This window comes from Pinus tabuliformis, chromosome X (genome assembly GCF_031772625.1).
Source record: "Pinus tabuliformis cultivar Carrire ecotype Pingquan chromosome X, CPIR1, whole genome shotgun sequence".
Taxonomy (NCBI): domain Eukaryota; kingdom Viridiplantae; phylum Streptophyta; class Pinopsida; order Pinales; family Pinaceae; genus Pinus; species Pinus tabuliformis.
In genome coordinates, this window is record NC_142308.1 from 1127006449 (window position 1) to 1127078537 (window position 72089).

The 72089-nt window shown below is 35.6% G+C and overlaps 1 protein-coding gene across 1 annotated transcript; it reads left to right on the forward strand.

Moving 5' to 3' along the window:
- Nucleotides 1-40255: 40255 nt before the first annotated feature.
- On the forward strand, nucleotides 40256-46527 carry LOC149143798 (uncharacterized). The gene is made up of 8 exons (XM_089451943.1): nucleotides 40256-40593; nucleotides 40690-40839; nucleotides 40926-41149; nucleotides 41735-41867; nucleotides 42513-42638; nucleotides 43545-43588; nucleotides 43819-43948; nucleotides 46360-46527. The coding sequence occupies exons 1-8, from the start codon at nucleotides 40543-40545 to the stop codon at nucleotides 46525-46527; spliced, it is 1026 nt and encodes a 341-aa protein (XP_089308069.1). The 5' UTR covers nucleotides 40256-40542.
- Nucleotides 46528-72089: the final 25562 nt, after the last annotated feature.

The window sequence follows — 72089 nt, forward strand, 5'->3', positions numbered from 1 at the left end:
AGCAACTTCTTGATCTCCTTTTCAATCAACGGTAATAAGAGAGGGTTGATCGGCCTCAATTTATGTTTGAAAGTGATGGTGTTCTTCTCCAGTAGAATCTTATGTTGAATAATTTTGGTGTCATAGGTCTTAAGATCATTGTATTCCCAAGCGAAGACATCAGTAAATTGTTTCATCAAGGTGCAATACTCAGAGCTTTGGGCAGAGGAAAAGTGAGTGGACAAATTGATATACTTTGGATGGACTGGACTTCCTATATTATGTCCATGAAATGTAGACTCACTTTCTTTTTTCGTAGGTTTATAAGGTACATCATTATGGTCAAACAACCTCTCTAAGGGCACCAAACCTTTGGGTATATGGTTACTAGGCAGCTGCACAATGCTACCCTGGCCAATTTTGTCTCTCAGCTTGGACTGGTTTCATTCCTCAATGGCTTCATTCTCTTGGTCAATTTTCATTTCAGAGAATTCATCAATGTCTTGTAGAAACCTATTGACTTCATCATCATCTTCAAAAAATTTCCAGTACTTGACATTTTCAGGCAAAGGCAGTCTATATTTCACTTGGACTTCACAAGTCAACTTAGGGGGCAAAGGAGGGATAAAAGTGCTAGCAGACACAGCAAGTGAATCAACAAGCTGATTCTTAGCTCTGGGGATGTACAAAATATTAAAGTTATTGAAAGAATCCTTGAGCTTCAATACCTCATCTCTGTATGCCTTCAGCCTGGGGTGCTTTGCTTGGAATATCTTGTTCACCTATTGAATAATAAGGTCTGCATCTCCAAACACTTTCAGGTATTTGATGCCCATTTCTTTAGCAGTGTTTAAGCCTAATATCAAGGCTTCATATTCTTCTATATTATTGGTGACCTAAAAAGTTAGCTTGAAAGATAAATGTATGCATTCTTGTGTGGGAGAAACAAGAACTACACTTGCTCCTGTAGCTCCCTTAGTGCAAGCTCCATCAAAGAACATATCCCAGATTTGTGGGCCTTCTTCCTCTGTGATTGTTAGAATTCCAAGAAACTCTCCTAGGTTGTAGCTCGGAGATGCCTGGTAACATATAAATTCAACTTGTTGGTTCAAATGGATGAATGGAAGGAATGATGCGTGTCCAAGCCAGATAACCACTTCTATTCTATTTCACTCCAGACATGCGTGAACACCCCCATACTACAAGGCTTTAGACCACCAACTACTTACAATTTAAGGATTGGGTGATTATGGAGAATACTGACCACACCAGCAGATGCACAAGACCATGTGATGGCCAACTGCAACCAGTAAAAAAAAGTTTGCAAATCTAATCTCCTAATACACAGACAAGATGACAACTCTCTGGCACTAGATGAATGGAAACTTGAATAACTTATGTGATGATACATGCAAGTTTTTAACACAGAGATAGGATGACAACTACTCTAATGCTAAAATCAAGAGTTCAAGCATACAGCATATCAAGCACAGCTTAGAATAGAGGAGAAATGGAAAGTGAGCAATTAACAACAAAAGAAGCTTGTATTAGCTGAAAATGAAGACGAGACGCTGCAAGTGTCAAAATAGTTACAGTCTCCAGAAGTTGAACCTTACATCAAAACATCAACCATCAACCTTGATTACATCTTGTTTCTGGGTATATATAGAGTTTCAATACAAAGGCACTTGGCCATTCTAGGTATGGAGGGGTCATAATTGACCACCAACCACATTTAGTTGCCTGATGGAGCTTCTGAGTGCATTTGCTTGCTTTCGTGGATGAATCTAATCTTTTCCTGTGCTCTGCTGTCCTCTCGGGCAGTTGGAGTGCTTGTATCAATGAGGCCCCATAACTGTTAAATGCAGCCATTTGATCGTGCTCCGTCCTTTTCCTCCTTGGCCATACTGTTTGTTAAATATGGTGGTTGAGGAGCAACTACAAATAGTACTAGAAGACTGGTCAACTTTGTCCTTCGGGTGCACGGAACAGTCAAGGGACGCAGACTGCATAGCGGGTGGACGAGTTGGATGAAGGAGTAAGATTGGCCGTCGGATCGGGTGGATAGACGGTGAAGATGACTTGGCGGGGGCTATCGGGAAAAGTGGGGTGAAGTGAACGTGGGCTGTTGGATCTCAAGTGGATAGATCCAATAGTCTTTGGGCAGTGGAAGCACGCGGTGCTCATGAAGCGAGGATGGAGGACCGGGCGGTAAGTGGTATTGATCGCACCGCCATAGGACGTTGGGTGGTAAAAGGATAATGCCGTGTGATCCCATACAGGGTGTGACATGTGGTGATGGAGGAGAGAGGAAACCACTCTCCATCACGTGTTACCGTCCTAACACTTTGTGGACTCGAGGAGAGCGAACGCCATTAAATCGCGGTGGAGATGATCGGACGGTGCGGTTTCGGTCACACGTGTTATGTTATTTGATGTGACAGGAGCCGTTGGATTAGCGGGAAGAGTGAACGGCTGTGATTTAAAGGTGATGATGGGGTTATGGAAGTGCGGGGTCATGTGGACATGACTTTATGAGGGTTTAGGCTCTGCGCTCGGGGCCTGAGGAAACAGGGATTTATGTTGGGTTTTAGAGGAAAAAGGGAGGCAGCGGAGATGAAAGAGAGTAAGTGGAGTAAAGGAGAAGAAGGAAGATAATTGCCATGAGCTTCTTTTGAGCATAAAGAATATGGCCAAGCTTATATTTGGCCTTCAAAAACCACAGTTACAACAGAGCTAATAGTGATATGGCAAACCGGCTTTCTAAGCTACATGGAGGCCAACTAGGATTCTTCCACTTGAAGAATATAGGCCCCAAAATCAGTATCAACAACATAGATGAGATGATTAGTAGCATTCCTTTCATTGCTAATGATATAAGCTAACTGAGCCTCTCTGTATAATCTCCTACTTTCACTTCCAAAAATTGGGACAATGGCATAGGACAGGGCATTGTACAATGTCCCACCTAATCTCTTAATTCATCCTTTAGAAAGTAACATGCCAAACATAGGGGGGACATATGATGCCACAATATCCATCATCATGCTCTTCATGGGCAACTGAGACAAGGTGATGACTAGGTCTTTGATTAACCCCAAACATTTCACCTTTCTAGAGTCAAAAGAAAACAAGTCATGATAAGGCCTAGTGATGTCAAGGCCAAACTCATCCATGACAACCGTGGGCATTAGGTTATGGTTGGCACCTATGTCCATCAAACAATTGTGAAGGATTTTGTCATGAATAGTCAAGGAGACATAGAATGATGGGGGATTGTCATCGGAATGTTCAATCATTGGGTTGATGACGATGGCCGGTTTGTCATCTTACAAATTCACATAGTCATTGGATGCTTGTGTGGTTTTAATCTCAAGGGCCTCAAGGATGGGTCTCTTAAAGGATTCATTATTCAATAGTTCCATCAGAGGTATAGATATTTTCAGGTTCTGGATTTCTGATTCAAAACTGAAGGGACAAGAGGACTTGTCAAGGCCTCTTACTTCTTGAGCTGGAGCTTTGAGAATGATGGGATCAGTTGTTGGTCATTTTTGCTTGTTATTTTGTTGCATTGCAGGGACAGTAGCCCTCCGAACATGGGTTTCCTAGGTAGTATTCACCTTGGACCTTAGATTGTATCTATGTTGGTCATCAGTTTGTAGAACAGCTCCACCATCCCACTCTTGGCTGATTTGGTCCTTGGATAATGACTCTTCATATGTAGCTAGGGTCAAAAAAGAGGCACTGCCCTTGTCTTCCAGACAATGGATCTCATCATCTTCCTCATACTGATCTTCATCCATGACTACATTCTGCAAAGGGGTCTTCATCCTTTGATCTTCATTTGCATCTTTGTTTCTTTGAGGAACCTGCAACTGCTCATTAGCTCTTCTATATGGGTTCAGATTTCTAAAAGCAATGGCATTAGGAGCTCTTCCTTTCCCAGAGTGTTGTTCCATCTTAAGCTTAGAGATTTCAAAGGCTAATGACTCTATTATCTTGGTCATCTTATCTAACTTGGGATTTGAAGATGATGAAGATTCACCCCTCTGTCTCCTTCAATCAAAATGTCCCTTGAGTTTCTCTATAGCCATGATGTTTGATTCTACCTCCAAGGATGCATCCTACATCTCAGCCAAGTAGCACATCTTCTCTCCCTCAATAGTAGAAAAAAGTCAAAGTCAAAAGCATTGACATAGGTGAGTTTAGCAGAAGTAGGGTTGGGTTTCACTTCAGCTAGTATCTTGTTGTACATGCAGTTAAACCTTTTATTGAACTCAGACAGTGACTCACCATTTTCCCTTTTTCGGTTCCCAAACTCAGTATGGTAGTAGAGGAGATCTTTCTTATCCCCCCAATGTTTAGGAATACATCATCTAAGGCTTCAATATCTGTTATGGACCTCAAGTTCAATTCTCTGAACCATTTTCTAGCCTGTCCATCAAGTCTTTGGACAAATACTCTCATCCATACATCATCTTCACTAATGTCTAGATTATCAGCATAGCTATAGAATACTTCAAGATGTTCTTCAGCTGTAATCCCTTCTGTCCCAGTAAACTTAGGCATGTACTTGTAATGTTCTCCAACAGGAATATCATTCAAAGGGATGGGTAGCACTAAAGGTCCATACCTAGCAGCTATAATTCTCTCCATTTTGGTAGGTGCTGCCATAGCTATGGTAGCTATAAAGGTGTTGGAGGCATGACTGACAGAGGGTCGAGGGATTATTGATATGACTGAAGGGATATTATGGATAGGCAAAGGGGCTAATTTTAGGCTTGCAATGAAAGAAGGCCATGAAGGACAAGGGGATCTATGAATTTTTGAGGTTTATTCCTCACTGCTAGCACTAGAAGCTATAAGTTCAACATGTAACTATTCTATTATAGGATTTTCTTGAGGAGTAGTAAAACAATCTTTAGAACTACCTGAACTTGATGCTCCTTTCTGCAATGATTTTCTACCTTTGATGATCTTTTCAGGGTCAGGCACTGGGTCAGCTTGGGGCTTCTGAGGATTTCTCCGAGTATGCCTTACAAACTGAGCCAGAATTATCTAGTGGAGTCGCCAAAAGATTTTTCCTCCAGTAGAGTCACCAAATAGATGATTACAACCAAAATAGTGTCCAGACTTTGTCTATCATCAAAGCTGGATCTGTGTCATTTCCCAGGGAAGCTGAGCTTCAGTCTCCTCTTCCCGGCAATGGTGCCAATTATGTTATTACTCCAGGAAACTCTCTGAGGTTGTAGCTCGGAGATGCCGAATAACATATAATCTTCAATATTGTTCTATGAACTATTGGAATAAATAATGGTCTGCATCAAGCCAAATAACTATTTTGACTCTGTTATTACTCAAGGCATGCATGAACACCCTTAGCCTACAAGGCTTTAGACCACCAATGCTCAATAGTTTGTAGATTAAGTGAATGAATGGAGAATGCTAACCATACCAATAGATACATACATAAACATATTATGGCCAGCTATAGAAAGTAAATGAAACTTGTGAATCTAATAGATCAATGTAGAGATAAGATGAGAGTTATCTGGCATTAGACACAAAAGAAATTTGAATGGCATGTTCAAGTGCAAGCTTAGAATAGAAGAGAAATTGGGATATTGAACATATAACAACAAAAGAAGCTTGTATTACTGATGAATGAAGATGAGAAGCTTGAGTAGCAGAGTCTCCATAGTCTCCAGGAGTTGAACCCTTCTTACATTTAGTTTCCAGCCTTTTATAGGCCCTTTACAATGCTCTGTGGCTTTCAGAGGTCTCCAGCTGTCCTAACCTACCCCCTTTGGCTTTAACTGTCTGATTGCATATAAGGACATAGTTCTCCTTCCATCATGAAAACGATAATTAATTCTAGTACAACGCTGCCCTGTTAGATGGCTAGTTTGATCATGCCAGTGAGGCTCCATGACTGTTTATTTATATTTGGTTGCATCGTGCTGTGTCCTTCATCTTTCAGCCATGCTTTCTAGTATTTCGGTTTAGCGGCTTGACTATCACAATATTGACAGAGTCAACCACCTTCCTCCTCGGGTGACTGGTAGGAAGTAGAGTACGAGGTGCATGGGTAGTTGGACGTGCCAAATCAGAAGAACAAAGTAATGCCATACCACCGAAGAACAAGCAAGTAGTTCTTGGATGTATTAAATTGGGCGGACAAAGTAATGGCAGGGTGGCAAAGGAAAAGTGGGAGTGATCATGAATGAGGGCTGCTGGATTGAAAGAAATGGACAGAGGATATCGATTGCAAGAGGCTTGTAGTCTTTGGTGGGATTGGAATAAGTCTGAGCTATTGGATATCGAGTGGACAGAACTCATGGTAATCGGGCGAAAGAAGTGCTCAGTGAATAATGGTCAGGGGGTGGTTTTCTAAGGCAAGAGTTGTTTCCATCGAGTGGGCGTCGGGCGGTAAGTGGTAAATATCAGAGCCCACATGATTCCATGCAGCGGATGACACATAGTGGCAGAGGAGAGAGAGGAAACCACCCTCATCGGGCGGTTATTCCTTGTGCTTATTGCCCATGTGACATAGATGATAGCTGACAATCTGGGCGGGGCAGATCAACGATGGTGGACGATCGTGCAAGTTGTCACGGGCCCTGCCAAATTTCAAAATTTATGCACTACTCTTCCACAAGTTTCGTCATGTCCGGTATTGTGGCCTATGGCCTGTTAGTAGATCTAGGCTATGGATCGGAACCAGATCTAACAACTTAGATGCGTCCCCCGTTGCCTCTACTGAAGGTCCTGCCTTTGGTGCTTTTTCAATATTTTGAAGGCTTGGGGAGACCATTCCCACTTAAAATCACAACAATGAACCTCAAAACTAACAAGTACAGTGGTCTTACATTGGTTGAGTAATGTACTGTGTTCATTTAAACCGAGGCTCTGTGAAATTCTGCCCCCATGGAGCAGTGAGCAAAGTTTGTTTTACACTACTCATTTTGTTTTTCTAGAAAATTCCATTGCAATTTTCTAGTTTTTGTATCATTGCATAATGTTGGTTTCCAATTTTGTTAAAACATCACCAACGAGACCGAAAGAAGATAGTTTTTTGTCAATTGTAAGAAGAAAGAGAAATTCAGAGCCATCTGTAATGCATTAGAAGCCTTTAAATCCATTTGAATTGGAAGCATGATTTCTTCTCATCCACATGACAATCTTGCGCTAGAATCCTTGCAAATGAGACTCCTTGGGACTGTCAAATTGAAGAAAGACTTCACTTCACCACGCTGTTGTCCTCAATGTAGAACAGAGACACAAGGTTGGTTTTCACACCATTGACTTTTTTGTTGCTTTCAGTGTTGACTCGTGATCTTGGAGCCATAACATTTTTAATATGAAGTCCAAATTTGTCAGCATAGGTTGATTAATTTTTCCTTTATGGGGCCTTCACTGATTAAAATTTCATAGAAGCAAAAAGAATTGTTGACTTTTAAACACCAAGTATCACGTCAACTCTTTTTTGTTCGTAACTTAACCTCTCGTCATGGAGATTGTCAGATATTGCTAGTGATAATTTAGCGACTTCTTCCTCAACAACAATCAGTCTGGTCTTGGCATGGGCCTTAACTTGCTTATTTTGGATTCATTGTGCATGATGAATATATGCAGTGTGGTTGAAAACTATTAAGTTTGTTTGCCTTGAAGAATATGTGCACAGTGGTTAAGTCTATTTTTTTCTTGGAATAACTATGAAGATATATTGGGTAGAGTATACTAGGCTGTCCATTATTTTGCAGGTTAGGTGATTGTTAAATGGGGGATAACCATTATCGCAAATTAATCATGACCTTTGATTTAAATATTTTTTAAATAAATGGATTTCGAAAGTGTAAGCTAATGTGATGTCGAAATGAGATCATTAGAAAGTTAGATAATAGTTGTAGTTTTGGTGAAAGAATTGTTAGGAGATGAGTCTGAACATAGTCGAAATCATTTTCTCAGTTTCTCTGGAATGTGAGCTTTAATTTTTACTAATAAAAAGAATATTTGCACCCTAATACTTCTCACCAGATTGAAGTGGCGTTGTATGGAAACCACCTTGAGACTAAGAGTTTCTGCATGAAATGATATGAATTTTTCAGGGGTAGTTTTTTTCCTCTCGGTGATATTATTTATGATGGGCGCAATTTATTAAGATAATTATCATCTCCCATAAGTTGCGAAACTAGACCTTTGATTAAATTTTATTTGGATTTGATTAAGTTTAAATTATAGAGTTTATGAATATGAAATCAAGAAAGGAAAATGGAATTATGGTTAGCCCAACTCATATAGCTACATGATGTATTAGAGGTCATTAATTCAAATCTTTGTGGAGACATTTTTTGTTGTTAAGATCACATATTTTTTGCAATAATTTCATTGTTGGTCTTACATTGTAAACGAGTGAATTTTCGGTTGAACCCAAAACCCAGTTAAATCATTGTCAATTTTTTTGTATTGGGTGTATTTTCGATGGTCGCTGACAGCCCTTTTTCAAAGTTGATTGCTAGAGAAAATGGCCAATGTCGATGATTTGTTGCCGTTATTACGCAGTTTAGTGTCATCCAGTATTCATAACATTGTGCAAGTTAGCAAAGACACACTCTTTGATATTAAGTCATGTTTGCAAAATGCTAAAAGCACAATTGAATTCTTGGAGCTAGAGTCCTAATTTCAGTGAGAAGAAGTACAAAAGAAGATTTTTGAACCTGTTCTTAGAATAACAGTTTGTTTTAGCCTCATGATTAGTTAGAAAATGATGAGAGTAATGCAATGGTTTCAAAAGAAAAGTTGGATGCAATTGAAATTTCTTATGAGAAACCTATTATTCCTAAAACTTTCATAATACCATGGGAAGAGATTAGATAGAATCAACATAGAACTAGTTTGGGTTACAATGAGGATATTCTGGATGTATCTTTTCATATTCCAGATTTCACTAAACCTATATAATTCCGAAGTGTTGAATTTTTGGAAAAACATTTTTCCAGAACAGGTTGATAGATGCCAATAGTGTAACAGAGTTGGACATGTGAAATATTGGTGTTTTGATATTCACCCATGTGAGCATTATGGAAAGCAAAATCATCATGAAAATAAATGTTCCAAAAAAAAGTCTACTGCAAGAGAGAATGCAAATTTCAAATGGATTTCTTCTTGGGATTGGATGAAAACAACAAAGAAGATTTACAGATCATATTGAAGAATATGTTCTAGAGTGATGACCAACCTTGCAGAGACGAAGAGTACTTATCACCCTGTATATGACAAGGGAGGAATTATTGATGGTCTGCTACAGGTTCAAGTTTGAGATATCAAGCGAGTGTGAGTTAGATTTGAGTTGATTGAGTTAATTGAGCTATTCGATGTTTTGAACTGTTCGAGGAAATTTTGTGATAGTTCCAGAGTTTGTGGTCACCTTAAAACCACATTTTTTGGTTGTTGTGAGAACTACTATGAAGGTTACAGAGTTGATGTTGGTTGAGACTTTAAGTTCTCCCACCTTGGTTTATGGTCATCCTCAAAAACCATTTTTTGAGAGACATTCAGCTCTTGCTTGAGATGCATTTTTTCATTTTGAGCTCTCGTTCTTGGAATTTGGTATATCCCTTCAGATTAAGGGGGCACTGTTAGATAACTAATCCTCGGGATTAACCTTGGGTCAGTATGGGTGGTTATTGGAGTCCAAGAACTCTTGGGAACTAATTCAATTGTTTCATTTATATGTATTTATATGTACATCTTGTACATAATTCTTTGAAATCAATATAATATACATTTGATTTGGTTTCCATTTTCGTGTCTTACAATAGTTAGCAAGAGTGGGGTTGTTCACCTCCTTATAATACTTGAGCTTTCTTTTTTCCTCCAACTCCTTATCATTCCAAAATTTGGCCTTAAATTTGGAACTAATAGTATTTTTAATATTACCTTTATTCTCCAAGATGATCTTCTCCTTTAACCCCCAATAGTCGAGCCAAGACTGGGCATCCTTGTGCCAACCACACTTGAGCCAGAGGTGGGGTTTCAGCGAGAGTTAGAAGCCATTTTGGGGAAAACCTTGGTTTCCATGTTGTATAGATTCTTCTTATACATTAGATAGTGAAGCATAGCCATGGAAAGGCTAGCTTCAGTCAAAAGGACAAGATAGGGAGTATTACCTTTAATCTTGAGGTAGTAGGGTATAAATTACTTTTGGATCAACTCGATCTTGCTCCATAATTCTTTAGATATATTGCAACCCCAAAGTTCACATCCATACAAATAACATGGGTGACGAGAGTCTCAAACATGAAATTTTTTTACTCCAAAACAAGAGATTACTAGTCTTGCAATTTTTTCAAGCTCATAATAAGCATTCCAAGTGTCTATAATTCTTTTTTAGTGTTATAATTCTACTCTACATTTTAACTCGATATCATAATTTGAATTTTTTAATATTATCGGGAAAAATGTTTAAAAGAAATAATTAAATTATATTAATATAAAAATTAAAAAATAAGTCAAGTAAAAAAATGGAGATTTGTTATTAATAAATATTTACTCAAATATTTAATACAAAAATTAATAAAAAGAAATAATAAATTTATGTGCTTTATGTTTTGGAGTGTTTTGTTCCATATTTTCTGCTTTAATTTACCTACTGGAATGACAAACATGAATTGTGAACTCTCCACAAATAGAATGCTCTACAGATTTTTTAAGATGTTGAATTATATACGATCCAAAAATCATTTTAAGCAATAAAAATTAAAATTTAACAAAACAATTAAATAGATTTTTAATAAAAGATTCCAAAATAAACAATTTGAGTGGCCTAGCGATTAAAAACATGTGTATTCTAAACTTAACATTCAAATCCCTATTAAAAAAATAGCTCTTATCCCACAAACTGTCTCATACACTAATTTAATATTTAATACTAATAAATAGTTATAATTTATATTTTTTGAATTTGATGTATATTTTTTAAATCATCAAATTCAATTCCCGTAATCAAACATTGTTATACTAATTCATACAAATGTGGAGCATAATGATAAACCGTTTGCTCTACGCTGATAACGTTCATATCAGTAAGTATCGCAACACTCAATTGGGCGGACCATGTGAGAAGTAAATCAAATATCATTTTCCACTTCTCAATCAACAACAACCGCTGAGGCAATGAAGGGTATGCTTATCAGAGCCACTCTCAATAACAAACAAACAGATATCTTTCTGACGTTAGTTGATAAAGTTATTCCACTTGTGCTCCGTATGATAGCTGGCACTTCACTAATTCTAAAACAAATTGCTAGGGCTATATATAATTCTTTTAAGTAGTCTAGCTAACCTACCCAACGGTTTTGTGGTTGGAATTTGGTAATATAATGAATAATGAAATTGTCTTGATTTATTGGTTTTGAGGTTGGAATTTGGTAATATAATGTTTAAGCTATATACAATTCTTTTGTGTAATCTAGTTAACTTACCAAATGGTTTTGTGGTTGGAATTTGGTAATATAATGAATAAGTAAATTGTCTTGATTTATTAGTTTTGATGTTGGAATTTGGTAATATAATGTTTAATCAAATTGTGATTTGTTGTTGTTTAAAATATGATTTTTTTTTTAATTTTTTAATTTATAAATTAAATAATTTATATTTATATTTAATTTTGAACATTTATTAGTTAAATTACTTATAATTTTTCATATATATAAATAAATGGTAAATTGTTGTGTTATTTAAATTTTATATTTTAATATATAATATTAGAATTTAAAAAAAAATTATAATACAAATTTTATAACTTAAACTTTTATTTATTTATATATATATATATATATATATATATATATATATATATATATATATATATACTTTTTATGATTAAAAAATGACATTTTTAATTAAAAACAATTATTTTTGATAAAATCGATTTTTTTATTAAAATATATAAACAATTTCATTTAAAAGTTTTATAATTTAAAATTATCATTCAAATTTTAATCAAATTTACAACAAAATCTTAAAGCAAAAACTTAAAAACTTAAAAAAGTATGTATTGTTATAAATTCTATGATATTGACTCAAACATACATAGATGATTTACTCCACTCATGTGAATAAGAAATCTTTGTAGAAAATAATTGAATAAATAAATGAAAGTTTGATTGAGAAGAAATAAAATATGTGATTCACTATTATTAAAAAGTCAATATAAAAAAACAATGGAATAAATAAAAGTAGATTGTTTTACAAACAAAGAAAATATGTTTTTTATTATTTCATTTTACATTAACTAAATTTAAAGTGGATTAAAATGTTGGAAATTAGGTTGCGAAAGGCATTATGAAATATAAGATTTTATGGATTTTTTTAATTATTAGATAAGGTTTTTCATTTTGAAATAGGATTTATTGAATTTATTTTAATTATTAATGATTATTAAGTAGTTGATATAAATTTAAATTCCATAGAATATATTTAATAGTAATCACAAATTAAAAGTTGAAAATCATGTCAAAAGTAGTTATGCTCTTTTTTCTTTTAAATTAAATTAATTAACTTTAAAAAAATGTTATATGAACATGTGCTATGAGTTCTTTTGGCATATGATATTATTAAACCATGGTATTGTAACAAATCCTAATCCTATTTATAAGTTAACAATTTTCATGGTAAAGTGGGGTGAATCTCCATGGTTAAAAATCTTGTTACATGTTTTCTTATAATATATATATATATATATATATATATATATATATATATATATTCCCTGTAATTTTTGAGGGTGCTGAATATATTTATGCATAGGCAACAAAAAAATCCTGAAATTACATGGAAAGATTTTAATGAATTCCCTTAAAAAACACTATTTCATTTTTAAATATATAAATGAAATACCAATTTTATAACTTCAATTTATTATTTAAATTTTTATAAAATTCAATTAGAAAACACAAAATATTTAAACAATTACTTAAAAAAGGTCATATTGCTACGAATTACATGATATTGACTCAACCATACCTAGATGATTTACTGCACTCTTGCCCATAAGAAATCCTTAATAGAAAATAATTAAATAAATAAATGAACCTTTTGTTGAAAAGATGATGTAAGTTATTGTAGAATCTCCATTGAACATCGAGCTGCAAGGCGAGGGATCTGAAGAGAAGAGTTAAGGTTTCCATCGCTTTTACTTTCGCATCTAAGAGCCGAGACCGCGAAACTGCGTTCCTGAAATCAGGAAAATTCCAAGAGTCTTGATGCCGTTGTCAGAGGTCTTGGTTGGTGATTTTCTCGCCGCAATTATGGTTTTGCAGTTTTTGACTTTTCTTGGGCAGCGACAGACCGGTTTCAATGTCGAAGCTAGGTTATTGTTACGCATCCAAAGCGGATCCTGCTGGAGGATGTATGGGCTTCTATTTTTGCTTGAAGTCAAAGAGCAGAAAGGGTCCCATGGGGGTCCCATGGCATATCGATCTTGTTTTTGATTGGAGAATGTCGGCAAAAGGGAATCAAGGGAAGCGAAATACCAATAGCCATCTGGTTGGATTAATGGATCCTTTCATCCTTAAGGTGCCTAGTCGTAAGGTTGTCGTAAGCGAAACCGATTGCAAAAATCCAAATCTGATAACGAAAGAATCTTTCCCAATTTTCGTTAAATCTCTCGTTGGGAAATCAGTCCTCATAATTTTATGGGCTAGGGATTTGGTGAAATACCTCAAACAGAAGATTCAAGAAAAGATGGGGATTCCAACAAAGCTTCAAAGTCTGATTTACGCATGGAAATCAATGTAGGATTCTTCCAAGCTTGGCATTAAAAGTGACTTTTTTATTATATTAAACCTTTGGATATGTGGAGGATGCCATGGATCTAGTAATCTTAAAAGCCCAGCCTTCTTCAAGGATGCGGTAAAAGGGAGGACTGAAATGCACAAAACATTTGATCTGCACCCCAATGTTCTTGCTCCCTATTTTATGGAACAGATGAATCGAGTTCCAACATTGAAAATAAACCTCTTAGAGGCATATAAACTCAACTCTTAATTTCAATCCAAAGAATTTATATGCAGATTTAACGGCTTCTAGCCCAAGAAGGAGAATTTACACCAGTTCATCTTTCCACTTGGACCAAAAATTGTGATATTTGCTTATGTTCAAGAGGGTCTTTTTGCTTTCAAATTTCATACAACAAAAGATATGGAATACATTTTAAAGGAAGGACCATTGTTTTGGGGTAGCACAAGTGTGTTTATGATCCCATGGATTTCGTGCTTTGATACAAATACCATGGTTGTATCCAAAATGTCGTTATGGGTTAGGTTACACAATCTCCCTACATTTCTTGAATTACAAAGCGTTAGAAGGAATTGACAATTCTTTAGGCAAGTTCCTTAAGGTGGATGAGGATAGAGACAAAAAGAATTTGCACTTTTTCCACGATCTACCTAGAGGTGGAACTAAGTAAAGTTTTACCTAATCACGTTATTCTAATTCATAATAATTTGCACTAGAATTAGTTTCTAGATTTTGATTTTACCTAATAGAATTATTATGATTCATAATAATTTGCAGTGTACTCAGTTTCTAGATTTTGAAAATACGAAATTTAGATGTTGTATTTGTCTTCAAACTCTACATCTTAGAAACTCGTGTCCTCATGAAAAGAAAGAGCCCAAAAGAGAAGAGAGACGAGCCCAAAATCCAAAGGAAGGACAATTCTCAAATTCATAGAGAGGAACAAGAAACCCCAAAGAATAGTGCAAATATTGTTGAACAAAATGCCCAAGAAATTATAGAAAAGAGATGGGTGGAGAAGGTAGTTCAATGGTTTTGTCTAGAATAATAAAAACTACAACTCATGAGGAGTAGATCAAGAACGACTTTCCAAAAGAAGCTAACTCATGCATGAGAGAGGTCTAAATCTCATAAAGAAACTCGAGCAAATGTAGAAGAAAATCATATGGCCATTGTATCTTCCTCTCCCAACTCTGGTGGTTAGTGAAAAGTGGAGAAAAATAAGGGTATAAAAGAATATTTTAGTATTATTTCTTTCTAATTTTTCTTTCTTAGGTACAAGGTATGGCTGGTCTTGTCTAATCAAATTTTTTTGACATGTGCGAAATAATTTTGTTCTTTTGAATAAAATTGTGATTTTTCCTTGGGGAAAAAAAGAAGATTTGTTTGAAAAGAAAGAAAATATGTGATTTATTCCACCTTGCTAATAAGAAGTCCTCATAGAAAATAATTGAATAAACGAAGTAAGGTTTGTTTAAAAAGAAAGAAAATATGTGTTTTTTTTATTGTTTTTGTATTTCACGCCAACTAAACCCTAAATTGGCTAAAATTTTAGAAATTATGTTGTCCAAGCTTATGATGCCCAAGGAACTATGAAATATAAGGCTTTATGATTGTCTTTAACACTTTGAAGAAATATACTATTTTATGGAATTTTTTAATTATTTCTCTTTTTCTCTTTATCTTCCCCCATATCTCAGAGAGAGAGAGAGAGATGCGGAAGAGAAAGAGAAAGAGAGATAAATATGTAGAGTGTGTGTGTGTGTGTAGATATATACCTCCACTACTCTCCCTACTATCCCTTACTTCTCTCTCTTCATCCTTCTCTATCTCTCCCTCCCTCTCTCTCCCTGTCACTATTTACATCTCTCTTTTACTATCTCTTCCCACTATCATTATCTTTTATTAAGAATTATTCCATTCTCTTTGTCTTTATATTTTTATTTCTTTGTCCCATTTCACTCTCCCTTTCTCTCTCTCATTCTTCTTCTCTCTTCCTCCTATTTCTCCCTCCTCCTCTATTTCTATATACCTCCATTTATCTCCCTCCTCTCTCTCCACCCCTCTATCTCTTTGTCTCTCCTTCTCTCCCTCTCTACCCCAACTCTTCCTTCTATCATTCCCTCTCACTATCTATAACCCATCTCTCTCTCTCTCTCTCTCTCTCTCTCTCTCTCTCTATATATATATATATATATATATATATCTATATATATATATATATATATATATATATATATATATATATATATATATATATATATATATATATATATACACACCTCTATCACTCTCCCTCTCATTCTCTACCTAACTCTTTCTTTCATTTTCTCTCTCCCCCACAACACTATTTTGTCTCTTCTTCCCTCTATCTCTTTGTCTCTCCCCCTCCAAGTCTCTCTCTCTCTCTCTCTCTCTCTCTCTCTCTCTCTCTCTCTCTTTGCATTCATCTATCCCTCACTCCCTATCCCTTTTCTTCTCTTCCCCCATGTCTGCCCCCCTCTTCCCCTCCTGGAGCCTCCCTCTCTCTTTGTCTCTCTCTCTTTTATCTCCCATTTCCTATGTCTCTCTTTGTCTATCTCTCTTTTATCTCCCCTTTCCTCTCTCTCTTCTCTCCCCTTTGCACCTCTCTCTCTCTCTCTCTCTCTCTCTCCCCAAAATTTTTGCTCTATATACCTGACTTTCTCTCCCTAATCTCTCTCCCCCACTCTCTCTCAGCTCCCCCTTCCTCTTTATTTCTTTATTCATCCCTACCTCCCTTAGTCACTCCTAGACAAAAAAACCCTCCATATCTATCTATATATTCCTCCCTCTCTTCTTCTATCTCTCCTCCACTCCCTCTCTCTCTTTATCCCCCCTATCTCTCCAATATATCTACTTTTTGTGTCTCCTTTTCCCTCTCTTCTTCCCTTTCTCTCCACCCTCTAGCCTTGTATTTGTCTTCCTCCCTCTCTCGTTCTCTCCCTCCTCTCTCATTTCCACCTCCCTTACTCTCTCTCACTCACCTTCTCACTCTCTCTTTGTCCCCCCTCTCTATCTCCCTCCCTTCCCTTGCCTCTCTCTCTTTCCCTCCCTAACTTGATTTTATTATTTCCCTCCCCTCCATTCCTTTATTTCACTATGTCCTTCCCTCTCCCACTGTCCCTCCCTCTCCATTCCCCACCACTCGTGCCCCCCCTTTATCTCTCTTCCTATCTCTCTCTCACTCTATTCTTGCAACTCTCTCAACTATCTGTCTCTCTCTACCTTTTTCACTCTTTCCCACCCAACAAAGATACCAAAATAATGAAAACTATGACCTTAGATGAAAATTTTAGCCCAAAAAACATTTTTTTTGCATTTAAAATAAATAAAACAACACCTGCAAATTGAAAAATGGTCATGCAACATCACCCTTTTTTTATGGGTAAAATTTTAATATTTTTGAACCACGGCATTAAAAAACAAATACTATGAATACAAAAACCTCAAAATTCCAACAATTTTCAACCATGGCATCAAAACCAAATATCATGAGCACAAAAAACTTAAAATTCAAACATCTTCAACCATGGAATTAAAAAAAATATATCATGAGTACAAAAAAACCTTAAAAATTAGCACCTTTTAGAGAGGGCATTCCCGAAGAGAACTTTTTTTTTAGGTTAAAATTATAGCTCATTGAAAATCTCAACCTAAGACTACTTCACCCCATTTTCGATGGGTATTAAAATTACAACATTTTTTTAGATATTGTCACACGGAATTTGTCAAGGGTGCGGACACGACTGACCTTCCTAGAAGTCTAAGACATTCTAATGACAAACAAGACAAAATGGAGTGATCTTTCTCTAAATATATCTTTTAACACATGAAAACTACAAGTGTTTAGGCTTACCTTATTCCAAAACGCGGTTGTTGTAGTCCGTCCTTGCCGATCCGGATGAGCTCCTCCTTCAAGTCAATTCCTGCAACCACAAACAATCAAACAATTACCACGCACTTGCATCTCATATAATAAAACATATATTCAACATGCAGACCAAGGAACACATGAAATAACTCATTTACACAAGCTATTGAGAAAAATAAACCAGTTTGTATTAATAACGAAACAAAGAAACTCTTACAACCTGGCCTTGGTGTTGTGCAAGTTCCTCCGAGGGTCCATCAAGGGTTTTCCTCTACTTTGACAAAGCTCACCCACTTCCAAGTAGAATCAAGCAAAGACAATCTCTCCTCACAAGGCTCTAAATGGGAGTCCTAATTCCTGCAACATTTACCCAAAGAAAATGTATAGCTCCAACCTCTTCTCCTTCTGGCTCACTGCCTTTATTTATAGTGCTGTAAAGAGGTTATTCAGGTCCACTATCAATGGGATCATCCCCCTCTTTGGGTGGGATAGCTCCCTTATTGATGGGATAAGTTCCCCCTTAATAGAGATACATGAACCAACTGGAGGCGCATCCATTTCATCAAACCGACCTCTAGAATGTTCTAGAAGTAACCACAAGTAACTTTTTCAAGATAAAACTCGCGCATTTTGCCTTTTACAGAGGGACGCACCTGTCCCTTAACATACAGAGCGTCCATGGACGCATATTTTGTGAACAAGGTCAGCGTCCCCGCATGTAAGGCTAGAGAGAACCTGCGACCCCAGAGATAAACATAGTTTTTACAAGACTTTCTCTCTTCTTTGAGTTTGAGATGGATAACAGAGGCATGAGACTTGCCTAAGAGGGTAGCATGACTGTTGATTTGAGCCATACTAACTGTAAGTAGTCAAGGTGACATTTTTTAGTGTAACAGATTGCCCCCTAAAGTGCGAAGCCTGGAATAGAATAGGGTTTTGTAATTCTAGGAAGGGTGAAGCGCTTTATCATTTCAAGGATTGCCTTGTGGATGGCCTGGTTGGAACCTGCAATTTTCAACACAAAATACATGGATAAAATTATATCATCACTGAGGTAGGCATTCCCATACTCAGATTCAAAACTTTAACTAATGGACTAACTATGCTGATACAGGAATGATCTTGCAGTACATCATTTTAATAGACTTTTGTAGACACAGTATGGACGCAGCCATCTGTTTATGATTAGTCTACATAGATAATGAATACAAAACTCCTCGCAGCCTGGATGGTAGAAACTAGATCCAGGGTCTTCACTTCTACTTCCCGAATTGGTACGATTCTAACCATGTGATTAAATGATTTGATGTCGAACATGTTAGAAACCACTTGATTACCAGTCGATGATGTGAACTGTTAACAAGCGTGAGAGAGACCACCAGTAATGTCAATGGTTCTCAAAGTACCAAGCACAACCCGTGAAATGTGAATAGATGTTTTGATGTCGAACACTTCACGGAATCCTTTGATCGAAAGTCAATGATGTAAACTGACGTCAAAAAATGAAACTGGATGGTACGAGGATAGTTTGTTCCTCTCTCAACCTCGTTAAAAAATGAAACTGGATGGTACGAGGATAGTTTGTTCCTCTCTCAACCTCGTTAAAAAATGAAACTGGATGGTACGAGGAAAGTTCCTTTTACTGTGTCGACCTCGTTAAAAAATGAATCAGTGAATACGAGGATAGTTTGTTCTTGTATCAACCTCGTTAAAAAATGAATAGGCTAGCATGAGGATAGTTCTTTTACTGAGTCAACCTCATTAAAAAATGAATCAGCTAGATTTTAGGATATGTAGGTAGACTGTAGAAAGTAGGGTTTTGAGGACAGTTCTTGTTACTGAGTCAACCTCATTAAAAAATGAATCAGGTTTGAGGATAGTTCCTGTTACTGAGTCAACCTCGTTAAAAAATGAATCAGGTATGAGGATAGTTCTTTTCTTGTGTCAACCTCTTTAAAAATGAAACAACTCCCTTTTCAAGTTAAATATTGAAAGTAAACCTTCATTTCATCCAGCCGGTTGAATGCAATGAAGCCTGGGGGGCATGTACCTCATTTTGCATCATTATGCTGGGGGCATGCGAACTTTTTGAGCATAGTTCCTTGTCTTGTGTCAAGCTCGTTAAAAAATGAAACAAGGGTAGGTTAAGTAGGTAGATTGTAGAGAGTAGTCATGAGCATAGTTCTTTGTTTTGGGTCAAGCTCGTTAAAAAATGAAACAAGGATTTTAGAGCATAGTTCCTTGTCTTGTGTCAAGCTCATTAAAAAATGAATCAAGGTTTTTTAGAGCATAGTTCCTTGTCTTGTGTCAAGCTCATTAAAAAATGAATCAAGGTTTTTTAGAGTATAGTTTTTTGTTAGGTAGATTGTAGAAAGTAGTTATGAGCATAGTTCCTTGTCTTGTGTCAAGCTCGTTTAAAAAATGAAACAAGGGTTTTGAGGATAGTCCTTTTCTTGTGTCAACCTCACTAAAAAATGAAACAACTCCCACGAGTCTTTCCAAGATTTTGAAAGTAAAGCTTCATTCCATCCACCTCATTGAATGCAATGAAGCTTGGGGGGCATGTACCTTGATTTGCATCATTATGCCGGGGGCATGTGAACTTGTAACAAGCATAGTTTTTCGTTTCAAGCTTGTGTAAACATGAAACCGAATCCGAGCATAGTTCTTTTCCTGTGTCAAGCTCGTTAAAAAATGAAACAAATCCTCCTCTACTTGAGTCGAGAGATTGACTAGATCTCGTAAAATGTTAAGTTGGTTAGTTATTTTAGTTTTGCATCTTTTCTTACAGTTTTAGGTCGAGTCTTTCAAATGATCTCGTAACTCAACCTTCATTTCATCCAAATGGTTGAATGAAATGAAGCTAGGGGGGCATGCACTCTAGCAGTTATGCTTAGGGGGCATCAAGCACAGTTTTATCTCTGTTTCAAGCTTGTGTAAAAATGAAACTACTCTGAAGCATAGTTTTTCTCTGTTTCAAGCTTTTGTAAAAATGAAACCTATGTCGAGTCAATTTCAGTTATTTTCAAGACTCGTTAAACTCATGAAAATACCGAGATTATTTTGCTATCTTTCATTCTCGTAAAACAAATGAAAATGCCGAGTTCTTTCCGTCTTTTCCTGCTCGTAAATTAAATTGAAAGTCGGCCATATGAGTACATTTTTATCATTTTTTCAAACTCATTAAAACTTACGAAAAAGTGAAACCTCAGAGTCATCTTTTAAGCCCTTTTCTGACTCCTAAAAAATGAAAAGATTGCCGAGCGTTTCTTTTACACTCGTTAAAACGGAATTAAAAAGACGGTCCCCTTATAGCTCTTTTCTGACCGTAAAATCAGGAAAAGATTGCCGGGTTTTTGTCGTTTCAAACTTGATACGGAAATAAAACGACGTGTCCTTGATCGCTTTTTACTTTTCAGGTCAACGACACTATTATGAAAGTACTCCTTGGTCGCAAGATCAAGCGGTTCCCCAGGTATTATTTTATACTTTTTCGGGCTTGAGGGACACAAATGTACGAAAAAGTTCAACGTGGAGTCTCCTTTAGTTTTTTCAGACTCTCTAAAATTGAAAAACGCCGAGTTTCTCCTATACTGGGCTCGTTAAACTTTTACAGTAGAGGACCTGTTCAATTACAAACAGGAACGAACCACTCCTTCCTAGGGTTCGAATTTAAACTAGGTTGAACTCGTCCGAAGGATGAGCTTATAATCAAGCATATGTTATCCTCCTCAAGCTTGTTAAAAATAAAGAGGTACTTGCCAGAAATGGTGGGGGAAAAGAGAGAAGAATGAGCCTATTTGTTACCTTTTTGTCTCAAAAGAAACTTTATTACCGCTCTTGAACACGACACTTTTCATTCACCTGGGTTGGGAAATCTTTTACCTCACAGTTGACCAAACCACTTTGAAAGTCTTTAACCGGGTTCCGGGGATTAACTTTGAGTTATTCATCACCAAGCCATCTGTCGTGTCGTTATGTGTTCAAGAGGTCTGCAAGAAAAAACTTTCATCTGCAAAATACTTGTCATCCATTTGACCATCCCTGAGTCAGTCCTTACAGCAACATTTCTTCAACTTGAACAATGATTTCGTGTTGCAGGCTTGCCTGCAACGGGTCGCTTTCTATCGACATCGACACATTATCTAGAAAGATGACTTAGGAATCGACAGTACCTTGAAGTCTGCATGCATCAATGGCAGGATTCTCGCCTTTGACGTCAGTTTACATCATTGACTTTCGATCAAAGGATTCCGTGAAGTGTTCGACATCAAAACATCTATTCACATTTCACGGGTTGTGCTTGGTACTTTGAGAACCATTGACATTACTGGTGGTCTCTCTCACGCTTGTTAACAGTTCACATCATCGACTGGTAATCAAGTGGTTTCTAACATGTTCGACATCAAATCATTTAATCACATGGTTAGAATCGTACCAATTCGGGAAGTAGAAGTGAAGACCCTGGATCTAGTTTCTACCATCCAGGCTGCGAGGAGTTTTGTATTCATTATCTATGTAGACTAATCATAAACAGATGGCTGCGTCCATACTGTGTCTACAAAAGTCTATTAAAATGATGTACTGCAAGATCATTCCTGTATCAGCATAGTTAGTCCATTAGTTAAAGTTTTGAATCTGAGTATGGGAATGCCTACCTCAGTGATGATATAATTTTATCCATGTATTTTGTGTTGAAAATTGTAGGTTCCAACCAGGCCATCCACAAGGCAATCCTTGAAATGATAAAGCGCTTCACCCTTCCTAGAATTACAAAACCCTATTCTATTCCAGGCTTCGCACTTTAGGGGGCAATCTGTTACACTAAAAAATGTCACCTTGACTACTTACAGTTAGTATGGCTCAAATAAACAGTCATGCTACCCTCTTAGGCAAGTCTCATGCCTCTGTTATCCATCTCAAACTCAAAGAAGAGAGAAAGTCTTGTAAAAACTATGTTTATCTCTGGGGTCGCAGGTTCTCTCTAGCCTTACATGCGGGGACGCTGACCTTGTTCACAAAATATGCATCCATGGACGCTCTGTATGTTAAGGGACAGGTGCGTCTCTCTGTAAAAGGCAAAATGCGCGAGTTTTATCTTGAAAAAGTTACTTGTGGTTACTTCTAGAACATTCTAGAGGTCGGTTTGATGAAATGGATGCGCCTCCAGTTGGTTCATGTATCTCTATTAAGGGGGAACTTATCCCATCAATAAGGGAGCTATCCCACCCAAAGAGGGGGATGATCCCATTGATAGTGGACCTGAATAACCTCTTTACAGCACTATAAATAAAGGCAGTGAGCCAGAAGGAGAAGAGGTTGGAGCTATACATTTTCTTTGGGTAAATGTTGCAGGAATTAGGACTCCCATTTAGAGCCTTGTGAGGAGAGATTGTCTTTGCTTGATTCTACTTGGAAGTGGGTGAGTTTTGTCAAAGTAGAGGAAAACCCTTGATGGACCCTGGGAGGAACTTGCACAACACCAAGGCCAGGTTGTAAGAGTTTCTTTGTTTCGTTATTAATACAAACTGGTTTATTTTTCTCAATAGCTTGTGTAAATGAGTTATTTCATGTGTTCCTTGGTCTGCATGTTGAATATATGTTTTATTATATGAGATGCAAGTGCGTGGTAATTGTTTGATTGTTTGTGGTTGCAGGAATTGACTTGAAGGAGGAGCTCATCCGGATCGGCAAGGACGGACTACAACAACCACATTTTGGAATAAGGTAAGCCTAAACACTTGTAGTTTTCATGTGTTAAAAGATATATTTAGAGAAAGATCACTCCATTTTGTCTTGTTTGTCGCTAGAGAGTTTAGACTCCTAGGGAGGTCAGTTGTGTCCGCACAAACGACTAATTCCGTGTGACAAATTACTCTAGCAGTTATGCTTAGGGGGCATCAAGCACAGTTTTATCTCTGTTTCAAGCTTGTGTAAAAATGAAACTTCTCTGAAGCATAGTTTTTCTCTGTTTCAAGCTTTTGTAAAAATGAAACCTATGTCGAGTCAATTTCAGTTATTTTCAAGACTCGTTAAACTCATGAAAATACCGAGATTATTTTGCTATCTTTCATTCTCGTAAAACAAATGAAAATGCCGAGTTCTTTCCATCTTTTCCTGCTCGTAAATTAAATTGAAAGTCGGCCATATGAGTACATTTTTATCATTTTTTCAAACTCATTAAAACTTACGAAAATGTGAAACCTCAGAGTCATCTTTTAAGCCCTTTTCTGACTCCTAAAAAATGAAAAGATTGTCGAGCGTTTCTTTTACACTCGTTAAAACGGAATTAAAAAGACGGTCCCCTTATAGCTCTTTTCTGACCGTAAAATCAGGAAAACATTGCCGGGTTTTTGTCGTTTCAAACTTGATACGGAAATAAAACGACGTGTCCTTGATCGCTTTTTACTTTTCAGGTCAACGACACTATTATGAAGGTACTCCTTGGTCGCAAGATCAAGCGGTTCCCCCAGGTATTATTTTATACTTTTTCGGGCTTGAGGGACACAAATGTACGAAAAAGTTCAACGTGGAGTCTCCTTTAGTTTTTTCAGACTCTCTAAAATTGAAAAACGCCGAGTTTCTCCTATACTGGGCTCGTTAAACTTTTACAGTAGAGGACCTGTTCAATTACAAACAGGAACGAACCACTCCTTCCTAGGGTTCGAATTTAAACTAGGTTGAACTCGTCCGAAGGATGAGCTTATAATCAAGCATATGTTATCCTCCTCAAGCTTGTTAAAAATAAAGAGGTACTTGCCAGAAATGGTGGGGGAAAAGAGAGAAGAATGAGCCTATTTGTTACCTTTTTGTCTCAAAAGAAACTTTATTACCGCTCTTGAACACGACACTTTTCATTCACCTGGGTTGGGAAATCTTTTACCTCACAGTTGACCAAACCACTTTGAAAGTCTTTAACCGGGTTCCGGGGATTAACTTTGAGTTATTCATCACCAAGCCATCTGTCGTGTCGTTATGTGTTCAAGAGGTCTGCAAGAAAAAACTTTCATCTGCAAAATACTTGTCATCCATTTGACCATCCCTGAGTCAGTCCTTACAGCAACATTTCTTCAACTTGAACAATGATTTCGTGTTGCAGGCTTGCCTGCAACGGGTCGCTTTCTATCGACATCGACACATTATCTAGAAAGATGACTTAGGAATCGACAGTACCTTGAAGTCTGCATGCATCAATGGCAGGATTCTCGCCTTTGACGTCAGTTTACATCATTGACTTTCGATCAAAGGATTCCGTGAAGTGTTCAACATCAAAACATCTATTCACATTTCACGGGTTGTGCTTGGTACTTTGAGAACCATTGACATTACTGGTGGTCTCTCTCACGCTTGTTAACAGTTCACATCATCGACTGGTAATCAAGTGGTTTCTAACATGTTCGACATCAAATCATTTAATCACATGGTTAGAATCGTACCAATTCGGGAAGTAGAAGTGAAGACCCTGGATCTAGTTTCTACCATCCAGGCTGCGAGGAGTTTTGTATTCATTATCTATGTAGACTAATCATAAACAGATGGCTGCGTCCATACTGTGTCTACAAAAGTCTATTAAAATGATGTACTGCAAGATCATTCCTGTATCAGCATAGTTAGTCCATTAGTTAAAGTTTTGAATCTGAGTATGGGAATGCCTACCTCAGTGATGATATAATTTTATCCATGTATTTTGTGTTGAAAATTGCAGGTTCCAACCAGGCCATCCACAAGGCAATCCTTGAAATGATAAAGCGCTTCACCCTTCCTAGAATTACAAAACCCTATTCTATTCCAGGCTTCGCACTTTAGGGGGCAATCTGTTACACTAAAAAATGTCACCTTGACTACTTACAGTTAGTATGGCTCAAATCAACAGTCGTGCTACCCTCTTAGGCAAGTCTCATGCCTCTGTTATCCATCTCAAACTCAAAGAAGAGAGAAAGTCTTGTAAAAACTATGTTTATCTCTGGGGTCGCAGGTTCTCTCTAGCCTTACATGCGGGGACGCTGACCTTGTTCACAAAATATACGTCCATGGACGCTCTGTATGTTAAGGGACAGGTGCGTCCCTCTGTAAAAGGCAAAATGCGCGAGTTTTATCTTGAAAAAGTTACTTGTGGTTACTTCTAGAACATTCTAGAGGTCGGTTTGATGAAATGGATGCGCCTCCAGTTGGTTCATGTATCTCTATTAAGGGGGAACTTATCCCATCAATAAGGGAGCTATCCCACCCAAAGAGGGGGATGATCCCATTGATAGTGGACCTGAATAACCTCTTTACAGCACTATAAATAAAGGCAGTGAGCCAGAAGGAGAAGAGGTTGGAGCTATACATTTTCTTTGGGTAAATGTTGCAGGAATTAGGACTCCCATTTAGAGCCTTGTGAGGAGAGATTGTCTTTGCTTGATTCTACTTGGAAGTGGGTGAGCTTTGTCAAAGTAGAGGAAAACCCTTGATGGACCCTGGGAGGAACTTGCACAACACCAAGGCCAGGTTGTAAGAGTTTCTTTGTTTCGTTATTAATACAAACTGGTTTATTTTTCTCAATAGCTTGTGTAAATGAGTTATTTCATGTGTTCCTTGGTCTGCATGCTAAATATATCTTTTAACACATGAAAACTACAAGTGTTTAGGCTTACCTTATTCCAAAACGCGGTTGTTGTAGTCCGTCCTTGCCGATCCGGATGAGCTCCTCCTTCAAGTCAATTCCTGCAACCACAAACAATCAAACAATTACCACACACTTGCATCTCATATAATAAAACATATATTCAACATGCAGACCAAGGAACACATGAAATAACTCATTTACACAAGCTATTGAGAAAAATAAACCAGTTTGTATTAATAACGAAACAAAGAAACTTTTACAACCTGGCCTTGGTGTTGTGCAAGTTCCTCCCAGGGTCCATCAAGGGTTTTCCTCTACTTTGACAAAGCTCACCCACTTCCAAGTAGAATCAAGCAAAGACAATCTCTCCTCACAAGGCTCTAAATGGGAGTCCTAATTCCTGCAACATTTACCCAAAGAAAATGTATAGCTCCAACCTCTTCTCCTTCTGGCTCACTGCCTTTATTTATAGTGCTGTAAAGAGGTTATTCAGGTCCACTATCAATGGGATCATCCCCCTCTTTGGGTGGGATAGCTCCCTTATTGATGGGATAAGTTCCCCCTTAATAGAGATACATGAACCAACTGGAGGCGCATCCATTTCATCAAACCGACCTCTAGAATGTTCTAGAAGTAACCACAAGTAACTTTTTCAAGATAAAACTCGCGCATTTTGCCTTTTACAGAGGGACGCACCTGTCCCTTAACATACAGAGCGTCCATGGACGCATATTTTGTGAACAAGGTCAGCGTCCCCGCATGTAAGGCTAGAGAGAACCTGCGACCCCAGAGATAAACATAGTTTTTACAAGACTTTCTCTCTTCTTTGAGTTTGAGATGGATAACAGAGGCATGAGACTTGCCTAAGAGGGTAGCATGACTGTTGATTTGAGCCATACTAACTGTAAGTAGTCAAGGTGACATTTTTTAGTGTAACAGATATGGTCTAGAAAATCAACATCAAAGTAAACAAAATCACAAAAAAAACACCCTTCTCAAAACAAAACAAAAATGTAAGATAGATTTTTAAAAAATTTTGAATTGAAAAAGGAAAAAGAAAAATTTAAGTTATAAAAAAAAAAAAAATTAAATTAAATACATGAACCTTTTCAAAAAAAATTTATTAAAAAGACAAATATTGAAAAAGGAACACAATATTTTTAATTAGAATAAATAAATAAATTACATTTAAAAAATAAAACTAAAACATATTAAATAATCAATAATCAATAACAAAAACAAAAATAACAAAATAACAAAATAATAAAAAAATGAAGAAATTAGAAAAAATAAAATAAAAAAATGAATAGAAAAAAAAACAAAACTATAGTAGGCATCACCCACAACAACCCCCAGCCCCATCCCCTTTCACTACAACAGTCACTAGCAGCTTGTGCAACAACCGAGGCTACTGTGTAGAGGAGCCTGCTACAATGCACTTCCATATGAAAATCTTGACTATAAGGTGAGCCAACAATGGCTACAACATAAGGGTAATTTGATTGGGGATGATAACCAATGTTACAAGTTATTTTATCGCATGCCAACAAATGGCTCTAAAACTTGATCTATCATCATCCATTTACCCCTTGCAATCATCCCCTACAAAGCCAAAAGCATTCTCTCTCTAGAAGTCATAAAAAGTTTTTCATTACACTGGGTAAAACCGTAATTTAAGTTCCCGTTAAACTTTCCCAGTTCATAAAGTGTGATGGCATAGGTTGCATCAATGGCATGTGCAATGATCATCGCTAGTTTCTCTTACACAGAGTGCGATGACACCTAGAAATGAGTAAAACTATACAAATAACTCTGAATTTTCTCTCTCTGTAGAAGTTGTGGGAGTGTATTTAATGATTTATTGTTGAATCTGATCTTGAAGTCCTATTAATGAGGACTTATCTCTTATCTCATAGAACTTATCTCCTTCTAAAGTGGATTTAAGCCCTACTAAATTAAATCTAAAACTACCTCATTTACCCTATAAATGCAACACCTACGATAGAGTCCAGGTTGGCTTTTGGAGACTTTGATTATGCCTTTATCTTGTTGATTTGTGTCTAGAGGTCCATTATTAATCCATCCATTTGTTTTAGGTGTGATTGAAGGCTTACCATTGTGGAAAAGGAAGGACAAGAAATTTGGGAGAGATTTACAGAGTCAAGGCCTAGAAGGGTTGTAATCTTTTCCTACCATTATTAATACCAAGTGCATTGTTTCTCCTATACATTATGTTTTGATAATGCATATGTAGAACATGAATCCTCGACTTCTTATTTAGGGTTGTTTGTATATGCAATCTTGTGTATTTTTGTTCTCTTTCTTGTTTTGGATGATTTGTAGATTCCACTTTTAGAAATTGGAGTTGGAACTAGAGTTAAAAAGTAAGGAAAGGAAGGAAACTTGCATTAGATTCCAAGTAGGTTTTCCTTTCATATTCTAAATATCTCTAAAGAAAAACATTATAGTTTTTTCTTGTTTATTTCTAGGCTAAGCCACTATGTCTTGGGAGATTACTTATGTCTGTAGAAGGAATTTATCCACAAAACAACTTGGCATCTCCATTGGTTTTGACACATGAAACCTAATTTTTGGTGACTCCAATGGGGAACGTGATGCTCTTTAGTAGTTTTCTTTGCCATAGCCCTTTAGGACATTTGTATTTGACTACATTTTTCTTGTTAATACTATCATTGGACTTAGGAAAGCTTAATTTCAAGCTTAGTTAGGGTTTTTATTTCGTTTTTTAAGAAAGTTTTCACCATCACACTTGTGATTTTGAGACAGTGTGAATTAGTGAAGTCTCTTTGTTCAGTTAGTGTGATGACTTGCACTAGTTTCAATATGTTACCTGCAATGATCCTAAAAGTATAAAAAAAATCCTTTTCCCTCTCTTGCTCTGACTTCTGTCATGTTTGCAGTGTCTTGTGAGTCTCTTATCTGTCCAAGGTCCTTGTAAAGCCAACAACTTGTGTCAAATTGACTGTCATTTCCCTTTTGATAAGAGATTGCTTCTTCTTTCTTCTTCTTGTAAATTAGGGTTTTTATCTATTTGTATTGGTTAATGATCTTTTGAAGGACTTTTCATATTACAGTTTTAATCTGTTTGATTTCTTTCTAATTCAATAATCTAGTCATATTTTCATTTTCCTTTACATTGAAAATTCAAAGAAAAAGGAAAAGAAAGTTCCATTTTCTCATACATTAGGGCTTCGAACTTTTGAATTGGAATAGTAAATTTGAATATCTTGTTCATAAGTTGTTATTTTCTCCATCATTGTTTGAAAATCCTTCCCTTCTTTAGTTAGATCTTCATCAAATGAAAACAGTTCTTTCTCATTCTAGTTGCATTTTAGGAGTTCAAGTGAATTTGTTTCGATTCTTGAAACCAAAACCTTAATCAAGGTAAGCTTTAAAATTTATCAATGAATCTAAGGATATTTTGAAACAATAAAAACACTTTTATTAGTATAGGCTAGAATACGTGTTTGGGCATATATAAACATAGGATATGTCATTAACGATATACGTTATATCCCATGGAAGGTTTGTTTTCCACATTTTTTCAAAGTATATAGGATTTTTCTTGCACCTACTCTTCGGTATATATGAAGGTGCTCCACATATGAGGACTATATAGGAACATCCCCATCATAAGGTTACACATTAGACAACACTACCGCAAACTTTGCTTCCTTGTACCCTTGGGTATGTATTGGAAGTCCCCATTAGGTTGCAAACCCTCCATATGGAACCGAGTCAACTATCTTGTCATTTGTGATACACTAGACACAATATTTGAGGATATTTCCCACATGTACATAAACATATATTGCAAGTCACACTGACTTGGTAATCCTTTTATGTCTAGTGACCCTTCCCATTGTCATTATTTCTTTGGTTGAATTCTTATTCTGTTTAATCCTTAGTAAACCTTAGGTTGAGTCTAACGCAAAAAAAATTGTAATCTCCTAGTCAAGGAAACCCCTATGATGAGAATCCTCATCCTTTCCCTTCTTTTGGAAATATTGGTGCTCCTTATGTGGATACATTGTCACTTCTTGGATTCAACGTAGGTTTAGCAGTATGGTTGTATTCAACCTCATTGGTTATGAATGTCCAAACTACTCCATAACCAAGTCCTCCACCTGAATAACATCAATCTCAAGTTGACCCTTTTCCTTCTTCATCTATTGTTTCTTCTTCTCTGCCCAGTGAAAGTCTTGATGCTAGTAATGATGAGGCTAAGAAGAAGAAGAAAGGAAAGAAGAAGAAGAATCAAAATAAGCAAAGGGGCAAACAAGAAACCATTTCTATGAATATAAATAATGTCGATAAATCTTCCAACATGCCCCATAAAGTTAAATTACCTTGCAAGATTTATAAGGGTGACTACCTTCTTAGAGATTTCTGTGGCACTGTCCAGGTATTAGAAGCGTGGCCCACAAGTTCACATCAACCCTTGTCGTTAGCCTTTGGAGATCATGCTGGTGACAAACCATCATCTAGTGTTAATAAGGACCCGCGAAAAAGGGTAAAGTTGTGTTTCCCTGTAGGTTATGTGAAGGGAGTCATCAAACTCAAATTTTTGCTCATATGAATAGGTTAAAAAGAAAATGAACATTTCTAAGATAATAAGAACTAATTTGCATGAGGTTCCTAGTGAAAATTAGGGTTGGACTATTTCACAAAACTCCCTAAGCTCAAAGAATTTATGACATGTACAAAACTAAGAGAGTTGAGAGTTGATGATGAAAACACTTTCTTTCAAATTGTATATCTTACACTCACATTTATTCTTATTTTCAAAATATTTGTTACACTGCCAAACTTCTTGACTTTTTAAATTACCAAAACTATGGTAATTTGGAACTGCTTCACTCATTTATTCTTAGCATACAAATAAAATTTTAGAAGATTCTAATTAATGATTATAATCATTTAGTTGTTAATCTCCAATAAACTATATAAAACTTAGTTAACATCATTCATCATGTATATCTTTGTGTATTTATAATTTTTTATTATTATTTGAAATGATATTATTAAAATATTATCTTATTATAATAATTATTATATATTATTTTAAATGATATTATTAAAATTATCATATTATAATAATAATTATATATTATTTAAATATTATAATATCACTTATAAATTTAGAATCAATTTTATATTTTTATTTTGAGTTACGGCGTTCCCCTTTGAAATAAACTTTCCTCTTGGGTTACGTGTGCATTTCCGAGCCTTTGATTTAAGTGTTAGATGATGAAAATAATCTTACCCATCCAATTGATTAGACCGGTATACGATGCGACCCAGCAGATCAACGCTTGCCCTCGCTCAACGCTACACTACTTCCAGGTGCTTCTCCGTGTGGAGAGGTTTCACTTGCCCTCACTCGGTGATACTATATTCTAGGACCCTGGATCTATGGAAATCGACTTCAAGAAACCCTTCTCGAAAAAAATACTTGGTCACAATGTGTGTGTTTGATTTAGACTAGTAATTTTTTGTTTCAATAGCTATCGTATGCTGGAGGAAGCCTTATCATTGCAACTGATGGCGTTTGGGATGCATTGAGCTCTGAGAAGGCTACAAATTGCTGCCAAGGCTTGCCAACAAAACTTGCTGCAAAATAAATTGTTAAGGTACAAATACTGTTGACAAGGATAAGCGATCAATGTCACCATCTTTAAGTTTATTTTCTATCATAGCCTAACCGATTTAGCTGTAGCAGGCTTTGAGGATAATAGGACTTAGGGATGACACTACATGCATTGTAGTGGATTGATCCCACCTGAGAAATCCACACCACCAGCTCCAATTAAGAAGGAAGGCAAATTTAAGAATTTTTTTAGAAGGAAATCCACTAATTCATCGTCTAACTCAGTTGAAAAGCATAAAAATATAGACATCGTACAGGAAATCTTTGAGGAGGGGTCAACAATGCTCACTGAAAGGTAGATAGCCATTTCCAGCTTAGCATCCTTGCAGTAGATTATGTTTTGTAAACACAGACTTATCATTGGATTCAGAACAAAGCATGATAAACTGTATCAGAGTTGCTGCTCCTTGAATGTGGAAAAATGATGTTTACAAATTTTTATTAAAATTGGGTAATTGTGTTGCAAATTTGAATTGTGGCTATGCATGGGTAATGCCTGCTTATGTTTTGGCATTTTTGAATTTTCAATTTTTCAATCTGGTTTTTTTTTAAAATAATCCTTTTCCTGTTAACAAATTTAGTTTATACTCGGTTCAGCCTTAGTAAAAGAATTAATCCATTTCTTATGTGTTTTTTGGGTTCTAGGCATTTAATATAGAATGGTGTTTCCTTCCTTTTAGGATTTGGTATGTTATTTATACTGAGGTAAGAGAAGTCCAAAGGAGGCCTTTTTCTGTTATGGCCTTGTATATCTTTGTCTCAGCTACGAAGGATTAAATCCTTGCTTTTCCATGTGATGTATTGAAATAAAAACTAGCTGTAAGGAATATTGTAGAATGCATCTTGTTGCAAGTCTGTCATGCTAATAATTGAGTATTTGACATTGTAGGTTGGGCTAAGAATATACAGTGGAGAAAGTATCAGGATTGTTCGCTTGTGATGTTTGTCAAACTGACATCACACCTAGTGAGGGAATTTCTGTGCATGCCAGCTTTCAGATAAGTATTTTGCAGACAGTATCTTGTTGCAAGAAATGCAGAGGAACTCTGGGGCAGGCCTACAATATGCAGATGAGATTGACAACTCTATCAAGAAGAATTTCAGTGTATACTGAGTCCACAAAGCAGCAGAGATCTATCAGACCAAGTTAATTATGGTCCCCTCGGTGTTTTTGACTTTTAATAGGGGGCAGTGGGGATATAAGCCCAAACCACTCAACATAAATCGACGTTGGACATAAATTGAGGGATTAGTCATTATCCTTCATTATTCTATCACTCTTTTAGGGTTTTGAAGACTTATTACAGTCTCAGTAATTTATCAAATACCTATTCACATTTCACAGGTTGATAAAACATTTTGATGCCTGGGCACTGATTCCCTAGCCAGGAATTGTCTCCATGAAACAACATCGAATTTGGCGTCTTTGCCAAGGAGCGAAAGTTTGAAAATTTTCCATGGGATTCTTAAATTTTCAGATCTAATTTTTTAAGGTGAACAAGAATCAGGTATAGGTTTTTTGTATTTTCACCTGGCGACTTCACTGATTTTCAAGATTTCTCTCATCAGTAAATTCTTCTGATAAAAAAAGGAGTATTCTTTCGAGAGAAAACAAGTATAGATAACATCCATTTTCCAAGAAATTTTGATTCTGTTACTTGGCTCATTGGTGGTTCTTCCTATCTAGTTGATGAGAGTTTTCTTCTATCTTGTACAAATAAAGAGTAGCATACTCAGAAAGTTATTCCCATTCTCAGAAAAGGAAATTTTCATTTCTTCTCATATCCTTTGGTCAGAAAATTCCTCTTCATATTTTAAAAATAATGATGATCTTTCTATAAGTCATCTTGAACAAAATAATGTTATTTCTGCCCCAGCAATTAGTAATTCATCCTGTAATCATTCTGCAAGTTTTCATCCATGGGTTTTAAAAAGATATGGGCCTCTTAAACTACCATATGTTCTTCATGATTTGCCCTTGAAGTATCTCAAGTATCGTCCCAAGTTTAATGGAGAGGATAATATTTCAGCAGAACAGCATAGGAAAATGGACTGTAAAAAATAAGATGCATAGCCTGCACCACATCATGCTTCTACCCGAGATGCCTCACCTGCGTGTAAATTTTCAAACACTACCTCGTAATAGGAATGGCAGTGATACTATTACAAAATCAACCAATGGTGATCATTATCATGATGCAAAAAGGAATAAAGATAGAGGATCTTTGGGCATGCCTACAATATGCAGGTGAGATTGACAACTCTATCAAGAAGAAGTTCAGTGTGTACTATGGCCACAAAGCAGCAAAGATCTATCAGACCAAGTTAATTATGGACCCCTCAGTGTTTTTGACTTTTAGCAGGGGGCAGTGGGGATATAAGCCCAAACCACTCAACATAAATTGATGGTGGACATAAATTGAGGGATTAGCCATTATCCTTCATTCTTCTATCACTCTTTAGTGGCTGATTAAGTCTGCATATTTTGATAAATTAGCCTATTTGATGGAAAGAAAGGAGCTTTTAGGGTTTTGAAGACTTATTACAGTCTCACTAATTTATCAAATACCTATTCACATTTCACAGGTTGATAAAACATTTTGATGCCTGGGCACTGATTCCCTAGCCAGGAATTGTCTCCATGAAACAACATCAAATTTGGCGTCTTTGCCAAGGAGCGAAAGTTTGAAAATTTTCCATGGGATTCTTAAATTTTCAGATCTAATTTTCTAAGGTGAACAAGAATCAGGTATAGGTTGTTTGTATTTTCACCTAGCGACTTCACTGGTTTTCAAGATTTCTCTCGTTAGTAAATTCTGTTGATAAAAAAAGGAGTATACTTTCAAGGAAAAACAGGTATAGATAACATCCATTTTCCAAGAAATTTTGATTCTGTTACTTGGCTCCTTAGACTTACACTTGCAGTTTCTTTCGTAAAAGTACTAATAATTTAAAAATTACTGTGCTTAAATTTTATCTACAAGGCCTCCATTAGGCTTCACATAAAACCTCTTATATTTTATCTATCTCATGTTTAATGGTCATGGTTGCTTTCATAGCCATTTTCTAAACTGAATTGTTCTCCTACCAAAATTTTCAACAAAATTTTCAACGGCTGTAATTTGGAACATTTTCTTTATATTTGTAGACTGGACCATTGAGATGTTGGCCAGGAGGTCTTTGTCTGTCTAGGTCTATTGGGGATATGGATGTGGGCGAGTTCATTGTACCTATACCACATGTAAAACAAGTGAAGGTTCACCAACATCTTCTTCCCTTCTAATCCTTTACCAATTTTATCCATTTACTGGAGGAACAAAATACCTGGTCACAATGTGTGTCTTTGATTTAAACTGGTAAATTTTTGTTTCAGTAGCTATTGAATGCTGGAGGAAGGCTTATCATTGAAACTGACGGTGTTTGGGATGCATTGAGCTCTGAGAAGGCTACAAATTGCTGCCGAGGCTTGCCAGCAGAACTTGCTGCAAAACAAATTGTTAAGGTACAAATACTATTGACAAGGATAAGTGATCAATGTCACCATCTTTAAGATTATTTTCTATCATAGCCTAACCGATTTAGCTGTATGAGGCTTTGAGTATAAGAGGACTTAGGGATGACACTACATGCATTGTAGTGGATTTGATCCCACCTGAGAAATCTGCACCACCAGCTCCAGTTAAAAGGAAGGAAAATTTAAGAATCTTTTCAGAAGGAAATCCACTAATTCATCGTCTAAGTCAATTGAAAAGCAGCAAAATATAGACATTGTCCAAGAAATCTTTGAGGAGGGGTCAGAAATGCTCGCTGAAAGGTAGATAGCCATTTCCAGATTAGCATCCTTGCAGTAGATTATGTTTTGTAAACACAGACTTATCATTGAATTCAGAACAAAGCATGATAAATTGTATCTGAGTTGTTGCTCCTTGAATGTGGACAATCTATGTTTACAAATTTTTATTAAAATTGGATAATTGTGTTGCAAATTTGAATTGTGGCTATGCATGGGTAATGCCTGCTTATATTTTGGCATTTCTGAATTTTCAATTTTTCAATCTGGTTTTTTTAAATAATCTTTTTCGTGTTAGCAGATTTAATTTATACTCGGTTCAGCCTTAGTAAAAGCATTAATCTATTTCTTATGTGTTTTTTGGGTTCTAGGCGTTTAATATAGAATGGTGTTTCCTTCCTCTTAGGATTTGGTATGTTATTTATACTGAGGTAAGAGAAGTCCAAAGGAGGCTTTTTTCTGTTATGGCCTTGTATATCTTTGGCTCAGCTACGAAGGATTAAATCCTTGCTTTTCCATGTGATGTACTGAATAAAAACTAGCTGTAGGGAATATTGTAGAATGCATCTTGTTGCAAGTTTGTCATGCTAATAATTGAGTATTTGACATTGCAGCCTAGGCTCGGAATATACGGTACAGATAGTATCATGATTGTTCGCTTATGTTGTCTGTCAAACTGACATCACAACTAGTGAGGGCATTTCTATGCATGTTGACCTTCAGATAAGGATTTTGCAGCATGGGGTAAAAACTTTGTTGATGGCAAGCATCCCCTTTCGTGCATCATAGATCCTAATCTTCAACCAAAGGTTGAAGGAAGGGAAGAAATCTCAGTGTATGTGGGAACTGCATTGAATTGTGCTTCTGCTTCCCCTCAAAAGAGACCATCAATGAAGCAGGTATTGCATTTTCTAGAAAAAATGCCATCATCCACAACCGATTAACCAATTCTTTCTTCCTATGTAGCATCCTTGCTTTGACATAAGTTGGACAGAGATGACGACTTACACGCACATTCCATATTCAACAACTCTACTTAGACATTGACATAACTCATGTAGACATCTCTATGATTGGGACTCAGCAACAAACAAACTCTGCTGTCAACTCAGCTCCTTATGAAATGGCCAAAGTCTTCTTAAAAATTTCAATATTTCTATAGTTGAGGATTGTAGCAAAGCTCAGGGATCAAACTTAACTCCATGCTTATGAGGCATCTGCGTTCTCACAGTTTACTTGCAGCTCATTCTCAATTTTAATGGGAAGGTGATGTATGGTGTATTATTGTTGCAGTGGCAGAGGATGGATTTTATCCATTCATTGGAGGAAAAAAATACCTGGTCACAATGTGTGTTTTTGATTTAGACTGGTAATTTTTTGTTTCAATAGCTATCGAATGCTGGAGGAAGGCTTATCATTGCAACTGATGGTGTTTGGGATGCATTGAGCTCTGAGAAGGCTGCAAATTGCTGCCGAGGCTTGCCAGCGGAACTTGCTGCAAAACAAATTGTTAAGGTACAAATACTGCTGACAAGGATAAGCTATCAATGTCACCATATTTAAGTTTATTTTCTATCATACCCTAACTGACTTAGCTGTAGGAGGCTTTGAGGATAAGAGGACTTAGGGATGACACTACATGCATTGTAGTGGATTTGATCCCACCTGAGAAATCCGCACCACCAGCACCAGTTAAGAAGGAAGGAAAATTTAAGAATTTTTTCAGAAGGAAATCCACTGATTCATCGTCTAAGTCAGTTGAAAAGCAGCAAAATATAGACATTGTCCAGGAAATTTTTGAGGAGGGGTCAACAATGCTCGTTGAAAGGTAGATAGCCATTTCCAGCTTAGCATCCTTGCAGTAGATTATGTTTTGTAAACACAGAATTATCATTGGATTCAGAGCAAAGCATGATAAACTGTATCTGAGTTGCTGATCCTTGAATGTGGACAATCTATGTTTACAAACTTTTATTAAAATTGGATAATTGTGTTGCAAATTTGAATTGTGGCTATGTACGGGTAATGCCTACTTATATTTTGGCATTTTTGAATTTTCAATTTTTCAATCTGGGTTTTTTTTAAATAATCTTTTTCCTGTTAACAGATTTAGTTTATACTTGGTTCAGCCTTAGTAAAAGCATTAATCTATTTCTTATATGTTTTTTGGGTTCTAGGCATTTAATATAGAGTGGTGTTTCCTTCCTTTTAGGATTTGGTATGTTATTTATACTGAGGTAAGAGAAGTCCAAAGGAGGCCTTTTTCTATTATGGCCTTGTATATCTTTGTCTCAGCTACGAAGGAAAAAATCCTTGCTTTTCCATGTGATGTACTGAAATAAAAACTAGTTGTAGGGAATATTGTAGAATGCATCTTGTTGCAAGTCTGTTATGATAATAATTAAGTATTTGACATTGCAGGCTGGGCTCTGAATATACGGTGCAGACAATATCAGGATTCTTCGCTTGTGCTGTCTGTCAAACTCACATCACACCTAGTCAGGGCATTTCTGTGCATGTTGGCCTTCAGATAAGGATTTTGCAGACAATATCTTGTTGCAAGAAATGCAGAGGAACTCTGGGGCAGAGCTACAATATGCAAGTGATATTGACGAATCTATCAAGAAGAATTTCAGTGTGTACTGAGGCCACAGAGCTGCTGAGATCTATCAAACCAAGTTAATTATGGACCCCTCAGTGTTTTTGACTTTTAACAGGGGGGCAGTGGGGATATAAGCCCAAACCGCTCAACATAAATCGACGGTGGACATAAATTGAGGGATTAGCCATTATCCTTCATTCTTCTATCACTCTTTAATGGCTGATTAAGTCTGCATCTTTTGATAAATTGGCCTATTTGATGGAAAGAAAGGAGCTTTTAGGGTTTTGAAGACTTATTACAGTCTCACTAATTTATCAAATACCTATTCACATTTCATAGGTTGATAAAACATTTTGATGCCTGGGCACTGATTCCCTAGCCAAGAATTGTCTCCATGAAACAACATCAAATTTGGCATCTTTGCCGAGGAGCGAAAGTTTGAAAATTTTCCATGGGATTCTTAAATTTTCAGATCTAATTTTTGAAGGTGAACAAGAATCAGGTATAGGCTGTTTGTATTTTCACCTAGTGACTTCACTGATTTTCAAGATTTCTCTCGTCAATAAATTCTTCTGATAAAAAAAGGAGTATTCTTTCAAGAGAAAACAGGTATAGATAACATCCATTTTCCAAGAAATTTTGATTATGTTACTTGGCCCATTGGTGGTTCTTCCTATCCAGTTGACGAGAGTTTTCTTTTATCTTGTGCAAATAAACAGTAGCATAGTCAGAAAGTTATTCCCATTCTCAGAAAAGGAATTTTTCATTTCTTCTCATATCCTTTGGTCACAAAATTCCTCTTCATATTTTAAAAATAATGATGATCTTTCTATAAGTCATCTTGAACAAAATAATGTTATTTCTGCCCCAACAATTAGTAATTCATCCTGTAATCATTCTGCAAGTTTTCATCCATGGGTTTTAAAAAGATATGGGCCTCTTAAACTACCATATGTTCTTCATGATTTTCCCTTGAAGTATCTCAAGTATCGTCCCAAGTTTAATGGAGAGGATAATATTTCAGCAGAACAGCATAGGAAAATGGACTGTAAAAAATAAGATGCATAGCCATCACCACATCATGCTTCTACCCGAGATGCCTCACCTGCGTGTAAATTTTCAAACACTACCTCGTAATAGGAATGGCAGTGATACTATTACAAAATCAACCAATGGTGATCATTATCATGATGCAAAAAGGAAGAAAGACAGAGGAACTCTGGGGCAGGCCTACAATATGCAGGTGAGATTGACAACTCTATCAAGAAGAAGTTCAGTGTGTACTGAGGCCACAGAGCAGCAGAGATCTATCAGACCAAGTTAATTATGGACCCCTCAGTGTTTTTGACTTTTAACAGGGGGCAGTGGGGATATAAGCCCAAACCACTCAACATAAATTGACGGTGGACATAAATTGAGGGATTAGCCATTATCCTTCATTCTTCTATCACTCTTTAGTGGCTGATTAAGTCTGCATCTTTTGATAAATTAGCCTATTTGATGGAAATAAAGGAGCTTTTAGGGTTTTGAAGACTTATTACAGTCTCACTAATTTATCAAATACCTATTCACATTTCACAGGTTGATAAAACATTTTGATGCCTGGGCACTGATTCCCTAGCCAGGAATTGTCTCCATGAAACAACATCAAATTTGGCGTCTTTGCCGAGGAGCGAAAGTTTGAAAATTTTCCATGGGATTCTTAAATTTTCAGATCTAATTTTTTAAGGTGAACAAGAATCAGGTATAGGCTATTTGTATTTTCACCTGGCGACTTCACTGGTTTTCAAGATTTCTCTCGTCGGTAAATTCTGCTGATAAAAAAAGGAGTATACTTTCAAGAGAAAACAGGTATAGATAACATCCATTTTCCAAGAAATTTTGATTCTGTTACTTGGCTCATTAGACTTACACTTGCAGTTTCTTTCGTAAAAGTACTAATAATTTAAAAATTACTGTGCTTAAATTTTATCTACAAGGCCTCCATTAGGCTTGACATAAAAGCTCTTATATTTTATCTATCTCATGTTTAATGGTCATGCTTGCTTTCAAAGCCATTTTCTAAACTGAATTGTTCTCTTACCAGAATTTTCAACAAATTTTTCAACGGCTGTAATTTGGAACATTTTCTTTATACTTGTAGATTGGACCATTGAGATGTTGGCCGGGAGGTCTCTGTCTGTCTAGGTCTATTGGGGATATGGATGTGGGCGAGTTCATTGTACCTATACCTCATGTAAAACAAGTGAAGGTGCACCAACATCTTCTTCCCTTCTAATCCTTTACCGATTTTATCCATTTACTGGAGGAAAAAAATACCTGGTCACAATGTGTGTGTTTGATTTAGACTGGTAATTTTTTGTTTCAACAACTACTGAATGCTCGAGGAAAGCTTATCATTGCAACTAACAGTGTTTGGGATGCATTGAGCTCTGAGAAGGCTGCAAATTGCTGCCGAGGCTTGCCAGTAGAACTTGCTGCAAAACAAATTGTTAAGGTACAAATACTGTTGACAAGGATAAGCGATCAATGTCACCATCTTTAAGTTTATTTTCTATCATAGCCTAACCGATTTAGCTGTAGGAGGCTTTGAGGATAAGAGGACTTAGGGACGACACTACATGCATTGTAGTGGATTTGATCCCACCTGAGAAATCTGCACCACCAGCTCCAGTTAAGAAGGAAGGCAAATTTAAGAATTTTTTCAGAAGGAAATCCACCGATTCATCATCTAAGTCAGTTGAAAAGCAGCAAAATATAGACATTATCCAGGAAATCTTTGAGGAGGCGTCAGCAATGTTGGTAGATAGCCATTTCCAGCTTAGCATCCTTGTAGTAGATTATGTTTTTTATACACAAAATTATCATTGGATTCAGAACAAAGCATGATAAACTGTATCTGAGTTGCTGCTCCTTGAATGTGGACAATCTATGTTTACAAATTTTTATTAAAATTGGATAATTGTGTTGCAAATTTGAATTGTGGCTATGCATGGGTAATGCCTGCTTATATTTTGGCATTTTTGAATTTTCAATTTTTCAATCTGGTTTTTTTTTAAATAATCTTTTTCCTGTTAACAGATTTAGTTTATACTCGGTTCAACCTTAGTAAAAGCATTAATCTATTTCTTATGTGTTTTTTGGGTTCTAGGCATTTAATATAGAATGGTGTTTCCTTCCTTTTAGTACTTCATATGTTATTTATACTGAGGTAAGAGAAGTCCAAAGGAGGCATTTTTTTGTTATGGCCTTGTATATCTTTGTCTCAGCTATGAAGGATTAAATCCTTGCTTTTCCATGTGATGTACTAAAATAAAAACTAGCTGTAGGGAATATTGTAGAATGCATCTTGTTGCAAGTCTATCATGCCAATAATTGAGTATTTGACATTGCAGGCTGGGCTCAGAATATACAGTACAGACAGTATCAGGATTGTTCACTTGTGTTGTCTGTCAAATTGACATCACACCTAGTGAGGGCATTTCTATGCATGCCAGCCTTAAGATAAGGATTTTACAACATGGGGTCAAAACTTTGTTGATGACAAGCATCCCCTTTGGCGCATCATAGATCATACTCTTCGACCAGAGGTTGAAGGAAGGGAAGAAATTTCAGTGTCTGTGGGGATTGCATTGAATTGTGCTTCAGCTTCCCCTCAAAAGAGACCATCAATGAAGGAGGTATTGCATTTTCTAGAAAAAATGCCATCATCCACAACCGATTAACCAATTCTTTCTTCCTATGTAGCATCCTTGCTTTGACATAAGTTGGACAGAGATGAGGACTTACACCCACATTCCATATTCAACAAATCTACTTAGACATTGACATAACTCATATAGACATCTCTATGATTGGGATTCAACAACAGACAAACTCTGCTGTCAACTCAGCTGCTTATGAAATGGCCAGAGTCTTCTTAAAAATTTCAATATTTCTACAGTTGAGTAATGTAGCAAAGCTCAGGGATCAAACTTAACTCCATGCTTATGAGGCATCCATGTTCTCACAGTTTACTTGCAACTCATTCTCAGTTTTAATGGGAAGGTGATATATGGTGTATTATTGTTGCAGTGGCAGGGGATGGATTTTATCCATTTACTGGAGGAAAAAAATACCTGGTCACAATGTGTGTGTTTGATTTAGACTGGTAATTTTTTGTTTCAATAGCTATCGAATGCTGGAGGAAGGCTTATCATTGCAACTGATGGTGTTTGGGATGCATTGAGCTCTGAGAAGGCTGCAAATTGCTGCCGAGGCTTGCCAGCAGAACTTGCTGCAAAACAAATTGTTAAGGTACAAATATTGTTGACAAGGATAAGCGATCAATGTCACCATCTTTAAGTTTATTTTCTATCATAGCCTAACCGATTTAGCTATAGGAGGCTTTGAGGATAAGAGGACTTAGGGATGACACTACATGCATTGTAGAGGATTTGATCCCACCTGAGAAATCTACACCACTAGCTCTAGTTAAGAAGGAAGGCAAATTTAAGAATTTTTTCAGAAGGAAATCCACTGATTCATCATCTAAGTCAGTTGAAAAGTAGCAAAATATATACATTGTCCGGGAAATCTTTGAGGAGGGGTTAGCAATGCTCGTTGAAAGGTAGATAGCCATTTCCAGCTTAGCATCCTTGCAGTAGATTATGTTTTGTAAACACAAACTTATCATTGGATTTAGAACAAAGCATGATAAACTGTATCTGAGTTGCTACTCCTTGAATGTGGACAATCTATGTTTACAAATTTTTATTAAAATTGGATAATTGTGTTGGAAATTTGAATTGTGGCTATGCATGGGTAATGCCTGCTTATATTTTGGCATTTTTGAATTTTCAATTTTTCAATCCAGTTTTTTTTTAAATAATTTTTTTCTTGTTAACAGATTTAGTTTATACTTGGTTCAACCTTAGTAAAAGCATCAATCTATTTCTTATGTGTTTTTTGGGTTCTAAGCATTTAATATAGAATGGTGTTTCCTTCCTTTTAGGATTTGGTATGTTATTTATACTAACGTAAGAGAAGTCCAAAGGAGGCCTTTTTCTGTTATGGCCTTGTATATCTTTGTCCCAGCTATGAAGGATTAAATCCTTTCTTTTCCATGTGATGTACTGAAATAAAAACTATCTGTAGAGAATATTGTAGAATGCATCTTGTTGCAAGTCTTTCATGCTAATAATTGAGTATTTGACATTGCAGGCTGGGCTTAGAATATACGGTGCAGACAGTATCAGGATTGCTCGGTTGTGCTACCTATCAAACTGACATCACACCTAGTGATGGCATTTCTGTGCATGCTGGCCTTCAGATAAGGATTTTGCAGCATGGGGTCAAAACTTTGTTGATGACAAGCATCACCTTTTGTGCATCATAGATCCTACTCTTCGACGAGGTTGAAGGAACGGAAGAAATCTCAGTGGGGATTGCATTGAGCAAGTTTTTCATGCTAATAATTGAGTATTTGACATTGCAGGCTGGGCTCGGAATATACGGTGCAGACAGTATCAGGATTGTTCACTTGTGTTGTCTGTCAAACTGACATCACACCTAGTGAGGGCATTTCTGTGCATGCTGGCCTTCAGATAAGGATTTTGCAGCATGGGGTCAAAACTTTGTTGATGACAAGCATCCCCTTTTGCGCATCATAGATCCTACTCTTCGACCAGAGGTTGAAGGAAGGGAAAAAATCTCAGTGTCTGTGGGGATTGCATTGAATTGTGCTTCTGCTTCCCCTAAAAAGAGACCATCGGTGATAAGAAATTTAATATTCCAAGAAGAGGAGGTAGTAATAGATTCTAAATAAATTAGCAATGCAACAACATAAATGTTTGCAACAAATTTAGAGAGATCCACCTTGTTGAATAATGCATACACTACATGGATAATGGATTTCCACACTTTATGCCTTACGACGTTTTCTTTGCAACATCTGGTGTAAATGCTAGTTAATACCATTCCCAAAAAGCTCTCATTAATGAAAGCTATGTTTTTACTCCATATCCACTGTGTAATAATGCCCATGATTCAACGAACCATGATTCTATTCTTTGGTGTATTTAATTTCATAATTAATAAAATTTGGATGTGAATAACATTTATATTCTCATAGTAGCTTCCAAAAACAATCTTATTAATAAGATTTGCATGTGAATAATATTTATATTCACATTCAAGGTTTTATATATATATTTATTTGGTGTATTTAATTTCATAATTTGGAAAAACAAATCATTGATATTAATAGCTTCCAAAAACAATCTTATTAATAACATTTGGATGTGAATAACATTTATATTCACATCCAAGATCATATATATTTATGGTGTATTTAATTTCATAATTTGGAAAAAGAATCATTGATATTAGTAGCTTCTAAATACAATTTTATTAACCAGATTTTGATGTGAATAACATTTATATTCACATCCAAGGTCTCAACTCATATATATTTCTCTAGGGTATGATTTTTTTAGCATTTGAGATTAAAAAATGTTTTTGTATTATATTAAGTAAATGTGACCAATGTAATGGATTATTTTGTGTGTAACGTTGTGCACTAGGTACATCATGCTGGGAAGGTCAAAGGCTGTCAATTCATCGAAGCTCCAATCCCAGCCTGAGTTGAATAATTGTGGATTTACGTTAACTTTTTATGGTGTAATAAAAATAAAAAATATTAATAAATTAAGGTTTAAAAATAATAATAAAATAATCTATGTTGTCTGAATTTGAAATCTTTTCTTCATTGAAAAAAAAATATATTTAATATTTGAATATAAATAGTATACTCTCCATTGCCAAGGAGAGGAGCTCAGAAATAAACTGGGAAAGAGCCCTCTAAAAACTGATGGCACCAAAACTCGGATGGTTCCAAAGATGAGTAGCCTATTACTACTATATACTGATCCACTTGAAAGACTACCATCTTTGACAAAAGCAATAAAATAAAAAGAAGAGATGGAAATGCTATATCCAAATATCCATAAATATATCCATAGACGGTATGCATTCTCCATCCTATCAAAGGGAAAGTTTCCCTCTAAAATTCATTACCTTTGCATTCAATTTCCTGAAAATGTAAATAATGAATTCATAAAAAATAATTTTAATTTCCTATAAACATGCATAAATAAATTGTATGCACTTACAATATTTATATTTTATTTTTATTTTAGTTTTTCTAATTATTAATCAACAAAGTAATAACATATACCTGAATCTAAAAATTATTATTTTATTAAACATCAAAATAAAATAAATATCAAAATCCAAAAAAATGTTATAAATGTTATATTTTATTGGTACATAAACGATTATTTTATTCTTAAATTGGAAAAAATTGAGTATAAAAATTATAAAATAAAATAAAATTAATTAATAATATAAATTTTAATTTATATCACCTTAAAAAAAAATCATTTTAAATTATTAAATATTAAAGAATGAGAATAATATATAAATTGTTTTATTATCTAATTTTATCTTAAATATTAAATAATAAAATTAATGTTTAATAAATTTAAATTTAAGATGTCCATTTATTTTTTTAAATTATATATATATATTATTTTTTAATTCTTTATTATATATATATATTATAATTCTTTGTCCATTAATAAAGAATATATTTTTTTATATTAATAATTTTTTTCTCAGTAAAATTAAACTATTTCTATTGAGTAAAATATAGTACAATCAAGAGAGACAAGAAACCGGCCGACTGGAAATGATGAAACTATAAACCTCGGTCCCGGAGATGGAATGAACCAAGCACGGAGCTACAACAATGAACTTGAGAGTCGAAAACTGACTTTTACCCCACAGGCGCAGAATTCTCAACACGATGTTTTTTTCTCTTTCTTCTTATTGACTTTTATCCAGCCATCCTGGGGAGTATGAGCTAAAATAACTTGAAGACTGGAATTCTCCAATAGGGGGATCTCCTTATCTGATTCAGAAGAGGAGGTCTCATGGACGCGTTTCTGGAAGATTGCTGTGATAGTGGTGTGCACAGGAGTATCATTGGGCGAATCCATCGTCTGAGGCGCCTGGTCCATTTCTGCATCGCTCTCCTCATCTTCTGAGCTTGAGGAATCAGAGCTCACTACTGGCAGCGGAGAACAAGGGGTCCAATGCTTGGGTTTGGTCTTTGCAATATTGCTCTTTTTCGATTTTGCAGTGAGCGATGGGCAAGAATTCTGCAGGTGCCCTGTTAGGTGATAGTGGCGGCAACGGAAGGCAGTGTTCTCATAATCCAGGTTTTGGGTCCAAACAAAGTCATTGATCTTGAGATTGATTTGATCTGGAAGTCCCTTGCTTAGATCTAGCTCCACACATATTCTAGCATATGTGTAGAGACCTTGATGTTCCCACCAGGAATCTCCCATTAAAAAGCGGCCCAAGGTGTTGCCTATGCCCCTATAGACTACTAAATGCCACAGGTGAGCTGGTAAATTTGGAATTCTGATCCAGACAAGCGCTTTGGTGATGACTGCAGATGCTAGGTCAAAATCTGGGAACCATGGAGTTAAGAAGAGTCCTGTTGTACCCATAAACCAAGGACCTTCTTCTAAGGCCTGTTCATAGTGCTTAGAATTGTTGAACAGAACTGTAAAATATCCTTTTGAGCAGAAGTTGACCTTGCAATGGTGAGTCCAGTTGTCATGGATCCAGTGATAGAGGTCCTTAGAGCGTGGACAAAGCCCATTCAATCTGCAAATGATGGCCCTTCATGCAAATTTTTGAAGGTTATCTGCAAGGCTAGGGTGGGAGATCTCAACAGAGGGAACCTCCTCTAACTTGTCAACCAGAAAAGGCTTGGGTTTGGGAGTCTCAAGGGAAATCAGAATCTCAGAGTGTACTGCAGCTTTGTAGGAGAAGGGAGGAGCAGAAGAAGATTGACCTGCAGCGCCACCTCTCAAATGAAGGGAAAATACTAAAGAGCTATGATTTTAAGAAGAGAGGGGAAGAGGTTCATCGAGTTGTTTACCTTGAAATAGAAGTCTCTGTAGGGTAGAGGGGATCCCAAATCGGCATTCCAGATTTACCTTGAGATTCTACACCAGGTCTGAAGGGTAGACCCATTATAGAATGGTCTTGCCTGAGATCTGTGAGACTTGAACTTGAAAGGGGGCAGAGAAATTTTCAAAAGCTTTTTGGAGTGGCACAGTCCCTAAATCTTTTGGGTCTCCTATCTCCTCACGAACTGGAGGTGGTGGGGGACGAAAACACTTCTGCAGATGGAAGCTAATGCTCCAGCCTAGATCCGCTACAAAGGATAGGGCTGCAGATCTGTAGAGGGGCCGATGATAATTTAAATCAGACAAACCCCTGCCTCGCTGCATTTTTGGAGTAAAGCGAGAGAGGCCAACGCTTGGAGCGCGTCCAGGGTCTCTGTCCCAGGAAAAAGTCTAGGCAGTTGGCAAGCAAGGAAAGCAAGTCTTCAGAATATCTTCAGAGGCCACTAGCAAGCCAGAGAAGAAGCCAGCCATCGATTGTGTTCGTAAGCGCTAGCGCTGCAGAGTGTGGGTTTTGTCGAACATTAGGAGCTGGTGCGGGATCAGCCACAGTCTGAAGCTCAAGCCTACTCGGCGCTGAGACTCCAACGGAAAGAGCCACTATACTGTGATAAATGCTAAGGTTACCTACATAAAGAGTTGCAAAGGGGTGAAAGGGACCCTTGAAAAGCTGAATCTATCGTTGTTTCTCTGAGTGTTGCGTCTACCTTTGCAAATCCGCATAGCAAGGGCTAAGCGAGGCACATAGTGCAGGGTCAATGTTGTTCGAGGCACTCTGGTGCGGCGCAAGAGATGCAAAAGAAAGAGCCACCGACAAAACCCTAGTCTCCATTTCGTTCTGAATAGTGTGGACTTGTTGGGGTTTCTCTAATTTCGATTTATTTGCTTATATTAATAATTTAATAATATAAATAAATATTTACTATTTTTTTTAATGCAAACTAATTAAAAATGTTTTTGTTTATAGTATATTTTTTATTCAAATAAAAAATACGAATTTAAATTTACTTTGCATATTTTTTAATTATACATTTTTTATCTTTTAAAGGTTAGTTATTTCATTTTATTTTTTTGGAGAAAATGTTTTTAATCATTAAATTTATCAATTGAGCTAATCTTAAGTAATTGTTAGGTATTTTAATTACATGAATATGGATGTTTATTTTGAAATAGCATTTCTATAATTTTAATTTAATTATGAATGATGATTATGTGGATGGTATAGATTTAACCTCTACAAAATATTCTAGAATATTCATAATGGCATACACAAATCAAAGGCTGAGATTTATCTCCAAAGTAATTATGATGTTTTTTACCTTTTTTAATTAGATTGATTAATTAAAAAAATGTCGTATATAGTGAATTATTATTTTTTTCGGCATGTGGTATCCATAAGCCATGATATTAACCCATAGTATTGTAAGAAAGCATATCTACATCCATAAGCCATGATATTAACCCATAGTATTGTAAGAAAGCATATCTACATATTAACAATATCCACGGTAAGGTGAAGTAAATCTCCACACACACACACACACACACACACACACACATATATATAGATATTGAATTATCATTTTTTGGGCATGTGATATCCATAAGCCATGATATTAGCCCATATATTGTAAGAAATCATATCTACACATTAACAATATCCATGGTAAATTCAAGTAAATCTCCATATATATATATATATATATATATATATCGCCGAGGGGCCCTCTACAACCCACTACATGACGGAAATGTTGTCACTTCACGTTACATTAAAAAAATATATAAAATATATGTGTGCAGGGGCTAATATCGATATATATATATATATATATATATATATATATATATATATATATATATATATATATGCAAGAAATGTAATACTTCAATTTTTGCCTTTGTTTTACATCATACTTTTTTATATATCCAGATAAAGTAATCGGAATTATAAAAGAATAATAAAAGAAAATTACTTTTTAGTATCGGAGAAAAAATAAAAAATGGCCAACGTTATTGACCCATGGTTTTAATAATCCATGGTATTGACCCATGGTATTCATGTGCATTATAACCTATTTCGAGGGGAAATTAAACTAGCCTAGATCCATCTTAGTTTTATGTTATATTTAGATACAAAATTAACTTTATAAAACGATGGAATTGAATCCATGTAATCTGTAAAGGTTAAAAAAAATTATTGATATGTTCATGTTGGGCATTTGTCTCGATATGTGTGGAAGTGGGGAATATTATGAAAAATGTAATTATTACATTTTATTTAATATTTTTTCCTGCCTCTATCTATTTTTTACTAGGTTATATTGGGTAAAATATTATATTATAATATTTATTTTACCCAATATTTTCCCTCAATCTCGTCCCCTTCTTATTGTAATTTTTCTTTATATTTGAATTTTGAAAGTAAAAATACTAAACTATAAAATTAGCAGGTGTGGGAAAATATTGAGTAAAATGTAATAATATTACATTTTAAATAGTATTTCGCCCTGCCCATGGCCACTTTATATTGGTTAGTGGTGGTAATAAATATTGGGTAACATATACTATTGTATTATTATATTTTATCCAAGATTTCCCCTCACCCAATTCAATTTTTATTAAAAATATATATGTGTGTTTAAGGTTCATAAGTAAACTTAACAACTATGTAAGCATTTGATCAGGGTACCCTACAGATGTTGTAATATTTAACATTTTGAATTGGTATAAATAAAATAAAAAACATAAAATTAATGACTATGTTTATATTTATATTTATAATTAATTATAATTAATTGTAAAAAGCTTCTTATTTCGACTTAATACTCAAGGCTCAGCATGTGCTTATTCTTAATACTTATCAACTGTTGTGTATTAAAGAGTTTGTAAGGTTGCATTGACTTTCAATAAATTCAAAAATTAGATACAGGGGCTCCTCACCCACTAATTTCTTAGGGATTTGAGATTATTCTATCTCTAACTGCTAAATACTAAAGGCCAAAAAATCAAATTTGTTTAGTTTTTAAAATTGAAAAGATATTTATTTAGTAAATTGGAAAATAAAATAGATCTAAATTAATTTTAATAATAGTTGCGCTGAGAGGCACTCTACAACCTAGTATATGAGGGATATGTTGTCACCTAACTTAATGTTACATTAAAAAATATGTAGGAGATGTTGTCACGTAATGTTATATTAAAAAATATATGTGCCGGCTAATATATATTGTATATGCTGAAGATATGTGTAACGCTACTTTAAAATAAAAAACTTTAATTAAAAAAATAATCAAAATATTAATATTAACAAACTCAATTTTGAAAACGACATATATACCATTTAAAAAGAGATCGATTAGCTTATTTATTGAATAACAAAGAAAATCAGGTAAAGGAAGCGAGAATTGAATTGCGAATATCCTGTACTAATAACGAGGTAAATTTCCAAGCATTTAAATTTATATTTGGTGGCGTTTAGGTTTTCGGTTGTGTGATTTATGTAATAATAATAATGAGGTAAATGTATGTTTCGTTGTATTCAGATTTTCAGTTGTAGGAAGGTAAACTCAATATAATGGAAGGTGCTCAATAAAATTATTAGGAGTGAGGGAAAATATTGAGTAGAATATAATATTTAGGGTGGGGTCTCACCTGAAATATTAGGTAAAATTTGATAATATCACATTTTAATTAGTTTTCTCCCCTTCCCTCGCCACTATTTATCAGGTGGCGGTGGTTATAAATATTGGGTAACAGATAATATTGTAATATTAAATTTTATGTAATCAATATATTTGTAACACTTATTCCATCTATAAATTTAATTAACAAGTGGATAAAAACTTAATATTTAGGATATGACAAGATTTTTAATCATGAATATTTACCATGGATATAACTATGGATATAACTAACTTCTAAGTAGTTTTTTTTATAATGCCATGGGCCAATACCCACAAGAGAAAGATAGAGAGGGAGAGGAGGGAAGAAAATTATAATACCATGGGCTACTACCATGGTTTATCAATACCATGGGCCATCTAGACTTTTGATTATTATGTTATGGATCTAGGCTTTTAATTGTTACAATACCATGGGCCAATACCATGGCTTATCAATACCACATGCCCAAAAACAATAACTTATTTCAAAATAAAAATATTTTACAAATATTTTATTTTAATTTAATTTTATAACATTTTTTAATTAAATCTAAGAGCAAAAAGGTTATAATTACTTTTGAGGTATATCTAAACCCTCCATCCTCACAACTACTAACAATATTTTCATAGAGATTAAATGGAGGTTTTAATAAATTAAAAATGAGAATACTTTTATATATACATATGTGGAATTTATATAATATAAATAATATTATAAAGAACTAGGATAGATGCATCTTAACCAAGGATCCAAGCGAAGTGAGAAAGCAAAGTGATTAACAATGATATAGAAAAGATAGCACATGATTCTTTTAATCTTTTTATTACTCTATTTTCTTTAACATGATTGATCCAAAATATAGGTTTAATATTTTACAACCAATTATGTTTTTTTTATTAATTTAAATACTTTCTTAAATACAATACAATGGGATCACATTTAAGAAAGAGAATAAGATGGAAGGAGCAATAGAGTGTCGGAGAGAGACATAAAGGTTAGAGACACAATGAGAGAGAGAAAGGAAGAGAGAGAGGAGGGGGACAAAGGGAGAGAGAGAGATGGATTTGGAGGGGGAAAGAGAGGAAGTGACAAGGGAGAGATGAAGATGGAATGAAGGAGAGGGGAGACGAGGGAATAGAGAGAAAATGAGAGGATAAAGATAGGGAAAGAAGAGGAAGAGAATGAAAAGGAGAGAATAAAGATAGGGAAAGAAGGGGAAGAGAGAGATAGGGAGACATATATATGGAAGGGGAGAGAGAGAGAAGGAGAGAGATAGTGACAGAGTTGGAGGGTGGAGAAAGAGTGTGTGTATGATGGGGGCAAAGACAGGAATGTGGGAGAGAAGGGGAGAGAGAGGAAGGAAGAAGAGAGAGTACTTGAGAGAGAGGAGAGAGAGAGGGGGAGAGAGAGATGGAGTTGGAAGGGGAAAAAAGACATAGAGAGAGAAAGGTGGAGAGGGATTGGCAAGGGAGAGATGGAGAGTTAGTGAGTGAGAGAGAAAAGGGGAAGAGATAGAGGGGGAAAGGAAGAGGGAGAGATAGATAGATATATAGATAGATATGGGAAGAGAGAGAGAGAGCGTGGCATATGTTTAGGGGGGTTAGATAGAGAGACAAATAAGGACAGATGGAGGGGGGTATAAATATAGATGGCATGGGGAAGAGAGGAAAGAATAGAAAGATAAAGAAAGTTAGGGAGAGGCATATAGGGTGGTATGGGGGAGAGAGGGAGGGGAAGAGAGAGAAGGAGAGGCGGAGGGAGATAGACACAGAATGAAAGGTGAAGAGAGAGGGAAGAAGAAAGAGTCTCACAGAGACAAATACAAACATAGAAGTTAGATCTAGAAAGTCATGAATATTTTAGATTTTCACTAATATAGATGTATTGATTTCAATGTAGTTGTTGATTTCTAATCCTATTTGATCACATGCACTATATGCATTGATTTCAGTGTAGATGTTGATTTATAATTCAGTGTAGATGTCGATTTCTAATCATATTTAATACTTTACAGTAGATGCATTGATTTCAACGTAGATGTTGATTTCTACTCATATTTGATTACTTTCATTCGATGCATTGGTTTTATTGTAGATAATGATTTATAATCCTATTTGATTGCTTGCACTAGATGCATTGATTTTTAGTTTAGATGTTGATTTCTAATCCTATTTGATTGTTTGCAATAGATACATTGATTTTAGTGTAAATGTTGATTTCTAATTTGATGCAACAAGATGTATGATGTACATTAATTTCAAAGTAATTAGATTAATAATGTGCATTGATCTCAGTGTAAGCACATCTCTACCTCCTCCATCTATATCTCTATCTCCCATTGTCTCTCCTTCTCTATCTCTCTATCTCATCCCCTAAACATACACACTCTCTCTCCATATCTATCTATCTCTCTCTCCATTCCTCCCTTTCCTCTCCCTCTTTCTCTCTTCCCCTCCTCTCTCTCTCTAACATTTCACTCTCCATATCCATATCTCTTCCTCCCTCTCTGTCTTCGCCTCTCTCTTCTTACCTCTCCCCCATCTATATCTCTATCTCCCTTTGTCTCTCCTTCTCACCCCCAAAACATACACACTCTCTCTCAGTGTAAGCACATAAAAATTATTCAACCATAAATACAATACTTGAATTTTCATCCCAAATAAAATGTTTTCTTACTTGAATTTATAATTCAGTATATTCTTATTATTCCCATTTTCTATCATTCAACATTGTTAATTACTTTGCCTTCAAATGCGGTAATAAAAAATAACTACCATTGAAAATTATTTGTGGTTTAACACTCCATAAGTCACAATGATTGACTTTGGAGAAAACTACTATTAATATTAGAGAGCAACAGAGACAAGGTATGTTGTTTACTACAGTAGCTCGAGTTAAATATTTGAATGGTCTATGATTCCAACTACTCTTTTCATATGATTGATATGAAAAAATGGAAAAGAATAGTTTCAGATTGATTGCAATGAAGATTTTTTTCTAATTGACTATATTCTTATTATTCATATCTTTTGTCTATCAAAATTGTTACATTGACACTTTGCACTCAAAATTTGTATTTCATCATTTTTCATGATTCAAGTTACTAACATTCATCTCAACAAACTGAGGTAACTAAGAAAATTTTAAATTAAATTGACCAAATTAATCTTAGACATACTTAGCATATCTAATATTGTCAGAATAATTAGATGTTTAACAAATAAATAGTTTCAGATAGATTACAATGAAGATGGTTTGTAATTGACTATATTCTTAGTATTCACATTTTCTATCAATCAAAATTGTTACGTTGACATTTTGCACTCAAAATTTGTATTTCATCATTTTTCCTCATTCAAGTTACTAACAGTCTCTCTCATCTCAACAAACTAAGGTAACTAACAAAATTTTAAATTAAATTGACCAAATTAATCTTACACATATTTAACATATTTAAAATTGTCAAAATAATTAGATGTTTATTAAATTTTGCATCACTGCAAACACCGAAAACCAACCTAGATCCATCTTAACAATGCATCTATCAAACGCTAGGGATCAAATCGCTCCAGGTGCAAACCTATCATCAAGTTTTTTACTCAAAAAAATAGGTTTGCACCTCGAGAGATTTGATCCCTCTCGGCACTTGATAGATCCGGTGTTAAGATAGATCTAGGCTCCTAAATAATTTAAAATAAAATTATAATTTAATATATTTATAATATAAAAATTATAATTTAATGTATTTGTAATATAATAATAATAAAATGTAATAAATAATTTAAAATAAAATTATAATCTAATATATTTATAATATAATAATAATACAATTATAATTTAGTTAGTGCATATAATTTTATTTTTTAACAACATCCAACATATACTGGTATATATACCACTAATATTTTAGTGGCATGTATACTACTAACATTTTTCATGCAACATGTAAAATATAATAAAAAATAAAACATTATTAAACTAATTAAATTGGACGATACTTGAGGTATCTTTTTCTGCCCAGTTTTCTGAGTTTTTCTTAGTGTGATTTTTTGGAAACTTTTAAGGTGGGTTTTTTCGGTCAAATTTCTCTAAAATCGCGTAGGAATTTATTGAAATCACAAGCTTGATGAGTAACCCTGTGCAATCGAAGTGCCTTGGCGTTTTGGAGGACGCTGAATCCAGATATACAATCAAAAAACTAATTTAAATAAAACAAATCAAAATTTCACCACAAATTTGTCCACCATAACACTTAAAAATCCAAAAAATCATACTAAATAACAACTCAGCTCCCAAATTTTTATGTCCATAATACGAACATTTCCGAGCCATACATCGTAGCCCGCATCTGCCAGAACGAATGCCGGCGATACATCGGATTCATGAGGCGAATTCAACACCCAAGCGTCTCCACCCTGCATTATATTTCTCATATCAGTCGGCTCACCACAATATATAGCACGAGTTAAAGCAGCTATGCAAGTTTTAGGTGCATATTAAACCCTTCACTGCTTCGAAATCAATCAGGGGGTCAGTTACAACAATGAATGGATCTGTGATAAACAGGACACTCACTTTTCAGAACTCTATGGTTCAACAAAACAGGACCCTTTTGCCCCAAATCCTCTGAAGTCCCAACCGAAAGCCATCTGGGCCACAGTCTGCAACCATATAAGAATTAGGCGTCAAAAGTCTAAGTATTTTTAATTCTTAATTTTATTGTTAATTTCTAAAATATCTTAAAATCTATGGTTAATTTCTAGAATATTTTAAAATATATAAAAAAAAATCAACTATTTGACTTTATTCGTGTCCATCCAATCTAAAATATGCCAGAAATATACTGTCAACATAAAATTAGTTAAAAAAAAAAACTAAACCCTAAACAAAAAGGTTCAACAACATTTAACCAATGCAATCTGCGAATTAATTCTTACACTGGACTCATGGCAAACATATTTAAAATAATAAGGCTTCACGAATGTGGAGCATAAACCCTCTCGTTTATGTTCTGCTCTTATAGCGCCCACATTAGTATTTATCCCAATACTGCAGGAATGCCAAAGTGTGAACATCAATCCAAATAGAATTTTCCACGTCTCCATTACTGTCCATCCCACCATAACTCTAGTGTAGAGTCAGTAAATCGCCGTTATTAAACTATAGCAATGAATAACAAAGAGAGATATAAATACAGTGGAATCACATGAAGAGAATGTAGAGTTTCTTGGAAAGAAGCGTCAGAGACGTTGCGTCCTCATGTTTTCCTTCAAAGAGATCAGGAAATCTCATCACTGCAACAAAAATATGGAAACTCTGTATAACGAAGTACCTGGATTACGGAAGTACCCGGAGTCCCGACTGAAAGAATGGGAAGTTTCTGTCAACTGCTTGTCTAGTATGACGCGTATAGGCCTGATAACCCCAAATTGGCCAGAATATGGATAAATAGGAACGCTGGCAACGATATTTTAGTTAAATAAGTGTTGTGTATTAAAAACATGGGAGAAGATCACCATTGAATTGTTTTAATAACATATTCAGAAATGTGCAGAAATACATGAATAATAAAAAAATATAGAGTTAAATTATAGGTAAGAGAGTGGCAGAGGATAATGGGTGTTAAGCTTAATTTTTTCAATTGTGTGATGGAATAAATGATTAATTCCCCACTCAAGCTATTAATTTCATGATTGAGGAAGGCATAAGCCCGGGCTATACGAAGAATGAAGCAGGAGGAGGGAAAGGTTTTCCGTCGGCCACGAAGGCAGATAGATGGGACACACACAAAAATTGGGTGAGACTAGTCCGGACAAGGCATTCACTCCTCCCGTTGGAATTTCTTTAGGAGAAAACCATATTTTTCCTCCATATCCTTTCACATTGCCAACAAACGGGTATATTTGTGGCAATTTTTAAATTTTTTCTTTGCAGTTGTTTTGGATAGTCTGCAAAGTGACTAGTGTGATTTCTATGTTGAATTGATGCTCTAAGTTTTTTCCTTTTCGATCTTCTTCTATCTATCATTCTCGGTGCATTTGTTCTTTGGGCCTTGGTGTTCGTAGCTCTCCCTCTTGGGTCTTTCGAGTGTTGAGCGTCTCGTATCACTATTGTTTTCATTCAAGGATATCGAGCTGCTAATTTTGAAGGGATATGCGTCTAGGTATTTTTAGTCACGGCTGCTCTAGGGTGTCGAGGGAGAGGGGATTGTTGGTTGAATTTTATTGTAGCGGCTCCTCCTTTTCGTTTGTTCTTATTTGCCTTATTGTATCTTGTGGTCATCCCATTGTTCTTTGTATCCTCTCTTCCTTTAAGTAGCTTACCCAATATTCTCCCTTACTTGTTTAATAGCTTACCCAATATTCTCCCTTACTTGTTTAATAACTAGGTAAGGCTTCGACATCCTTTCATTTCTCTCTCGAGTGTTCTTCTCCCCATGCCACCCTAGGGGTTAAACTAGTGGGGTGAAACTTTGAAGACGGGTCGCTTACTGCGAAGAGCATGCTCATAGAGGTCATAGTCGAATGCATTATTGGAATCATATTCGAATGCATTATTGACTAGGGGTTAAACTTTGAATAGGGGCCGCTTACTGCCAAGAGCATGCTCATAGAGGTCATACTCGAATGCATTATTGGAATCGTACTCGAATGTATTATTGGATAAAATATTTTTCCTCTCACACTAGCTAATGTTCAATAGGTGAGTGAGGAACTCACCTAAGGGGAAAAAAATAAAAAAATAGAGGTTCTCATGGAGTGGGATGATGGGATCTCGAATACAAGGAACACACGTGGACTTTTTAATTAGTACATGTAGACCATGGATCTTATGGTCTTTACTGAAAGATGAAGTTTCTTTTAGGACAAACTTTGTCAGAACTTATTATAGTAGTGCATGTGTTGGGGATTTGGAGACATTACTTTGTAAGAATAATGTTTGAGTTGAAGACAAATTCCTCCCATAAGATTACCCTCTCAAAAACAGAGGTTATGATTGTTGTGATAATTGGGGAAATGAAGAAAGAAACAAACAAAGATTTAGTTATAGATAGACCAAGAAAGATTCATAACTCACTTGAAAACTGAAACCAAACACACAAATAAAAACACAGGATTTATGTGGTAAAACTTTGACAAGGTGTCAAGGAAACATCCACGGGGCAAGGGATTGGAATCTCTATTAATTCAACAATGATTCTCCACGATTACATTTCTCGGGCATTCACTAATTTTATACAAGCCTCCTTCGTTACATAACTGTTATTTCGGTATAAAACTAACTAGTTACATTTTTACCCAAATTTACATAATTTATTTTCAAACTTCCAACAAACTCTACCTTGACAACAATTTTCCTAATCCCTTGCCCATGCCCATTCATCATCTTTTCTGCAAGCCAAGAGAAGCTAAACACCATCGCAGCTTCTCTACTGTAACTAGTTTTGTGAATATGTCTGCACAATTCTCTCGCGTATGGACCTTTTGAAGAGCTTATTTTCCGCCATTGATCACATGTCTCAGAAAATGATACCTTACATCAATGTGTTTGGTTCTGCTGTGATAAGCAGGATTTGTATCCAAGTGAATATCACATTTAATGTCACAAAGTACATTCACTTTCTCCTGCGTCCTTCCAATCTCATCAAGCAGACCCTTTAACTAGATTGCTTCTTTACTATCATTTGAAGCAGCTATATATTCAACTTCGGTAGTGGACAACGCAACTATTTCTTGAAGCTTTGACATCCAACTAATTGCTCCACTTGCAAGAGTAAAGACATAACCTATAGTAGATCTTCGTTTGTCCAAATCACCTGCATAATCAGCATCTACATATCCATAGATTGATCCTTCACTACCACTAAAGATGATGCAATGGTCACTTGTGCCTCTTAGATATCGAAGCACCCATTTCACCACTCACAAATGTTCTTCAACTAGATTTGCCATGAACCTGCTGACAATTCCAACTGCATGTGAAATGTCAGGTCTTGTAGATACCATCGCATACATTAAGTTGCCTACAGCATTTGCATATGGTACATGAGACATATACTGCTTTCTTCATCAGTTCTAGGACTCAAAACTGAAGAAAGCTTAAAATGGGAAGCTAGTGGAACATTAACAGGTTTCACATTGTTCATAGAGAACTTTTCAAGTACTTTCTCCACATACTTCTGTTGTGATAACCAAAGCTTACCATTTTTCATGTCTCTATGTATCTCCATGCCCAAGATACGTTTTGTTGCTCCAAGATCCTTCATATCAAACGTCCTAGAGAGCTGAGCCTTTAACTTGTTGATCTCTTCCATGCTTTCGCTTGCAATAAGCATATCATCAACATACAAAGCTAAGATAATGAATATGCCATTGAAACTTTTGAAATATACACAATGATCATACTCACTTCTTATAAAGTTTTGGCTCACCATGAAGGAATCAAACTTCTTGTACCATTGTCTAGGAGACTACCTCAGACCATACAATGATTTCCTGAGCTTGCAAACTAATCTTCTATTGCGACCTTGTACAAAACCTTTTGGCTATTCCATATATATCTCTTCATTCAAATCACCATGTAGAAAAGTTGTTTTAACATCTAATTGTTCTAACTCAAGATTAAGTAACATAGTTAGTGCCAACACAATACTAATAGAAACAAGTTTTACAACTGGAAAAAAAAATCTCATGAAAGTCTATACCTTCAACCTACTAATACCCTTTTGCTACCAGTCTCCCCTTATACCTTTCGATACTTCAATCAACTTTCCGTTTCAGTTTGAAGACCCACTTACATCCAACAACACTTCTCCCTTCAGGAAGCTCTACAAGATCCTAGGTATTGTTCTTGGCTAAGGAATTCATTTCTTCTTCCATAGCCATTTTCCATTTTTCTCTATCTGTATCATCTATTGCTCCCTGATAATAAGAAGGTTCCCCATCTTCAGTAATCAAAGAAAAAGATGAAGTAGAATATTCATACCTTTTGGGAGTTTTTCTTTCCCTTGTAGACCTTCTTAGAGTGACTCGTTGCTGAACCAGTTCAGAAACTTAAACTGGTTCAGAAGCTTCAACGGTTTCCTTTTTGCCTTCAACACCTTTTTCTCCAGAAGTCTCTCCTTCCTTTTGACTGTTACTGAAAGGTCTAGCCTCCAACTAAAATCGTTGATTTGGCGATACCTGTTCCTATTCAATTCTATCAACATTTGATTTTAAAAGAGAAGATTCATCAAATGTTACATCTCTACTAATGACTATCTTCTACAATGTAGGATCCCACAGCTTGTATCCTTTCACTGCATAGTCATACACAACAAATACATAACATTTCGATTTTGGATATAATTTTGAATGCTGATTTTTAGGAATAAGAGAATAAGCATCACAACGAAATATCCTCAAATGTGAATAATCACAAGACTGGCCTGTCCAAACTTCTTTAGGAATTTTACAATTAATTGTTACTGAAGGTGATCTGCTAACTAAATAACAAGCAGTAGATACTGCTTCTGCCCACAACTCCTTTTGCAAGTTAGCATTATTGATCATGCTTCTGGCTCTTTCCATAAGAGTCTGATTCATACACTCAACAACACCATTTTTTCGAGGGGTATAAACAGCAGTTTTACATCTAGTATTGTTCAAATTCAATTGAAGTGAACTCACCACCATTTTTAGTTCTTAAACATTTAATAGATTTTCCTGTTCTTTTCTCTACCATTGCTTTAAATTGTTTTAAGACATTGAATACATCAGCTTTCCTTTTTAGCACAAAGACTCAAACTTTATGGGAGAAATCATTAATAAACGTTAAAAAATATAGAGCACCTCCATATGATACAACAGGGGATTGTCCCCACAGATCAGAATGAATATAGTCTAAAATATCTTTACTATTATGATTTCCAACTTTAAATCTTTGTTTACACTATTTTCCATACACACAATGTTTACAAAAATCTAACTTCAAGGATTTTAGATCGAGAGGAGATTTACATTTCATCAGTATCTGAAGACCTTTCTCACTCATATGACCTAATCACTGATGCCATAGACGAGTACCTACTTCTTCCTTTTCTGACGCAACCACTGCTTCACTGACTTGAGTACTTCCTTTTAACCTGTAAAGATTTCCGACCTTTTCTACTTTCATAACCACTAGGGCTCCTTTAAAGACTTTCAAGATGCCATCCTGACCTGTAAACTTATAACCATCTGAATCCAACACTCCCAAAGAAATCAATTTTTTCTTCAAATCAGGTACATGTCTAACACTAGTTAATATTATAACTGTGTTATCATACATCTTAATCCTGATATTCCCCATCCTAACAGTTTGACATGACACATTATTAACCATAAACACAGAACTACCATTTACATTTTCATACGAAGTAAACCAATTTTTGTGTGGACACATGTGATGAGAAGCACCAGAGTCTAACAGCCAGCTTTGTAAACCCTCAAAGACATTACATTCAGGTGAAGTTTCATCTATCAAACATAATTCTTCAGCAGATAAAACTTTGTCTATCATACCTGAATCGACCTAATTCGCTTCCTTTTTCGGGTTATCAGATTCTTTTCGTTTCCAATAGTCTTTCTTCAAGTGTCCAATTTTATTGGAGTGCCAACATTTTTCCTTACACTTTTTTCCCTTCGATTTAGATCTGGAAGACCCCTTTGGTTTTTCTCCTCTTTCCTTTGAGTGTCCTCTAGCTACCATGGCTTCTAATGCAGCTGTTTCAATATTGGATTTCCTTCGTACTTCTTTAAACAAGAGAGCTCCCATGACTAATTCAAACTTCAAAGAATCAACAGTGCTCAAGCTGATTGAAGTTACGAAGTGATCCCATGATTCGGGCAGAGAACACGACAAGGTTATGGCTTTATCTTCTTCCTGAATTTTAACTTCCATATCTTTTAATTGACATATAAGTGTATTAAAAACATTCAAATGTTCTGCAACTTTTGAACCCTCTTTCATTCGAAAGCTATACAACTGTCTTTTTCAGATAAATTCTATTGGTTAACGATTTTGTCATATAGAGTTTTTCTAGTTTTTCCCATAAACTTGAAGTTGTACTCTTTTCAACAATGTCGAAGAGAACCTCATTTGCCAGGCATAACCTGATGGTACTGAGAGTTCAGGCATCCAAGTCCTCCCAGTCTGAATCAGTCATGGTTGCAGGTTTCTTAGTTGCCCCATCCAATGCCTTGTGCAACCCTTGTTTCACAAGCGGATCCCTAACCTTTAGTTTCCAAAGATCAAAATTGTTCTTTTCAGTGAATTTCTCCACCTCGAATTTTGCATTCGACATCTTGGCCATTTTTCTAGGGTTTCAATCTTCAGTCTTTCAACTAGGGTTTATATTTTTCTTCAAAAAAAAACTTTTGTGTAAAGAAAATAATTCCCCAAAAAATAACCCTTCAACAAATTTTTTATTTGCAAACCCTTTCTTTCATTTCAAACCCTTTGTTTTTGTGAAAACAAAAAAAGATTTTCTTGAATTTTTTTCTCCAAATTTGAATAAATCAACTCCTTTTATTTGTTTTCAACAAAATTTCTGATTTGATTTTCTTGAAGTTCTTTCCTCCAAAATTTGAATAAATCCACCCCTTTATTTTTTTAAAAAAATCTCTGAAAATTTTCTGGAAAAAGAAATTTCTCTCAAGCATTAAAAAATACCCGGATCCATATCTACTGATCAAGCTCTAGCAGCACGCAAAATGCAGGTGCTTCCTCGATGGGTTCCCACAACGCAGCCTGTGCAGTCAATGCAGCCCCCTCGTCCACAACTCCAAAATTGGTCACACTCATGCAGATGTGGATCGACAGTGTATTCCAATGCAAAGAAGAAACACGCAACAATGATAGAGGGTTTGGCAGCTTCCTCTTCAGGCAGAGATCTGCTCGCCTTCACGCAAAGACAAGCCTCTGCTCGCCTTCCCACAGAGATCATGCAGCCTTCATGCTCCTCATGTAGAGAGCATGCAGCAATGAGTTGTCGTCTTCACCCTCCTCATGCCACGCAGCAGCGTCTTTTCTGCTCCAGCACACAGACAACAATGAAGTTATGCAGCCTTCACGCTCCTCACGTAGAGAGCATGCAGCAATGAGCCACGCAGGGCAGTTAACATGCAACAATGGTCCACGCAGGGCATAGGGTCTTCTTCACACAACCGTCTTTCTCTACAGTGGCAAGCTCATGCACACCTCTTCATGCCTTCCACGTAGAAATGGGGTTCAGCTAGCAATGGGAACCAACTCTTTCATGCAACAATGCTCAGCCATGCTTCACGCCTTCCTCTCCTCAGCCTTTGGCAAAATTTAACATGCAACAACTCAACTCAATCGCTCTGATACCAATTGTTGTGATAATTGGGGAAATGAGGAAAGAAACAAAGATTTAGTTACACATAGACCAAGAAAGATTCATAATTGACTTGAAAACTAAAACCAAACACACAAATAAAAACACAGGATTTATGTGGTAAAACCTTGACAAGGTGTCAAGGAAACATCCACGAGGCAAGGGATTGGAATCTCTATTAATTCAACAATGATTCTCCACGATTACATTTTTTGGACATTCACTAGTTTTATATAAGCCTCCTCTGTTACATAACTGCTATTTCGGTATAAAACTATCTAGTTACATTTTTACCCAAATTTACATAATTCGTTGTCAAACTTCCAACAATGATGGAGTGGGATGATTGGAACTCGAATACAAGGGGATATTTTAATTAGTACATGGAGACCATGGATCTTTACTAGAAGATGAAGTTTCTTCTAGGACAAACTTTCTTAAAACTTGTTATAGTAGTGCATGTGTTGGCAATTTGGAGACATTACTTTGTCAAAATAATGTTTGAGTTGAAAACAAATCATAATGGACTTCAACATGTATTTTTAAAAAGTAGTATAAGCATTAGAGAGAGAAGATGGTCAATATTTTTTATTAATTATGACTTTGACCTAGTATATAGGAAATGAATGCTAAGAAAAGGGGAAAATTACTTGGATAGAATAGCTTGGATATTTTCGTTATATCCTTTATAGAGGAACTTTATAGAAAATATATTGAAATTAGAAGAAAATAATGCATGGAGTATAGAAGTAAAGACATAATTAGGAAATGAAGCAATGCAAATTCTCAAATATGAGGGAATACTTTGGATAATTATGGAGATTCCATAGAATTGTTTATGCACTTCCAAATGAACAAATTCATAAGTTGATACTTCTCGGTAGAATTGTTTATGCACTTCCAAATGAACAAATTCATAAGTTGATACTTAGGGAAGAATATAAGACATTATATATCGCTCATTTTAGAGTGAAAAATATGTTTGATCATTTAATACAACTATTCCTTTGGAGTGGAATGAAGAAAGATATAGTATATTATGTCTCTAGATGTCTAAAATGTCAACAAGTAAAGCATGACCACTGAAATATAGAAAACCACATGCAATACAAGAATTAAAATAGAACTGACTTTGTTTGAGTTCAGTATGGGATTGCCTACAATATCAAGAAATCATTTAATTGTGGGATTGCATACCATATCAAGAAATCATGATTCAATCTTAGTAATAGTGAATTTTTGGACACACAACATGCAAGAAATTTTTTTGGATACACAATATTCAAGAAATCATGATTCAATCTTAGTAATAGTGAATTTTTGGATACGCAATATGCATTTTATTCTAATAAATAATACCTATTGGGTGCTATAAATACAAAAAGTTTTTATAAATGAGACAGTAAGATGGGGTTGTTTCAAATAGGTTCAATATATATGGGAAGTTTTTGGACTAGTTTCCAAAAGCATTAAACATAACTTAATTTCACTATAGCTTATCATCCTAAGATGACCAAAAAAAGATTAAATTACGGATAAAATGACATGTTGTGTATATATAATTGAGAAGTCGGTTTGTTAAAAAGATTTATTTTTTTATATTTTTTATATAATATTAATTATTAGAGTTTGGTGTAGATGGAACCTTTTTATTTTTGGTGTAGATGGATTTTTTATTTTTTTGTATCTCTTTTTAGTTGGCATAGACTTCAGATATAGTTTTAATGAGACTCAATATGATTTAAAATATCGAAGAGAAAATGAAAACAATTTGGAAAATTGAAAGAAAATCTAATAAACAATTTTTTTTTTTAATTTAAATATACATAAAATGAATACAAATGATAAAAAAGGTACAAATTATATCTAAAAATTATCCAATAAAAATTAACAAAAAATAATTCAAGTTTTTACTAAAATATGTAAGGCTATTTAAAACCATTAAAAAATTAAGAATGACGGCTTATCATGTTAAATTATTATCATCTCTAAATTCATATACATGTTATTTGTAATGTTTCTACTCATTATATTTTACATCCTTTTGCTTTTAATATTTCTACTCATTCTATTTACATCCTTTTGTTTTTAATATTTCTACTCATTCTATTTTACATCCTTCTTACGTTATTAATTTGAGTCATTTAATTATATTTTACATCGTTTTATGTTATTGATTTGAATCATTTATAGATGTTGAATGATGAGGTATTGAAGGACAAATCGATCTAGATATGGCACGGGAAAGCTTGATATCTTTGACTCATTTGGTTTACTAGGTAAAGGTCCAATGCTACCATTATAATTATAATTCCAATTCAGATAGATCTTCTAATTGGATTTTGTGGGTGACAAAGTTTAGAATTAGAATTAAGTTAAATATCTATGATATGAGTTTAGGTTATGGTTGTTGAAAATTTGAAGAAATATTATATAATTTACACCACTACTACCAAGCTTATGATATGAGTTTAGGTTATGGTTGTTGAAAATTTGAAGAAATATTATATAATTTACACCACTACTACCACGCTCATGGATACACGTTATTTAAATAAATTTCAACGCAAATTATTAGAATTTGAGAATTACAAAGCTAAAATAACAAACGTGGAGTTAAATGCATTCCATCGTTTTTGGGTAGCTGTGTGATTCCCATGACAGAAATCTACTTATCAATTCTCAAAGAAAGCCATGATGCTATCATAGAGCTCCTCCTTGCAATGGATGGTGAAGACGAAATACAAATGGGCAAATTTGGGCTTCAAAACATATTTGTATCCCGCTCTCAACTCACTCTCCAGTCTTTCCACGTCTTGTAAATCTGAGAATTGGGACTGCAGCTCCATAAGCGAGGAACAAATTTTGGGTGGACATTTTGGAGATATCATATACCGGAGGATAGCTGGAGTTATACCTGTTCTTGGTCTCCGCATCGCCATAATCATATTTCTGAAACTTGTTTGTTCGATATACTGCATGCAGCCATCGCAACCAAGCTTGTTTAATAATCAAGACGGAGATATGCTGAAACAAGAGAGCATATACATATATATATATACTCACTTTGATCAAAATAAATGAGGTTCTTGGTGGAGGTCGCCTGCGTCGATTCATATAATAACTCAATTCTAGAATTGTTCATGCAGCAGTTTGTTCCTGGCGTTCGTCGCACTTCAATACTTTTATAGTATTTTCACCATGGTTTCTTTAAGAATTACAGATATATTGCTCATCAAGGTCGTTGCAGCTGCCCTCCGATTATTATTATTTTTTCAAGAAAAGTGATTTGGTTATTACCTGCTAAAGTCGAAGTAAAATCCCTAATACACTTCAATTTTGCTGCAGAGCGTACAAGATCGATAACCTTCTGTCCCGTTTTCCGGTACAGTTGGAAGATATTTCAATGAAATGTGTATGGTTGCTGTTTGATATAAAAACTTATTTCTACATTTTAGTTAGACTCACGTTTTTGGGTTGAACTCATAAATGCCGAGACCCTCGAGTAACTGAGATGAATGGATGTACATTAAAATAAGAAGAAAGGAGTTTAATACAGCAGATATAAAAGAAATCAAGTACTCTGAGGAGTCACCTGGTCCATGTGTAGAACTACTGCAGCAACTATTGGGGGCGTCTGAATGTGTGAAACGTAAGCAACTGGAGCCAATAATGCCACTTTGTCCATAATATCGATTAGATCCCCTTCACTTAAAGCAGCCAGGGCAGATTGAGCTCCCTGTCATTCAGGCCAAACGTTTTGGGAAAACAATAATGATCATGTTAGTTATCCATGACAGAAAAAGCTCCTGCTTGGGCCTCAAGTTACAATTAAGGATATAATACTCACCAGAGATAAATAAATTTCAAATGGTATAATAGTATAATATTTTAAAATATTTTATGGAAATTAAATCTATACTATTTATTTAAAAATTGTTAATTATTAAAAATATTAGCATAATTATATTTACCAATGTGATTGATATAAATCTAAAAAATATTTACAACTACATTGTATGATTTACCACCACTTTTATCATTGTAATTAATATATGCCAATAGGCTTATATCAACCACCACATTAATAATTAATATGTTTATTTTGTTAAAATATAATTATTTTCATTATTAATAACCTTATTCATTTATCATTGTAGTTGATATATGCCAATAGGCTTATATCAATCACCACATTAATAATTAATATGTTTATTTTGTTAAAATATAATTATTTTTCATTATTAATAACCCTATTATTATATATTTATGATTATTATATTAATATTTTATTATATATAAAATTAATATTAAGTTACTCTATAATATTTTATTTAATATTATTTAATTTTAAATTATTTAATATAATTTAAAGATTTAATATCATATAACGGTGATTGACTTTAGCATTATTTATTTTTAGTGGTAGTGGTTTTTACTATATTTAGTCATGTAGTTCTAAACAGTTGAATCAACACAATTTGCTGAATAAACAAATATTAAAGCTTAAGCTTTTTTTTTTTTAAGATTTGAGGTTGAATTCACCGTCAAATCCAGCTTCGCTTTTATGTATTTATTTGCAGAAGTCAAACCGTTGTAAAAGTAGACGTGATGTTATTGGTATTGCAGGTCGTCCAACGTCTATTTTGTTTAAAGAAAATATATTTGCCGAAAAACTTGACCAGGCTTAAAAAGCTATGGAGCCTGGACAAATGGCTATCAGGTATATACGGTCTTTTCAAAAGTTAAAAAAAAAAAAGACTAGTCAATTGCTCGCATTTTTTTTTTTTTTTACATTGGATTTGGATCATAAGTTAGAATGATTTACTTTGAACCCAATTATATGAATTAATTTTTCCATAATTTTATAAAATTTAAAATTATAACAAACAATTTGATACACTTTTCTTAATTTTTTTCCAATTATTAAAGTGTGCAAATGATGATTAACGTCATTATAGAATATTAAAATGTGCAAATGATGATTAACGTCATTATAGAATAGAAAGCGACTCGAAAATAGTATAAATCAAAATGTTGAACCATGTAATATATTCATTTTTAATTAGGAAGTCAAAAGAAATAAAACTTATTTCTCCAATACATAAAAGATTTCATATAAAATAAATTTATAATGCTATTTTCCAATACATAAAAGATTTCATATAAAATAAATTTATAATGCTATATTCAATATTTGATGGCAGACAGACCAAGTAGCGTGGAGGGTTAGGGTTTCAGGGTTTTCACGGCTTTGCCTTGACAACCCTGTGAAAGTATTACTAAACAAAGGCTTGTAAATAGACTTGTGACTCACGAACTGGGGAAACAATGAACGATATGGCAGCGGGGAGAGATCCCCTCCTATAGGAATGTCGCAGTAGGAGAATCGATCCAGTGCGACGCCGCTAGCGGAATCAATGGAAGAGGTAAAGGAATATTGGTTTTGCGGGCCAAATGGCAAGCGGGTTTGGGAGGAAAATGTCTGCCAAGAGCTGCTAAAAAACCAAGATTCGTTATCCTGAACAACAAACTAGAGGAGTACCAAAAATACATGAAGGATCATGCCCTTATCTGCAAGTTCATAATTGATTAAATGGATCCAACAAAGATGGCACCCAAAAGGCTACATTGATCTTAAGCTTAGGGCGAAGGGTTTCTTCATAGTGATATTCTCAAATCTCGAAGACAAAGAAAGGGTTTTCGAAGATGGGTCGTACTTCTTCAACAATGTCGGTCTCTTCATTAGGCACTCGAAAGAATGCTACAACACTGATCAGGAGAAACTCATGGTTGACCCAATATGGGTACGACTATTCGGTCTACCAATGGACTTCTGGGATCCAGAGATATTAGAAGGCATCGAGAACTCTATCGGTAGCTTTGTTAAAGTGGCAGATTCGACAAGGAAAGGCAGATATACCTCCTATGCCAGGATCTGCATTTATATGAATATTACAGAGCCGCTCCCTGATTACATAGAGCTGGAATACCATGACGAGGTATGGCCACAACCTCTAGACTATGAACACATACCATTCGGTGTTGCAGATGCCATGAATATGGCCACTTGTTCCGGGTATGCCCCCTCAACCAGAAAGAAAACCCCTTTGTAGATAGGCGAGCAGGGGAATCGATGGCTAAAGAAGACGGAGAAGGGTTTCAAGAGGTGCAACGGAGGAAAAGAACCCCGAGGCAGCCAGGGAACCAAAAAGAAAATCAAACAGAGAAAGAACAAAGACCCCAGAACCGCTTTTCGGTATTACAAGAAGATGACATGGGCGCGGATATGAGAGACATCTCACCGGAAATGGGAGGCCAAAAAGATAAAGAACTAGAAGGAAATAAAATGAAGAAAATGGTGACTGAGACAGAGCAAGGAACGAAGGATACCATGCAAATGGTGGAACAAACCCTAATGGAGATTGATAACCAGAAAGAAGACTTAAGTGCAAAAGAGCAAGTTATGAAGCGGCTACTGCAGGAATGGAGACACTTTTCAACAATACAAAGACAAGAAAGGCTCAGTGATAATAAGCGAACCTGAACATTTAGGGGCCTAGGCCAGCCATGGGCAAGAAACGGGAACACAAGGAAAAGGAGGTAAAAAAAGAGGAAGGAGAACGATGAATGAATCCATACAAATGGTAGGGGAACTGCTGGTGAGTTCGGGAAGACTAGTGCCATTGTTAGAGGTCTTCCACTAACCTCTAAAATTGTTGAAACGATTATTACAACTTGGAACATTAGAGGCCTCAATAGTAGAGGCAAACAGAGGTACCTCAAGGAGAGGTTGAAAAGAGATAAGCCAAGCATTATGATAATACAGGAAACCAAAATCAACGAAAGAAAATTGAAGGAAATAATGGAACACTTTAAGCCAGAATATCAAGTCATGGCTTAGGACGCTAATGGAAATGCAGGGGGACTACCAATTCTCTAGAATCTGGTGGAAGTATGGTTTGAAGACTCGGTCAGCCTACCAAGAATTCTTACAGGCAAATTTTGAAATATTGGATCCAGTGAATGGGTTTGTTTACACGGGTATATGGACCCCATATTCTTGGACAAAGAGGAGCCTTCTTACAAAAGTTGGTAAATCTGAGAAACCTATACCCAAAAGACGTATGGGCAGTGGGGGAGGACTTTAACATGATCACAACCCCAATAGAAAAAAATGCAGGAATGAGCAGAATGGATGTAGGTATGGAATCCTTCATTGAAACCATCACAAATCTATGCCTAGTCAATATGTCCATAATCAATGGGATTCATACCTGGAACAACAGATGAGGAGGGATTCATTAAATAGCATGCCAACTAGATAGATTCCTACTCTCAGAACAGCTGATATGCAAAGATATTTTCATAGAAGCTTCGATACTTCCATGCATGGGGTCAAACCATTGGCTAGTACACCTAGAGGTGGACCTAAAAGAAAGACCCACGAACCGGCCCTTCAGGTTTGAATCCTTGTGGCTCAAAGACCCGAGAATCCTTAAAAAATCGAAGAATGGTGGACACAAAGTGAACAACAGGGCAGGAACAAGATGCACACCTTCCAATTGAAACTAAAAGAGCTAAAGAAGAAGCTCAGGAAGTGGAATAAGGAAGAGTTCAGGCACATTATCAAGGATCAGAACGAGCTCAACAAGCGCATGGTAGAAGTCCAACAAAAAATTATACACGAGGGGAGGTCATAAGATTTGGTTCAAGAGGAAGGATTACTGATAAACAAGATAGAGGAAAGAAGACAACAGGAAGAGATCCTCTGGAAACAGAAATCTCAGGTCCAGTGGCTGAGGGAGGGAGAGCGAAACACGAGATTCTTCCACAAATCCATGGTGCACCATCACCAACATAATCGAATTTACTCCCTAAAATATGAGGAAGGACAGCGCAAAGTTCAACATGAAGAGATGGAAGACCTTCTGGTCAACCATTTCAAAGATCTGCTCATGGAAAGCCCTGACAATAGAATGGAAGCCACTCAAAGAATCATGCAGCATATCCCCAAACTAATAACTAATGATCAGAACATGGCCTTGATGTGAGCTACCTCTAAAGAAGAAGTAGAAGAGATAGTCAAGGGAATGCAGAAGAATAAAGCCCCTGGACCAGACGGGTTCACTACAGAGTTCTATCAAGCCACCTAGCCATTCATGGGGCAAGACATCCTTGAGGTGGTGGAGGAATCGAGATGTAACCAAAAGGTATGTCCAAGTCTTAATTCTACTTTTATTGCTCTGATCCCTAAAACTGCTAAGTCTGATGTACCCCAAGGATTTCGGCCCATTTCCCTTTGTAATGTCATTTACAAGATTATAGCTACTCTCATTGTCAAATGCCTAAAGCCCCTACTTCCCAACCTCATTTCTCTTGAACAAACAAGATTTGTAGAGGGTCAAAAAATCCTTGATGGTTTCATTACATCCCAAGAAGTAGTCCACTCCCTTAAGTCCCATAAGATCTTGGGCATGATGATAAAGTTGGATCTATCCAAGGCATATGACAGACTCAACTGGGGATACCTATTGAGTATCCTCAAAGCTTATGGTTTTGCCCAAAGATGGATCAACTGGATCCTTGCCATGATATCCTCCCCGGTATTCTCAATCCTGCTGAATGGAACTCCCACCTCGACGTTCAACCCAACCCAGGGCCTTAGATAGGGGGACCCTATCT

What these genes read in the sequence shown, in the direction of transcription:
- LOC149143798 (XM_089451943.1), top strand. Translation starts at nt 40,543, where the DNA reads ATGGATGTGGGCGAGTTCATTGTACCTATACCTCATGTAAAACAAGTG. An exon ending in GACAGTATCAGGATTGCTCG is followed by an intron (nt 43,589 to 43,818) that starts GTTGTGCTACCT and finishes TTGACATTGCAG; the next exon opens with GCTGGGCTCGGAATATACGG. An exon ending in TAAGGATTTTGCAGCATGGG is followed by an intron (nt 43,949 to 46,359) that starts GTCAAAACTTTG and finishes TGGTGTGCACAG; the next exon opens with GAGTATCATTGGGCGAATCC.